The sequence below is a fragment of the Anabrus simplex genome, chromosome 1 (genome assembly GCF_040414725.1).
Source record: "Anabrus simplex isolate iqAnaSimp1 chromosome 1, ASM4041472v1, whole genome shotgun sequence".
NCBI classification, from domain to species: Eukaryota; Metazoa; Arthropoda; class Insecta; order Orthoptera; family Tettigoniidae; genus Anabrus; species Anabrus simplex.
In genome coordinates this window covers 983,816,171-983,888,259 of record NC_090265.1, presented here as the reverse complement: position 1 = coordinate 983,888,259, position 72,089 = coordinate 983,816,171, and the positions used below count along the sequence as shown (strand labels likewise).

The following is a 72,089-nucleotide window of genomic DNA, read 5'->3' as shown; positions in this document are numbered from 1 at the left end:
CGTCGCTATAAGACCTATCTGTGTCGGTGCGACGTAAAGCAATTAGCAAAAAAAAATAATAATAAATCTTATTTCTCTGGTGATTTACCTCATTTCATACGTTAGACGTGGATTCTGAAATAAAAACCGGTGTTCAGCGGAAATCTTAAAATGACAGCTGTGGAATATAGAGGTCTCTGTTTGTTTATTTCTTATATGACTGGTATTTTGCAGTCGGCGAACCATGAGATAAGTAAAAAGAGTAGCGGTACCAGCTCTTTGTGCCAGAGCAACAGGTACAAGGTGTGCTGACAGGCGAAGTCACACTAGGAGTTGGCTAATGCGGTGTAGTCCCGCTCTGACTGGTTCTGACAGACGCAGTTATTTCCTTAACCTTGAGCATTATTATGGCACATGCAACGGGGCAGATAACACAAGATGAAGTACCCATTGTCTATGGCCATCAAATTTTGGTTGGAGAACTCTACCCTAGTCATCAAGCAATATGACTTCTTCGTACGGTATGATCTAGTTCTCTGTGCGAAACCGTGAAGCATCGTCTCCATTAAATACGACATATTACTACCGCATTGATTATTTATTAGCATGTTAAAATTCGTGTTTGAATGTCTGCGAGGATTAACCAAGAAGAGGAGATTATCTCTTCGCGGCAGTAGGGAGGTGGGTACTCTTACTAATGTTGAGAACGTCACGAGAGGGACATTTCACGCAAAGTCGGACAAGGAAATACAGAAAATGAACTTGACTTTTTAGTTACGAAAATCTTAAAAAACATATGTACAAAATCTTCTATATATCTGTTTGTCTGTCAGGTCAACAGCCCAGAGGCTGGTTGGATCCGCAAATAGCACCACCAAAGGTTATGCGGTTATAAGGAAACCCCAAAAACCAATGGCAGCACCAAAATGAGGCGTACTAGGCAAGATGAGGAGTGAGGTAGTTTGCCATTGCTTTCCTCACTGAGTCAGAAAGTACTATTGCAGCACGACTGACCCTGTGAGTAGCACCTTTCATAACATTCAGATGCACTAGTTGTGCTCTGAATGTCATTACTCAGCACTACCCATACCCCAGCAGCTTCCATATTGTCACAGCCATGGATGAGACTGGAACTTCGGTGGAAGCCACACTTTACTCTGGCCTCTGCCAAGAGATGGATGCAAAAGTACTGTATCCATCAAGAAATGACAGCAGGCAGCTTCTCTATATATAAAGTAATATTTCCTAACTGTAATAGTAATTTTCACAGAAAATGTTGAAACAAATGAAATGAAGTGGCGTATGGCTTTTAGTGCCGGGAGTGTCCGAGGACAAGTTCGGCTCGAGTAGGCAACCTGCGCGTCGTGATGAGGATGAAATGATGATGAAATCGATACATACACCCTGTCCCCGTGCCATTTATGGTTAAAATTCCTCCCGGGAATTGAACCCGGGACCTCAGTGACCAAAGGCCAGCATGCTAACCATTTAGCCGTGGAACCGGACAGCTACTCAACAAATGGACGGCAATATCGCACGTGTTCAACTGAACTACAGATTGTACTTCGAGTAGGGCTGCGTAAGTTCAGGCGCGAGGTGCGAAAACTGAAAGAAATTCCATACAAATACAGGAACGTTTTTGTGAACGTAGCCCGTCTCCCGCTTACAAGAAAAAATATCAGTTATTTTAAAAATAATTTTAATATGTGTAAATCTGTCGAATATGTTAAATATGTTTTCAGAACGTGTAAATAAATAACAAAAAATTTAAGTTATTTTTGACTTCTATATAGTGCTATCTTTATAATTATAACTGTATAGAAATGAAAGTCCTGTCTTTAATTGTTCATAGCATTTCTGAAAAAAATCTTTTCAAAAAATGTACTTATATATATTCGACATTTAATATAATGTACACTCTGAAATGAGGAATCCGATATTGTATAGAAATGAATATATCCACCCACTTTATTTTTTAAGTTGTTGCATCAAAATTTAAAAAAATACTAAGTCCTTTGCTCTCCAATTTCACATGGAATTATACTAAATAAGGAAGGACCGAGCTCGATAGCTGCAGTCGCTTAAGTGCGGCCAGTATCCAGTATTTAAGCGATAGTGGGTTCGAACCCCACTGTCGGCAGCTCTGAAGATGGTTTTCCGTGGTTTATCATTTTCACACCAGGCAAATGCTGCGGCCATAATTATAAATTGTATACCGGCTAGTCACGGTGGCAGACCGAAAACAATTGATGCCTTAATGATCATAGCCACCAGGCGGGCTTCTTACCTTGTTAAGTATACCAAACAATCGACAAATACTAATGCATTATTCCTCCTCCTCCTACTACTACTACCACTAATACAACTGCAACTACGACTACGACTACTACGACCCTTAATCACTAATTGCGTCGCTACGTTATACTTCAAAAAACACTTCCGTCTACGACTGCACAGCACTACATAGCTGGTTAGCCAGGTCGTACGATCGAGAGCGACATTTTGAGGGCTGACTACCCAGGACATGAAATTTACCGCTGCAGTTAGTTCAAGTGAGTTACACTAGGTGGCTGGAGAGTGAGGTGCGAGAGGTGTTGCCTATGTTCAGGGAGGGGGTCAAGCTGCACGTTAATAATAATAATAATAATAATAATAATAATAATAATAATAATAATAATAAATTCTTTACGTCCCATGTTGTGCTGTACACTTAAAACTGTATACACAAGTACATTACGTTTCTCTCAGCATTTTAAAGTTTTAAGTAGGTAACTGTGACTCTATTTTAAAGATTCCACATTTGTCAAAAATAGAACCGTGGCATATTATTTCTCCACTTCCAACGATTTTAAATGATTCTATTAATTTCAGTTACTAAAGTACATTCAAGTATTAAATAAGAAACTCAATGCGACTTCAGGTCATTGATTCGGAATTCACCGTCATTGTATCGCGTGCATCAACATAGTTTTGTGTGCATCTTACATGACTGCACGACAGGAGGGATACTGTCGAGAATCGAAGCCGTAAATCCAATCTTTACCTTAGACTCACTAAGTAAAATCGTTGCACTTCTGGTTTCGTAGATCATCGTCAGTGAAAGTTAAAACGGGACAATCAAATTACGACGTTCTCTTGATTTGTCGATTTTTCAATTCTCTTGTCCTTAGGCCTATACCGGTATATTATTAAATATGCTTTCCATTACCATTATAATCCACCCTAAAGAGACATGGTTTTATCTTCATGTGTTTCCATTACTGAACAGTGGAACTTTCCATTCACGGGAGATCAAGGATGGATTGTTGGAAATTCCTTGCATATTGTCCATTTCGAGTCAATATGGAGATGATGTATGTCCCCCATCACATCTGACATCACCGACAGATATCTGTCTACGGAAGATGTTTCTACATCAAGGACGTCAAGAAACAAATGTGACATTGAAGTTACACAACCGTAGGAGACAGCTTGTCGGCGAAAGTTTCTCTCCCTCTTGTGAAAAATAGATCTGGTTCATTTTCGACTTTGTTTTGAGAGGCCAGAAACTGATACTTCTTCTTCGTAATCTGTTTATTGTCCAGGGTTGGCTTTTCCCTCGGACTTAGCGAGGGACCCCACCTCTACCGCCTCAAGAGCAGTGTCCTGGAGCTTCAGACATCGGATCGGGGGATACAACTGGGGAGAATTATCAGTACCTCGCCCAGGTGGCCTCACCTGCTATACTGAACAGGGGCCTTGGTGGGGGATGGGAAGATTGGAAGGGATAGACAAGGAAGAGGGAAGGAAGCGGCCGTGGCCTTAAGTTAGGTACCATCCCGGCATTTGCCTGGAGGAGAAGTGGGAAACCACGAAAAACCACTTCCAGGATGGCTGAGGTGGGAATCGAACCCACCTCTACTCAGTTGACCTCCCGAGGCTGAGTGGACCCCGTTCCAGCCCTCGTACCACTTTTCAAATTTCGTGGCAGAGCCGGGAATCGAACCCGGGCCTCCGGGGGGTGGCAGCTAATCACGCTAACCACTACACCACAGAGGCGGACCAGAAACTGATACTACTAGACAAAATTCTCTATATAGAACAGTTGACATTCAATGTTTCCAATAATAATAATAATAATAATAATAATAATAATAATAATAATAATAATAATACCCGGATCTAGAAATCGAAGAATAATGGCCGAGAGGATTCGTCGTGCACACCACATGACACCTCGTAATCTGCAAGCCTTCGGGCTGAGCAGTGGGCGCTCGGTTCGCTATGGCCCTTCGGGGATATTCTACCACGTGAGATGATAATAATAATAATAATAATAATAATAATAATAATAATAATAATAATAATAATAATAATAATAATAATAATAATAATAATAATGGGTGAATAATAGCTAAGTGGCATATTCACTGGCTTCTCACCAAAGACGGCCACGGGTTGAACGCTGATCAATGCTTGTGGGGCTTTTAAAATTAATATCAAAGTTCACGAGATTCAGAATCCACGTGAAACTGGACATCTTAAGCAGCCAATACCTTTGATGAATGATGTAAAAGTGTCAGTCATACGATCTGCTGGTGGATATGTTTCAGTAGACTTGGCAGACTGATATGTAATAACATTTCCTGGTATCATAAAGAAAGCAACGAGAGACTGCCTCGCTCCTCATTTCCCTAGTACTTACCTTCAGTGATGTTTGGGTTGTCTATGACACAAGACTAAGGCTAAGCTAAGGACTCAACGCAGACACACCTTAATAAAGATCATAGAATCTTCCCAGTCCTTTTCTATCTCAGCTTTTCTGAAAACTTATCTGCCTTTGTGCGACGTTAAAACAATAGCACCGAGTGAATCAGCCGTGCAGTTAGGGTCATGCAGCAGTTAGCTCGCACTCGGGAGATAGTTGGTTCCAACCACACCGTCGACAGCCTTGGAGATGGTTTTCCGTGATTTCCCATTTTCAAACCAGGCAAATGCTGGGTCTATATATTAAGGCCACGGCCGCTTCCTTACCACTCCTAGCCTTCCTATCTCATCGTTTCCACAACACCTACTTGTGTCGGTACGACGTAAAGGAAATTGTAAAGAAAAAGTTGTAAAAAGAAAAAATAGCGAAGAAAATGTAATTTTACCACAATGTTTTACCGAAATTCCTAGAGGAAACTTCGGGTGTAGTAACGAATAAAAAGATCTCCCCGATCCCGTATCAAGAGACGGAATTAAGGGGTAGTCATACTGAACATCCTTTGAAATGTTATATAGAATAGTTGATGGTAGTAACTCTACCTGGTTTAAATGAACCTGCTATCCAAAGGAGACCCCACAATAAATATTATTAGACAACATCTTCTCTCATTGAAAATCCATGAAGTTGCAAACCACAGCGTCCTAGTTGATTGCTTTTTGGTGCCTTGATATCCATGACCATCAATCTGTCTGTGCGTGTGTTTTCGACAACCTGTAACTTGTAATTATACTGAAGAAAGTCCTTATAACAGTATTCCTTGGATGCGGATAGGTCCCTCTGTACTTTGAATAATATATCTCCAAACCTTTATATTCAATAAGCATGATTATTATTATTATTATTATTATTATTATTATTATTATTATTATTATTATTATTTTACGGAGCCTAACATGTAGGTCATCTGCCCCTTGAGTACGAAGAAACGTAAAACACTCAGTGTTAAGGATGCTGTCTGTGAAATCACCGACATATATCTATATATATAAAATAAGAGTTTTGTCTGTACATTGCTCAGAATTTGAAAATAATGGTATTTCTGTATCGGTCATGTCCATAGTAACAAGAAAATGCATTTTTTACTTTTCCGTAATGTATGTATGTATGTATGTATGTATGTATGTATGTATGTATGTATGTATGTATGTATGTATGTACACGCATCACGAGAAAACGGTTGAGGTGAATTTAATGAAAATCGGCATGTGAAGTCGGGGGATGAGCCTCTACAATCTAGGCTATAAATCATTTTGCTCACGCTGAGCGAAATGGTAGTTTTGGGGAAAGCCTAAAATTGAATTCTCAACTATTTATGTTATTAGTGGTCGTATTTTAAAGAAAATGGGTATGCAAAGTTGGGAAATAAGTTGCTACAATCTAGGCTATCAACAATTGTATTCACGCTGAGAAAAATGGTAGTTTAGGGGAAGGCCTAAAATTTAATTCTCAAATATTGTTGTTATTAGTAGTTCTATGTTGATGAAAATCGGTATGCAAAGTCAGGAAATAAGTCGCTATAGTCTAGGCTGTACATTATTTTATTCACGCTGAGTGAAATGGTAGTTTAGGGGAAGGCCTAAAATGTAATTCTCAAATATTTATTAGAGGTGTAATCGATGAATGCTACATAACTAAGGTTATATCGTATTAATTAAATTTCCTATTATTCATGTCTTATACATTGTTACCGTACTGGCTATGATCACAAAGATATTCATGAATTTGGGTTTTTGTTACCAAGTCTATATCCGCGCCGAGTAACGAGAAAATGGGTAAACAGTATTTAATGAAAATCGGTATGTAAAGTCGGAGAATAAGAAACTACAGTTTATGGTATAAAATATTTTACAAATCAGAGTCGAAAGAAAACTAAATGTGAAGGCCTACAATATAGAAAGCTCATAACATTGATCAACAATAACATTACATTGACCATTGTTTGTTGTGATGTGCTTTGTGTCTTCTGTTGCCCCTCAACTCCGGTAGATAGGATTACTGCTGCGTACAGAGTATTTTTATTTGTTTTACGTTGCACTGACATAGATAGGTTTTATGACGACGATGGGATAGGAAAGCGCTAGGAGTGCCTTAGGCCTTAATTAAGGTACAGGCCCAGCATTTGACAGGTGTGAAAGTGGGAAACCACGGAATACCATCTTCAGCGCTGCCGACAATAGGGTTCGAATCCACTATCTCTCGGATGCAAGCTCACAGCTACGCACCGCTAACCACACGGTCAACTCGCCCAGTCGTACAGAGTGTAACAGCCTGTCTGAATATTGATGGGAAGTAGCTGGAGAGTCAGGTAACTTTCTTCTTTAGCATGCCATTCCCCTGGTTTATAAATTTTCTGATACTACTGGTACGTAACACACTGGATCATCTGGGCTATTCAATCCCTACTCTGAGGCACTGATTGGAATGAACAGTGTGCATATTTAGCGGAATAATGGCAGACGAGTGTTCATGTCAATCTGCGGCCTGGTCATCCCAGCTCTGGAACTTTGGACTATTAGATTGGCACCGCAATCTAACCGCAGCACTGTTCGTTAAAAGTGATAAAACGTGCGGCTTTCCATTTGATCGAGTATTTTATATGATAGCATTGCTTTTAATCGCTACATTCATTCTTACGTTTTTGTAATGACCTATATTGATTTCAGGTTAGGAAAACCACAAAGTCATTCTTTCTGAGAATCCCGTAGGGAAGCACGGGTACATCAGCTAGTATATATATAAATTCATCTTCGCTACGATCTAAAAAGTGGCAAGTCTTGAGGTAGCACACTGTGTGTCATCACAAGGCTCCTGCGGGAGAACTGATATCATGGCAATAAACCAGAGGCAGTGTGTGGCCACATCTTGAATCCAACTGTTTGGCAAATGGGGTAGGTGCGGAGAAAAACAAATCTACAATCCATGTACACGAGCACTACAACATCTCATTGAAAGAATGGAGAGTGTACAGTATATTGTCAAAGTACGAAAATTAGCCTCTCGAAGACTAAATTGATGTCAGTAGGTAAGAAATTCGACAGAATTGAATGTCAGATTGGTGATACAAAGCTAGAACAGCTAGATAATTTCAATTATTTAGGTTGTGTGTTCTCCCAGGATGGTAATATAGTAAGTGAGATTGAATCGAGGTGTAGTAAAGCTAATGGAGTGAGCTCGCAGTTGCGATCAGCAGTATTCTGTAAGAAGGAAGTCAACTCCCAGATGAAACTATCTTTACATCGGTCTGTTTTCAGACCAACTTCGCTTTACGGGAGCGAAAGCTGGGTGGACTCAGGATATCTTACTCATAAGTTAGAAGCAACAGAGATGAAAGTAGCAAGAATGATTGCTGGTAGAAACAGGTGGGAACAATGGCAGGAGGGTACTCGGAATGAGGAGATAAAGGCTAATTTAGGAATGAACTCTATGGATGAAGCTTTACGCATAAACCGGCTTCGGTGGTGGGGTCATGTGATGCGAATGGAGGAGGATAGGTTACCTAGGAGAATAATGGACTCTGCTATGGAGGGTAAGAGAAGTCGGGGTAGACCAAGGCGACGATGGTTAGACTCAGTTTCTAACGATTTAAAGATAAGAGGTATAGAACTAAATGACGCCAGAACATTAGTTGCAAATCGAGGATTGTGGCGACGTTTAGTAAATTCACAGAGGCTTGCAGACTGAACGCTGAAAGGCATAACAGTCTATAATGATTATGTATGTATGTATGTATGTATGTATGTATGTATGTATGTATGTATGTATGTATGTAGTAGCCTATACCATATCTTATAGAACTGGATTTCTCAATGGACTTTCCATATTATCCTGAACTTGCAGAATTCTAAAGATGTGTCATTATTTACATTTATAAATTTAAAAAAATGAATTTTAAACATCTTCATTAAGATTGCTTTTCTGTAAATTCAATTTTTTGAAATAGCATGGTAGTTATTCTGGATCCGTGGGGTTATCTGTAAGTTATGTATAGTTAAAGCCCTGCGTGGATATACAGAATCTTATCCGCATCCGCTTCGCTTCCGCACTTCCTTCATCTGCACCCGCATCCTTATCGTCGAATATTGTAAATATTGAATTATATTACACCGAAGGTATTGAAACGGAGTGCAATTGGACTTGACAAAAGAGTGACTGAACGGGTGGCTCTGTTTCTAGAAAATAGAACTCAGAGAATTAGAGTAGATGAAGCTTTATCTGTCCCCGTAATAATTAAAAGGGGAATTCCGCAAGGCAGTATTATTGGACCTTTATGTTTTTTTCTTATACATATCAATGATTTGTATAAAGAAGTGGAATCAGAGATAAGGATTTTTGCAGATGATGTTATTCTGTACAGAGTAATAAATAAGTTACAAGATTGTGAGCAACTGCAAAATGACCTCGATAATGTTGTGAGATGGACCGTAGCCAATGGTATGATGATAAACGGGGTTAAAAGTCAGGTTGTGAGTTTCACAAATAGGAAAAGTCCTCTGAGTTTTAATTACTGCGTTGATGGGGTGAAAGTTCCCTTTGGGGATCATTGTAAATACCTAGGTATTAATATAAGGAAAGATCTTCATTGGGGTAATCACATAAATATGATTGTAAATAAAGGGTACAGATCTCTGCACATGGTTATGAGAGTATTTAGGGGTTGTAGTAAGGATGTAAAGGAAAGAGAATATTTGTCTCTGGTGAGACCCCAACTAGAGTATAGTTCCAGTGTATGGGACCATCACCAGGATTACTTGATTCAGGAACTGGAAAGAATCCAAAGAAAAGCAGCTCGATTTGTTCTGGGCAATTTCCGACAAAAGAGTAGCGTTACAAAAATGTTGCAAAGTTTGGGTTGGGAAGACTTGAGAGAAAGAAGACGAGCTGCTCGACTAAGTGGTATGTCCCGAGCTGTCAGTGGAGAGATGGCGTGGGAGGACATCACTAGACGAATAAGTCTGGGTGGTGTCTTTAAAAGTAGGAAAGATCACAATATGAAGATAAAGTTGGAATTCAAGAGGACAAACTGGGGCAAATATTCGTTTATAGGAAGAGGAGTTAGGGATTGGAATAACTTACCAAGGAAGATGTTCAATAAATTTCCAATTTCTTTGCAATCATTTAAGAAAAAGCTAGGAAAACAACAGACAGGGAATCTGCCACCTGGGCGACTGCCCTAAACGCAGATCAGTAGTGATTGATTGATTGATTGATTGATTGATTGATTGATTGATTGATTGATTGATTGATTGATTGATTGATTGATTGATTGATTGATTGATTGATTGATTGATTGATTGATTGATTGATTGATTGATTGATTGATTGATTGATTGATTGATTGATTGATTGATTGATTGATTGATTGATTGATTGATTGATTGATTGATTGATTGATTGATTGATTGATTGATTGATTGATTGATTGATTGATTGATTGATTGATTGATTGATTGATTGATTGATTGATTGATTGATTGATTGATTGATCTGTTAACATAATACAAAAGGCCTGATACCTAGCGACAGCCTCCTGCAGTGGCACGATTATGATGGATTTCTTCTACCGACAGCTTCTGACATATTTAGCGGTTCTCTTTCGGAATATTTTGGTTCTTCTTTTCACTAGTTGCGGGCAAGAGTCAGTTAGGCTTAGGTCGACTTACGACTTTATGGACTCATCGCTCTTTGTATACCACCATATTCCCACACCAGTGTCAAGGATCGCCTAACCACGAGTAATACTAACGGCATGAAATATATGAAAAAATGACCAGGCTACACCTGAGTATACCTGAGTGAAAATCTATAAACATAACCTAATCATTTATAAATTATCAGGGAAATTGTCCGCACTGTCATACAGTTTGCATTGGCCAAGACACTAATTTCGCGGATATCCGCATCCGTGCACGGCTCTATGTATAGTCAGATGAATTTGTTTATCGCTTTCTTTCGTACAAGCTTCCAAGATCTTTGGAGGAAACGGAAAATTAATGTTTCCACTATTTGTAAGCTCGGTAGTAAGTAGGACAGACTGGTCATCTCTAACTCATCCGTCTTCGAACGTGTGTGTTAATCTAATACTAGGTTCTCCGAGGGAAATATTTCGGCATCCCTGCATCTATAAAACCAAACCAAACCAAACCAAACCAAACCAAACCAAAACAAACCAAACCAAACCAAACCAAACCAAACCAAACCAAACCAAACCAAACCAAACCAAACCAAACCAAACCAAACCAAACCAAAACAAAACAAAACAAAACAAAACAAAACAAAACAAAACAAAACAAAACAAAACAAAACAAAACAAAACAAAACAAAACAAAACAAAACAAAACAAAACAAAACAAAAGAAAAGAAAACAAAAGAAAAGAAAAGAAAAGAAAAGAAAAGAAAAGAAAAGAAAAGAAAAGAAAAGAAAAGAAACCAAACCAAAACTTTCTTATCAATACTAATTTTTGTTGTAGGTTGAGAGAAGTGCAGAACCATGCCTCTCGAGACGTGAAATATTCTTGTTTCTCAATGTCTCGGCTTTATGGTAGGAAATCTAAATACATCCTTCCCATTGAACCAAGCATCGTCCTCTATCAAACCTATACCGATGCCTAGAATTAGTGATGATATTTTGAATATTAATTTATGTATAACGACGTTTCCATCATTAATAGTTGTTACACACAACAAGCCGCTTAAGCCAGTGTTAACTGCTGCACAAGACCAATGCTATGTTAAGTGTGTTCCCGAGGGGGGAGGTGCTAAGTATATACTTGTTGAATGGTCTGGCATTCCTCAACACACAGGGTAAGTCGAGAGCCAGAACCAAAACAGACATAGGCACTCAGAGGAACGTCAGCCTTCGCATGTTGGGTGCCGAAAATGAGTCAATGGTCTGAGGCAACTTTACCCAGGGGGAAAAGAGAGCTGTGGACATGGTGGTCGAGGAGAATCACCACTGACCATCATCACTCGCTTGACTGGGAGAAGTTGATAACTGCTGAAAACTCCAAACTGTAATGACTCTGCATAGCTGGGCGGTGTAGTTCAGGCGGTAGAGCCTGGCCGGTTCGATTCCGGCTTAGTTTGATGGATTCTTTTTTAAGGTGCTCAAACACGCCAGCCTAGCGACGGTAGATTTACCGGCATAGAGAAACAACTTCTGCGTGTAAAAATTCCGGCACTTTGACGTCTTTAAAACCTTATATCTTTGGTTCAGCGTGATTCACTGACGTAGCTCCGATAATATTCCCAGATTTCAGGGAGGACTGTGTGTTGTCACACTTTACTCAAGGTATTTATATAATAGAAGAGAAAAATAAAGTACATATGTTGATGATGCTTGTTGTTTAAAGGGGCCTAACATCTAGGTCATCGGCCCCTGTACATACGTTACACGAAAAGTACAAAATACAGGCTTTACATATAAAATAATTCTTCTTATTATTATTATTAATCTGTTTACCCTCCAGGGTTGGCTTTTCCCTCGGACTCAGCGAAGGATCCCACCTCTACCGCCTCTAAGGGCAGTGTCCTGGAGCTTCAGACTTTGGGTCGGGAATACAACTGGGGAGAATGACCAGTACCTCGCCCAGGCGGCCTCACCTGCTATGCTGAACAGGGGCCTTGTGGAGGAATGGGAAGATTGGAAGGGATAGACAAGGAAGAGGGAAGGAAGCGGCCGTGGCCATAAGTGAGGTACCATCCCGGCATTTGCCTGGAGGAGAAGTGGGAAACCACAGAAAACCACTTCCAGGATGGCTGAGGTGGAAATCGAACCCACCTCTACTCATTTGACCTCCCGAGGCTGAGTGGACCCCGTTCGAGCCCTCGTACCACTTTTCAAATTTCGTGGCAGAGCCGGGAATCGAACCCGGACCTCCGGGGTTGGCAGCTAATCACGCTAACCACTACACCACAGAGGCGGACTATAAAATAATTGAGTTGTAAAGAATGCCTGGCAAATGTTGCAATGTCTTAAAAAGTTATTTTTTATCTTTAATGTGTTTCGTACTTCTCGCAAGTTTATATTATACTCAGGCATTATAAGGAATATCAGAATCTATTACAGTAAACTGTAAATATGAGAGAGAGAGAAAAATGTGTAAATGGAAGAAAAGATTTATTCTGACCATTTAATAAAAATCATTGTGTGAAAATGGGAAACCACAGAAAAACCATCTTCACGGCTGACGGTTCGAGCCCACTATCTCAGACTCACAGCTGTGCTACCCTAACCGCATGGCCAACTTTCTCGTCAAAGTGCGTTTTAATTGTTTATTCATTCGTATAGGAAATTGTATTAATCCTAAAATATCGCACATTTCCCAAAAACCGATTTAATACAAGAATTTTCAAAAGTCATTTTATACATCAAAGTACTTATTGTCATGTCCGGCCCCGCGGTGTAGGGGCAACGTGTCCACCTGTCACCCGGTGGCCCCGGGTTCGATTACCGGCCGGGTCAGGGGTTTTTAATTGTAATTGATTAATATCCCTAGCCTGGGGACTGGGTATTTTTGTCGTCCTTAACGTCCCTTGCCTCACATTCAACACTATACACTTACGCAATTCCTCTTACACGCAGGTTCCTCTCAAATGGAAAAAGTGGTGGCAGAAGATCTTCATAGGTCGACGTCACGAACAAATATCATTATTTATTTAAATTTAAAAAACTTATTGTAACATTTTATGCATGCTTTTATTTTGTTTTTCTCTAAAGTGCTGAGGACGTGTGTGAATGAACTTACATTTCACACTTTCCCGTTTCATATTTGGCATTCTGTTCAATTCCTTCCTATTTAATTGAATACTGGTTTGAAAAGAAATAATGTACATATAAAATCAACCAACTATATGTGGAAATTCACCACTCGATAAAGAATCTGTCCCGGAAGATTCTAAGAGTGTGTCTTGTTTTAAATCATTCCAAGGATTTCGCCTGGTTCTCCAGTTGATTCTAGCCTGATAAAATATTTGATCTAGATTCGTGTTCCTAATCATCCAATAGCTGCCCAGCTGCTGGCCATGGTCCTTAAGGTGTCAAGTATCTGACACCGCTGGTTCGAGTCCTCTTGGTGGAAGAAAGCGCAATGAGAGTATTGGCAGATATGGTAGAAGAGTTGCTGGTATCCAATAATTGTAATCACTTGATTGCGTGCCAAAAGCCTGAATTAAATTCAAACCTCTCTGCATTTTCATATGGAGCGAGGACATACCACGCTGTTGATAGTGATTTGTCCGCCCGATGCAGATGTTAAGCCGTGAGCAGACCTCTTAGTGTTATTCGACAGGAGTAGGCCATGTGCCAACACCGGATTTCACTGTATCCCTACGTCGTTATCTTACACTCAGACGCGCAGGTTAGCACGAAAAGCCATATGTGCACCGTTCCCGCGTCCAGGTGAGGATACACGAGATCCAGACTAGCTCTTAATAAATAATTCTATCTGACTAATGTTGCTGGGTTGTGGGTTCCGCTTGAGAAAGTACGCCGATGACCTATGGTAAATCTCAACCTACGCAGAAGGACGTCTCCAACACGCTATCAGTCGGATACCATACTTGCATATCGCCAAAATTAATCGCAAATTTCAGGTTATTACGATATTTCAAGTGATTCTTACATGTTACTAACGAAATCGCAATCAGAAAATGAGTCATTACAGCCTTATATCTAGTTCTTATACTAAGTAGGCATTAAAAGAATTATATATTTTCACTACTCAGCTTTTATTGACTATTCAATCTAAGTACCAAGTAAATGTCATGTAAAATATCGTTAAAGGATGCCTCGTATAACGTAGACAGCTTCATAATGTTATAAACATCTCCATTAGTTGCAATTACGTTGAAATAAAGGAAAATACGTTTGGAAAAACCCGTAATAAATAGTTGAAAACTAGGCCTTAATCATCGATTCATTAACTCTGGCCTGTCGAAATACTAAGTCTTAGTTAGGTAATGAGAAATCAAATGAAAAAGAAAAATTAAAATATATAAATCAAATGAAACATATTAAATATAATTGAAAGAATTAGATGCATCCAATTGGTTAAAAATGAAAAGAAAGATTACACTTCCTACTATATACATCATTTCAGATTATAGTTTCAAAATAGAATGTAAAACGCAGTGAAAATAACCAAATGAATAAATAATTAAGATCTGGAATCTCTTCTCAATGAGCTGGATTGCTCCTCAAAGTTACTTTAAATTCTATCATTTAACCTTTAATTCACATATGACCGGTGAAACGAATGCCACTTTGCTAAACTTAACATCTGTGTCCATACACAGTAGAAAATCGTATGGGAAAGTAATGTCTGTTTTCTGAGGACTTCAGTTAACTCAAATGTTTGAAAATTTGTATGTATATTTCATATTTCATAGGGTCTGATCTCCATATAAGAAAATTCAGGTCCACTCTAAGTCGTAATTGATTTCAAATTAATTCTATCATAAGGCTTATGTGGCTCATTCACTCAATTACTATCTTAATCCATGGTTGAAATTCAATTTAAGTGCGTATCTGGCTGAATGTAGCATTGCCAAGTGTATTTAATTAACTTTCTAACAAATTATACCATAAGTGGAAAAATTGGCATATTAGAAGACTCTACCTTCATCTAAAAATCCATATATGAATGACTAAGTCACCAGTGATGTGTCAAACTGCTCCCATAAAATCAAGAATTAGGTTAACATGTGTGAGAGTACTTGAAAATGATCATAAATAACTCAGTGAAGGCCTAAATATTAACGTTATTAGCCTCTTGGCTCATATGATGATCCTACATACTCAAACAACTCTGTATTGATGGCACTGAGATCGTATCCCAACCTATTTTGTGTATCTGGGAATAAAAACAGCAATTGAAAACAGTACGTTTCAATATATACCTTAGCATGCGCAATTTACACATACTATCGTTTCTCAGAAGATTACTATGACCAACCTTTCAAATAAAATAAATATCACCATCACAACTTAACATACGCTTATATTATTACTTCATTCACCATTTATCACTTCAAAATATCACGTAACATTCATATTAGTGCATCTCAAGCACTCATCTCATTAAATACGCTGCATATGTGCCATAACCTACACATATAAAAACATTATCCTTACCGTCATAGTATCAAAGAAAAGTGTATCACAATACTAAGCTGTACTACTATACTTCGTCGTAAACATTCCCTAAATACGATCTTAAAAAGCTCGTTATTTTGATAAAGCCATCACACATGTATATTAACATTCATATTATACTCTAACAATTCACTGATAACGACTAAAAATATCTATCACTTTCTCTCACACCACATTGATAAATTTGCGAACGGCTTTCACTGGTATTCTACGCCTATATATGGGATTAACAGTAACTTCAGATGAATACCTACTTCCATGTAATTACACTTCAATATTATATATACGCACGCACAATGTCACAAATCATATCACACATAGCCAAAAAGTAAAGGTTTCTACTTACGAAAAACGACTCATAGGGGACTTAACTTTGCTTATTGGGCCCTGTTTGCCATCTCGCTGTTGGTCATAAGGGAATGGTAGGCCTCGCTCCATGGTTCTGCTTTAGGTAATCGGGTCCATCTCGTCTTCTCAGCTGATTACCAATCCTCCTGGGTCATCAATCTCGTAAAGCGCCACCATAGTCGGAGTAGTCTCTGCCTTGCTCTTTTAGAACATCATAATGGTCTCTAGTACGTCAGGAACAGAATAATACAATGTATTAGTTAATATTGACATGCTGCAATTTGTCTTCGTTTCGTACTGCCTATGATATCAGAATATATGTGCTCTGGGCCGTCTAGTTTAGCTATAACAGTTCTAACTGTGCTACTATTTGTCAACTCTCCCGCTTGCTGAGCGAATGTAATTTTTCCGTGCTTCTTAGGAATGCACTTGACAGCTGGTTGGATTCTGCTCTCTACAATGTGCAGTATCGGACAAATATAAAGCTTCCAAATCCAGCCGTGACGTATTCATTGTACCAGACTTGTTGATTCCTTTTTGCTGGTCTTAAAATTCGCGCAGATATTTCAATCTATGCAGTGACGTTGAGCGGGCTGCCGCGGATTTTATTCTCCTTCAATAATTGATCTTAAAATCAGATAAACTGGCTTGTTTCTTTACTCGACTCCGTCTTATTTGCCGTAGTGCTGAATTGTGTCTAGTGTTCTAATGGAAGTCTCTTTAAATAATCCGCTTCTGTCATTCTTTTCTCACAGCCTTCTAAGAACGGTTCTTTCGGTGACTACCGGTTTAAAGCATTATCATTTCGGTTCGTACCGATGTTAATTACTTTCACATTGATCTTTTAATGGTTTGAACGCCGTTTTTGTTCCTACTGATGCAATTATAGAACGGTGAAATGGCACATATGCCTGTCATCAAGACAGCTGTGGTTCGAATCCCCGCCAATTTATGTGGAATTTTTAAAATGAAAAGTCACGTGTCTATGAAAAATTGGATGTTCTGGGGCTATAATCATATCAGTATTCAAATAAAAGTACAAAGCGTTGTATGCATATATGTGTTTTTGAATACAAGTTTTATAATACCAGATAAGCTTGGTTGTTGTTGTAAGGGGCCTAACATCGCAGGTCATCGGCCCAATACCAGATAATATGATGTTTTCTGACCAGAGTTTGACTTCTGATACATCAGATATCTGGAATAACTTCCTCGTTTAATGTGAAATAACAGAACGTGTCTCCTTATAACGTTCTCCTTAAGAATTAGCTACCGAGCTCGATAGCTGCAGTCGCTTAAGTGTGACCAGTATCCAGTATTCGGGAGATCGTGGGTTCGAACCCCACTGTCGGCAGCCCTGAAGATGGTTTTCCGTGGTTTCCCATTTTCACACCAGGCAAATGCTGGGGCTGTACCTTAATTAAGGCCACGACCGCTTCCTTCCCACTCCTAACCCCTTCATCCCTCATCGTCGCCATAAGACCTATCCGTGTCGGTGCGACGTAAAGCAAATTAAAAAAGGAATTAGTTGTCTGCTTTAACAGCGATATTTTGCGGTCTGTCGCATTTTACAAAGAAAAGAAGGAAAAATAGTTTATAACAAGTGTCAGAATGTATTGAGCATTAATTTCCGTGATTATTTATATCGTGGTCATAGCCGCAGGACCTCCATCTTAACGTGAAATTCGAACCATACGGACATGATCTCTTATTTTTAAAAATCAACATTCATGGGCCGGGATTGATCCATGCCCCCTTGATGAGAAATCAGTAGCTATTCCACTCAGCTATCAGATCCTAAATGAAATGAATACCAAGCCTCAGGTACCCTATTACTGTCAGGATGGTAAATAATGTGCTGCCATGTTCCTTAACGTTCCCGGTCATGAAAGCCAAGGAAGATCTCCTTACGTTGACCACGTAGCTTCCAATATCTGCAGGCTATCCAGTTGGGCAGCAGTCTTTTTGGCAAGTCTATGCCAATCATGGGCCATATGTACTATGATTTGCTTTAGTTTTACTTTGTTTGAATGTTCCGTCTGCTGGTATCGAGGGATAGATAAAATTATTTATCTATATAAATAAAATCGTAACGACCGTGTGTCTGTAGATTGACTATTTTGGCGAAGTTTTCGTTCAGATACCCGTTTCAGGTGTAATGATGACAATCTGCATATGTTTTAGCATTGGTGTCTGTTTGTATGTTTGTTTCTCTGTTTGTTTGTCTGAGTTATTATAACTTGAAAACTACTGGATATACTCCTACCAAATTTGATATCTAGAATCCACCTGTCCTTTGGTAGGTTTCAGGGCCAATATTATTTCTGTATCCCTGAAATGCCTGGGGATTTATACGAAACCGAAACCGTGATTTTACACTCCTACAAAATATATGCAACTGAATTTAATGGAAATCTACCTGTCTTGATGAAAATCAGTGTCTAAACCTTTTTCATCCTGTGCATCATTTCGATGGGACAATTAATGAAGGACGGCTTTTCAGTACATCCAAGCGGACTTAACTAAAAGCAGGTGCGTGTGAAGCTTATTTCTTATAAGTGGAAAACTAATGGAGATATTTCAATCAAACTTCATATTTGGCATCTACCTGTCCAAAGGTAGGTTTTAAGGTCCATACTATTTCAAATTCCTGGAACTGACTGGGGGATTATAGGGAACCGAAACTGGTTTTACTTTCCCACAAAATACACAAGACGAAGCTGAATGGAAATCTACCTACCTTAATGGAAATCGGAAATCTATTTCTAAAAAAAATTTCTCATATGCACCGATTCGATAGGAGGATTGCTAAGGGAGATATTATTCTTTTTTCACTATTTGCTTTACGTCGCACCGACACAGATAGGTCTTATGGCGACGATGAGATAGGGAAGCCTAGCAGTGGGAAAGAAGCAGCCGTGGCCTTAATTAAGGTACAGCCCCAGCATTTGCCTGGTGTGAAAACGGGAAACCACGGAAAACCATCTTCAGGGCTGCGGACAGTGGGATTCGAACCCACTATCTCCCGGATGGAGATATTATTAACGGACGGTTCTACAGACTAAGTCGCAATGACATAGCCCAAAGGATGTTGCACGTGGAGCAGGTTTCTTATCTGTATAAATAAAACCGTGACGACCGTGTGTCTGTACATCGACTATTTTGACGAAATTTTCGTACAGTTATCCGTCTCAGGTGTAATGATGACCATCTGCATACTTTTTTAGCTTTGGTGTCTGTTTGTCTGTCTGTCTGTTTGTTGGTCTTGAGTTTTTATATCTTGAAAACTACTGTATATATTTTTACCAAACTTGATATTTAGAATCCACCTGTTCTTGGGTAGGTTTTAGGGCCAACATTAAAGGTTATCCCGATATATACTCTTTGAATTAGGTCTGTCAAAATACTGTATATAACGAACGTTTAAGAATATGTTATTTCCGTTATTTTATGCCTTATATGTATTTATTGTACGACAGTAAATAACGGAGATGCTTACGAAAATTTGGATTTTTAGTCCCATCGAACTCTTGGTGTATTTCATTTCAAGGTGTGTTGGCGGGATGAACTAAAGGGCCATTTTACTCTTTTCGATAGAACATAAAATAAAGGGAGGTTGTCATCAACGATGTGTTTCATGATTCTTCAGTCACAGCCCCTCTCCAGTGGTCAGAGAAACAACAATATTAAACCGAGAAGCACGGTGAATTTCGCACAACTTCGGACCTGGAACTGTACAATACAAATTAACTCTCGAAATCCCCATTTTGTCTTCATTTTGTTGATCTTAGCTCGTACTTCACGTTATTGCCAACATACATTCGTAGAAAAATATTGGTTAACATACCGTATTAAACGTTTGAAAACAGAAATGTAAATTCGCGTATATTAATGTAGGAAACATGTAATCCATTACAAATCTCCACGCGAAGAACGGGTACAAATGTTAATTTCTGAAATAAAATGTATTTCCCCAGCCTTACATTTAACCAGTGAAACATAGCCTGTTTCATTACCATTAGAATCCGATTGAAATATGCATAATAAAAAAGCAAAGCAAAGTCTTCTCCGTACAAGCCATGAAGGCTCTTGGAGGGGTGGAAGGTAAAGGCTTCCACTATCCGCAACCTCGGCACTTGATGGGGTACAGTGGTTAGATCTACGCCCGGCCGCCTTTGCCTCCAGGAATTAACCTGGTACTCATTTTTGGTGTAGGCTGAGTGAACCTTAGGGCCATATGCACCTCCGGAAGTGGAAATCTCATTTCTTAAATTTTACGATTTCCTGACGGGGATTCGAACCACGTCCTTCTGGGCGAACTGAGCACGCGTTTACCGCCTCGGCCAGGTAGCCCCTAAATATGCATAATAGCATATTTAATTACGGCGAAGTTACTACTCAGACAAATAATAATAATAATAATAATAATAATAATAATAATAATAATAATAATAATCTTCCCTCGGCGACTATGTGCAGGAATTTCTTTTTGACGCTATATAAGCCGCCTGTGCAACAGTTTCGATATTCTATTTTATTCTGTGTGGTGGCAGAGAAACCAGATCCCTGTTGGGCGATGACCTATTGCTGATTTTGAATTGATTTTCTCAGGCATGTAGAGATGTCTTATATGTTGATTCAAACGATTTGGAATGTTGAATGAACTTTTTCCCTCTTAAAAAATCCAACTACCTTACCTCTGGCGTGGTTGAATCAGCTATCTTCAGATCCAAATGCTGACACTACCACTGATCCTCAAAGGCAGCTTACAGTAATAATTAATAATAAACATAACGGAAATGCGTGTATCAGTGCTGGAATTTCCCGATGAAAAGCAGGGTCATCCGAACTACGGCCCGAGGGCCAAATGCGTCCCGCAAAGTGTGTTCCGCCTGAACTCAAGTTGTTTTACTATCACGCATTATTTTACTTCAGTTACCAGTTGTTAGACGAATTCCATTTCAACTGGAATGATTTAACTGCACTATACGCACCATTAATAAGTTTACTTTTATCTTGTCACACCAGGCTGAGTCCATTCAATTCTTTGGCCATTTCGACTAGAAATGCTAGGCAGGAAAATTAATCGGAGTATCTTAACAATCCACACGCATGGTCTTTCTCCTCAAGAAATATGCGGATTTCCTCTCGAACAGCAAATAATCTAGCTAACGTTTGACCACTTCTTAACCACCATACTTCTGCACGTTAAATTACGTCACCATACATCAGCAGCGTATAAAGTTCAAAACACAACTTCCACACTTCTCATTAGGTGAGTAATTTTGCATACGATTTTACACCGGTAGTATTACATTTTGAAAACTGGCTAATACCATATCAATTCATTTAAAAACATTACCTAGAAACCTCTTTTGACATATTCATCTTCCATAAAATATTACGTTTTATATAGGTACCTAATTTTGTTAAATTTTGTAGCCCCGCAACCAAACGCTCAATTGAATTACTGGCCCTGCATATGAAATCGTCGGGGTGGCCGTGTTCTGTGTTCTTAGGTTTGTGAATACGGTTTCCTCACTATGCCCCGTGACTCTGCCGGGATTCGATCCTGCAGTGCTGAATGGAGAAGGGGAACGTCTAAACATTTGTAGTCACAACCATCCTAAGGTAGAAAGAACTACGTCAAAACAGGGCCGAACTCTGTCAGGGCTCATGGTTGCAATACACGTCTCAAAAGTTGCGAGATATTCGGAAAGTCAATGAGTAAATGCTATGACGGAAGATAGGGTAAGAGAGATGGAGGAGATAATGTGCGCAATTTATAGTGCCTGGCCATAACTGTATCATTTATGAAATTCCATACAAAGGTGTAGTGGTGACGTACACCCTAAGAAAAACATCTGCAGAGTAATCAGCCTCACATCACACCTTCAGGAGGAGCACGAGATGCCACTCCCGATCGACGAACTTTACCGGGTAAAGACAGGGGTACGCCAGTCAGATTTTTGAAGGGTGCGAAAGGTCCATTCGATATTCTGTCATACAATGCTGGCATGTAGCAGATTTCTGGTGACGCCTTTGAGGTAGACCTGATAAGATTATATTAAAACTCAACCATAGATCGCCCAAAAGAAATGACCTTTTCCTTGCCCTCTGGAAGAATAAACCATGCAGACAGGATAAATGGCGTCAATTTGAAACGCCTACACGCCGAAGCACATCTTATACGATTTTCCTTTTACCAGGAAATTCCGTGGATGGAGAGAATTTGAAGAGAAAATCACTAAGCTTCAGTCCAATTAAATCTGAACGGATCAAGAAGTTGACGAAGAGAGGTTTGTAACTTTACGTGACCGTCGATATCGTGATCATAGGTTCAGGACCTCGAGTTTTACAATGAATCCGAACCACAGGAACGTGAATTGTATTTAAAAATTCTCACATGCAGTGGCCGGGATTCGAAACACGGCCATCTTGATGAGAAGTTAGTGATGATGCCATCCGGCTATCATGATCCTGGAGTGGGAAGAAAGAGTGGTGGTATTGATTGTCATTCTGGGGACGTTTATACACCAGTCGTAGGAGAAATGCGTCAACGAAAGGAAAGTTTCACGAAACACGGTAAAATAAGACTCCCATGGGGCTAGTAAAAGGAGTACCATCGGGCTTAGAAGAAAACTAGAGTTGATCAAGGAAGATCGGGCAGAAAATATGAAAGATAGGAGTCTGGCAGAAGTAGAAGGAAACAATGTTAGAGTTACAAATTGTAAAACCCTAAGGAAAATAGGAACACTGAAGAATTTCGAGGAACTTAGATCGTTTGTTAATGGCCATTAAGATGACATTAATGTACCGGCAGTACAAGAGAACTGCTACGTCACCTTAGCCCGCTGTGCATTGAGCTTCAATGTGAATGTAGGACGCACGGCCGAAAAACTTTTATAGAAGCTTAAGAATTACTTATTATAATTCGAGGTGAGAAGATAATCAGGTCCGCACAAAAAGCAGTACATATCAGTTAGTGCTCAAAGTAGGTGTTGAGTTGCCCGCAACAATACTGCGGTGTGATTCGTCATGCGGTTTGTCAATGGTAATACCGCCTTAGTGACCTACTTTCCTAAGATCCGCAATAGTAATCAGGCACTACCTCCACACGTGACAATTGACGTACAGCACAGTGTGGTCCCTACCTCCTCATTCAAAGACTCCAACGAGCGGCCCACACTCCTTTCCCCTGTTACTTAACACTGCGTCAGCAGATACATCATTACTGAAGAACAATATCCGTTTACTGGATTATTTCAGTGTAACGTCCCTTCAACCGTAGACCCAATTTTTTAAAGGGGCTAAGCGCTAAGTGGAGGCTGTACGGATGAGATAATAGATGTTTTGTCCTGGCCCACGCAGCGACTGCCAAGTACGGTACGGTGCGCGGTGGGTCGCTGAAATGTGGAGGGACAGAACTATCACCAAGAATAAAAAACTGAATCTGCTATTGATATTGGTAACCCTTTCCCGCCCGAAAGCGCTCGAAAGCGCCCGAAAGCACCCGCCTGTTCTCTTTGTCTTCCGGTCCTTATCGTCCGAAAGCGCCCGACTGCATTATCTGCACACGTCTGCGATCTATGCGAGAGTTTTGTATTTTCTTTTCTGCAGTGAAGTGTTTATAAGGTATTTATTAACCAGCAGTACAGTCTACAAGGCTTAGGAAACAAAAAAAGAGCGATACTCTGTCCTGACGTTGCCTAGGCAACGGTCTTGAACTTCCGCAAGCGCGGGTCAGCTGTTTCGTTCGTAAACATGGCGGGATTTAATACTGCGGATATTGAAACTGAACTGAACATAGGAGAAGAAAGTGGCACAGAATCATTGAGTATGGGTGGAGGTGAATTTTTAGTGAGAGAATAACATGTTAATGAAGATAATTCTAGAGATACCAGTGACATAAGTGAAAACGGATATCGAAAATTCGAACCTGATAGCGATGCCGCGGCAATTCAGGTAACGCAAACATTTCGTTTCGTTACTCCGAATGATTATAACGATGATGTTGAATGTGTCCATAATTTGGAAAGAGTGTTACGAGAAACAGATTGTGTTTTACGTATGTTAGGATGAGGCAAACTATTCAGTGTCATAGCCAGTTGCATGTATATCAATGCAGCATTCAAACAGGGATATTCCGGGAAGACGCATGCCTAGAGAAAAGAAAACCTTTGTATACATGGCATAATTTTTATTCCAAAATTACTAGCTTTTGGTTTATAGGGGATCAGGCAACATGAGAATATGTCAAATGCAGCGTACCTTTGTGTCGAGTATCAAAAGTAGGTGGAGGAGGTTTGAACCAACAGCCTATGAATAGATAAATGGATGTGATGGTATGCTTTCTAATATTAGTAAATATTTGAACACAATGTGATCAATACCTTTTATTATATTTAACTTTTTCTGAAATCACATTCACAAACAAACTAACAAACAGGAAAAAGCAGAACAATAATAGAGCTTGTTTCTCAAATACATTTTTGAACGAGTCTTATGTACGGAGTTTTCAGTAACATTCATAAGTAAACGAAAAAAATAGAACTTGATTCATAAATTAATCTTTTGAAGGAATAAAAGCTATAAAAAATAATCACAAGTAAAATAAATTAGAACTTGCTTTATAAATATGTTTCCCTAATAAATACCTTATTACCGTATTGTACATTATGCATTTCATAATACGAAATGTGAAAAGTTCTACCACCAGACGTTCCGCCTGTACAGTCTCCATTGGTAAATGTAGTTCTCTGAAGGAATTCCCGCTTTCTAATCTCATTTTTCTTTATATAAAACCATCTACCTCCTTCTCCAGATTCCAGATTTAACGCCTCAGCAGCTCCGAAGACTACCAAACTCCGGCGTTTTAAGGGGACTTAACATCTAGGAGGAGAATTTTTGAGGGGGGGGGGGAAATAGCACTCTGCCCCTAAGATATTTTTTCTGGGGGGAGGAAGAAAACGCCTTGCCCCTCCCCCACACATAAAGTCGGTGCCACTGCAAAGAACTTACTGTAAGATAAATTAATTATATATTATATAGATTTTATTAAGAAAATTAAATGTTTTGCAGGGATTGAAATACAACATAAGTATATGTTACTCTCCTCTGTTTTTACCTTTCAAAAACCTACTGTACTCACATTAGACTAGAAACTGGACCACGCAGAGTGCTCTCTAGGATGCAAAAGCATCGACGATTTCAATGCCATCAGTAGATGTCACATTCGATGCTAAGGAGGTTGAGTTCACTGAACATGTCCTGGATCATACCATTTTTTAGGTACAGTAATTTTTTATAAGTTTCAGTTTCAAAAGTAATCGGTTTGTGGAAGAAACGGTAACCTGAATAATTAGGCCTAAAATATGACATTTTCATTGGTTTTTCATATAATAACTTGGCGCAAGTCTTTTTGGGAGAGGGCCGCTCATGTTACGAGACACGGATGTGCTAGTCTCAACGCAATAACGATATCTGTACTCAGATGCAACCACTTGTCGATTACTCTTTTTACGAATTTTAAAAGCAATTGTTTTCTGCCATTCTACAGCACTATGGTCTCACTTTTCCCGGACAGAGTGGCATGTACCTTAAACCCACGGACGCCTGCATTGCGGGCCTCGCAGACCCTAACGTTACACAGCTGGATGTAGTCACTTCGTGAAGATCATCAGGCATAAATTATTTCAGTGCCTTCTTTCACTTTTCAATGAAAGTGATATGTTGGGCCTATTCGGCGTATGGCCTCAGTATAACGGCGATGCCTCATGAGATACCTCGAACGCTATCTGTCGGCGCATGAATGAGTCCCTTGCAGTTGAACTACGACAGTCCATATACAGTGGGTAGCCAAATTATTGAGAAGAGTGAGTTTTATTAACATTTTCGTCTTGTGTTAAGGTCTGTTGTCTTACTTTTTAAAAAATCCGCCTTCTGTATTGGATGGAGTGTATTGGATGGCCGTGGAAACAAGGACCTGCTTTATTGAAGCTAACAATAAGCATTTCAGTGTGGGGATTGTTGTTCTGTGCGATCCTTGTGCTCTGTGCTACTGCTGCTTCACAGTGAAAACTAGAATACGGTTTGCTCCACTGTCTCACTTTAGTCCTTTTAATATTTATTTGATGAATAATTAACTACTGTAAGTAAGGAAAATCTACAGAAATTAAGACAGTTTTTGGTACCACCACCCATTTCCAGAGGCAAATAGCATCAATTTCAAAAGCCTCTAAGTCTGCCATAAACAGAATCAAAATGAAACTTGACAGACAACTAGTTCTGTCACCATAAAAGACTGGTGTGTCCGAAACAGGTAGGTCTTACGGCGACCATACCAGAGGAAAGACCTAGAAGTGGGAAGGAAGCAGCCGTGGCCTTAATTAAGGCACAGCCCCAACATTTGCCTGGTGGGAAAGTGGGAAACCACGGGAAACCATCGTCAGAGCTGCCGACAATGGGGTTTGAACCCAATATCTCGCGAATAGTGGATACTGGCCGCACTTAAGCGACTGCATCTATCTAGCTCGTTAAAGATCAAAGTAATCTGTTTGGCAAACAGAGAAAGAAGTGATGAATCATTAAGGAATACACTAGAGGACACAGGAATAGATATTTCGAAAAGGACTCTCTTTATGGCAGTTAGTGCAGACGCAGACCTGCTAAATGTCACATTTGATAGACAAAATGAAAAAGAGACGTCTGGACTTGAGTAGTGAACATCGCCACATGAACTCTGAAGAGTGGGGACAAGTATTTGGGCAGTTTTTATTACTATTGATTCATACATGTTTAAAAATAATTGAAATGAAGATAAAACTAAAGGTTTTTTTCTTTTTCGCGGGAGAGGGTATTTCAGGTTTGTTTCTCAGACGAATTCAGTTTTAAATGACCGAGCTCGATAGCTGCAGTCGCTTAAGTGTGGCCAGTATCCAGTATTCGGGAGATCGTGGGTTCGAACCCACTGTCGGCAGCCCTGGAGATGGTTTTCTGTGGTTTCCCATTTTCACACCAGGCAAATGCTGGGGCTGTACCTTAATTAAGGCCACAGCCGCTTCCTTTCCACTCCTAGCCCCTTCCTGCCCCATCGTCGCCATAAGACCTATCTGTGTCGGTGCGACGTAAAGCAAATAAAAAAAAAACTTTTAAATGGACAAGTCGCATTTCGGGCGGCGATGATCAGGCGGAAAATACCATCATGATTGTGTTGTTGAAAGAGCGAAATATCCCGATCAAATCATGGTGTGGAGTGTGATAATTTCTAGAAGTATTGATCTCTCTATTGTGAAAGGAAACATGAACAAGGACCAACACTAAAATGTCTTGCAATGTGCCTTTACGCATGTTATACAGCTGAGAGTATAAGGCGCGTAATATGAAGGTTTTGTTTTGCTCTGCCCCGGCAATTCAATGGACTTGAATCTCATGAAGAAACTGGGGGGAGCTTGCAAAGCAAGAAGCAGCAGCTTGTTGAAGAGCTGAAGAGAATTTAGAACTACTACTCACCACGGATTAAAGAAAGCGCAAAAGTATGAACAAGAAAGCGTGCTACGCTGTTTGGAAGCTGACATTAAGGCAAACGGTTCAGGGACAAAGTATTACTGAATAACGCGCAGACACATCAGGGCCCATTCCTTAAAGTGTTTTTATTATAATTATGTCTGTTTTACAATTTCTTGTTGTTTTGAGTGCACTGAAGTACTGTTCCTTGTTCATGTTTCCTTTCATAATACAGAGATCACCAACACCTCCAGAACAGTTTTATGTTATTATTTCCATAGTCCTTCTTCTTCTTCTTCTTTGTGTACTTCAACCGCTTTTCTCATACCGGTGGGGTCGAACTGCATAGCACAATTGGATTTGGTCCTGTTTCACGGCCGGATGCCCTTCTCGACGCCAATCCTATATGGAGGGATGTAATCTATATTCCGTGTTTCTATGCTGGTTGGTAGTGTGGTGTCTGAATATGAAGAGGAGAGTGTTGGGACAGACACAAACACCCAGTCCCCGAGCCAAAAGTATTAATCAGAAGCGATTCAAATCCCTGACCCGGCCGGGAATCTAACCCGGGACACCCTGAACCGAAGGGCAGTACGCTGACCATTCAGCCAACGAGTCTATCTACAGTCCCTCAAAACTGCAATAATTTCAGGTAACCCACTGTAGTTTATGATTTGCTAGTATGGATATACACTATCTTTTGCTACTGGCTTTACGTCGCACCGACACAGGTAGGTCTTATGGTGATGATGGGATAGGAAAGGCCTAGGACTTGGAAGGAAGCCGCCGTGGCCTTAATTAAGGTACAGCCCCAGCATTTGCCTGGTATGAAAATGGGAAACCACGGAAAACCATCTTCAGGGCTGCCGACAGTGGGGCTCGAACCCACTATCTCTCGGATGCAAGCTCACAGCCGTGCGCCTCTAACCGCACGGCCAACTCACCCGGTTATACACTAATCAAAAGTATCCGGACATCCCTCTATGCTCGTAAACTAGAGCCTATGACTGCCGCTGTTATAATAAAAGGAGGCTGAGGGCTCGATGTTGTTCAGTACTACGAAGTACCAGCAGAATGAGTGGAGCAAGGGAGATTAGTGCCTTCGAACATGGAATGTTGTTGGTTGCCACATCAGTAAGCAATCACTTAGGGCATTTCCAGCCTTTTGCAGTAGCGCAAATGAACTGTAGTGGGCGTGATTGTGAAGCAGAAACGGGAAGACACAACCACAACACGTGCGTCTAAACAGACTTCAGTGCTGAGGTCATGTGAGGCGAATGGAAAAGGAAAGGTTAGTTAGGAAAATAACGTACTGGGCCATGGAGGTAAGAGACACACAGGGGGACTGTTTCTAATTATTGAAAGTTCAGAAGTGAAGAATTAAACATGGCCACAGAGCTTGTTCCAAACAGAGGTTTATGGAGGCGCATCGTTAATTTACAGAGGCTTGCAGACTGAAGGCTGAAATGCGGAACAGGATATAATGAAGGTGTATGTATACCTGTGTGCACCTTTTATTATCTCGGAGTTGGCCGTGCGGTTAGGGGCGCGCACCTGTGAGCTTGCATTCGGGAAACAATGGATTCGAACCCGACTGTCGGCAGCCCAGAAGATGGTTTTCCGTGGTTTCCCAGTTTCACACCAGGAAAAATCTGAAGTTTGTCTTAATTAGGCCACGGCGACTTCCTTCTTCTCACTCTTAGCCCTTTCCTATCCCATCCTCGCGATAAGACCTATCTGTGTCGGTAAAAAGTAAAGCCAATAGTAGTAAAAGTGTATGATCTTGTTGTTGTTGTTACACTTCTCGACTGTATTTCGACGAGAAAGTAGGGATATGTATCAATTAGAAAGTCCGATTGTCTTCCTGCATTGCAGTTTCGAGTCCTTATATTATGTAGTGATCTAAATTCGTCCCTATATTGCTCAATCAAGTTTAAATGCTCACAGAGAAATAAAGGAAATACCTCATTCAGTATTTTAGACATGATCAGAGATACGTAAGAACCAAGTGGAGTGGCTGTGTGTGTTAACGCACTACGGCAATGGAGCGAAACTCTGCAATCGGGAGACAAGTGGATTCGAACCCCACCGTCGGCTGTCTACAGAATGGTTCTCTGTGGTTTCACTTCCAGGCAAATGCCGGGAGAGTTCCTATTCATAGACCACGCCTGATTCCTTCCACTTCCTTACCCAATTTCATTCACTATCATTGATTTCATCTTGATTTGCACCTCAACTGAGGTTACCATCAGGAACGGTATCCGGCCATAAAAGCATGCCATGTCATTTTATCTCACCTCATCACCGACCCCGTATCACGAAACGAGACTAAGGAGTAGAACTAGTTGTCTGTCAAGTTTCATTTCGATTCTGTTTACAGAAGACTTAGAGACTTTTGAAATTGAGTGTACTTGCCTCTGGAAATGCGTGGTGGTACCAAAACTGTCTTAATTTCTGTAGTTTGTCCGTACTTACAATAGTTATTCATCAAATAAATGATATCCTTCTGATCATTACTTCTAGCCTACATTTTCAATTTCTCTAGATGGGTGTAAAAATCGCAGCACAATCGATCAGATGTTTGTGCGTGATGAGCTCATACCAACAAATGACTTTGAAATCGCACTAGGCATACAGCAAAACCTCCTCTGCATGAATATTCCACAAGCACTTCCGACCTGTTGATAGTGTTTCCTTGCTCTTCATAAATTATTTATCCCGCTGTCGGCAACCCTGAAGATGGTTTTCCGCGGTTTCCCATTTTCACACCAGGCAAATGCTGGGGCTGTACCTTAATTAAGGCCACGGCCGCTTCCTTCCAACTCCTAGGCCTTTCCTATACCATCGTCGCCATAAGACCTATCTGTGTCGGTGCGACGTAAAGCCACTAGCATAAATTATTTAAATTTTGTTTGTAATACCTTCTAACCGTGTTTGTCAATCAATAAATAAAACCACAGACCTAAATTTAATAGTTCGCGCAGCCATAGCTGTAACTCTTTTAAAAATACTCTTCCAACTAGTCACGGTCACATTTACAAGCCTTGATCTTAACAGGTTTTGGCTCTACTTACTATTAAGTGCCATTGTCTAAAGAGCTCTACGATGGTGCGACCATCTACTGTTCGTGGCGTGTCTTGTTAGATGATTTTTTCTTTCTTTCTAATCCGTTTACCCTCCAGGGGTGGTTTTACCCTCGGATTCAGCGCGGGATCCCACCTTTAGTGCTTCAAGAGCTTTGGGTTGGGGAGATACAACCGGGGAGAAGAACCAGTTCCTTGCCCAGGCGGCCTCACCTGCTATGCTGAACAGGGGCCTTGTGGGGGGATGGGAAGAATGGAAGGGATAGACGAGGAAGAGGAAGGGAGCGGCCATGGCCTTAAGTTAGGTACCATTCCAGCATTTACCTGGAGGAGAAGAGGGAAACCACGGAAAACCACTTCAAGGATGGCTGGGGTGGGAATGGAACCCACACCCCTCTACTCAGTTGACCTCCCGAGACTAAGTGAACCCTATTTCAGCCCTCGTACCACTTTTCAAATTTCGTGGTAGAGAAGTGAATCGAACCCAGGCCTCCGGGGGTGGCAGCTAATCACACTAACCACTACACCACAGAGGCGTTTACTGAGCTGATTCCCGAGTCAGACGATTAGCATTTACAATTTTTATTTTAGTATGAAGGATGCGTGTTGCAACGTAATGTTAACGCTGGGACGCACTGGGTAGCCCCGAGTTTAGTAATTGAGGGATCCCTTGTTCAAGTCCCGCTGCATGCGTGATTTTTCTTATTTTTCCTTCTTACGAGTATATTTCCTTCTACGTGTACCGGTATTTTAGGTAAGAATTAGTAATGGTTAGAAATATGAATACCAAAATGAAAAACATCGGGTAGTAAATGGTACATGCATGTATTTTTCTATGTATGTTGGGTATTCAGCCCAAAGGCTGGTTTGATCCTCTACAGCTCCACCAACAGCTGTCATAGATAGCCTAGGTGTCACTGAACAGGCATGCCAGGGAAATGAGGAGTGAGATAGTTATTTATTTTTCTATATCAAACAAAAATTAAACGCTGCCATCTCGCTCTCACCTTCTTACCTAGAAAGTACGTAGAATGAAACAAAGAAGGAAAAAGAAACCCATCCACACGGTTGGACTTCAACCAGCTATACCTCGATTACTACCCACTGAGCCATGCGCTCACATCACTTTCTTAACGTTTAGGTTTAGGATATGAGAAATTTGGAATTTGTTAAAGCCAATTTTCTCGAGAATGCCTGAGTATCTAACAATAGCTTTGGAACATTCATATTCAAGGGGTCACCTTTGCGTAAGTATGAAAATAATCCGTGAACCAAAAACTGCTATTGAAGAGACGCCTTTCACACCATACAAACGCTCTAGTCGTGCTCAAAATGCCATTACTCTCCACCACCACCACTGTCCATACTGTCACAGTCATAAAAGAGACAGACGCAAGTAAAATATACATTTGCCAAAGGAGAAATAGAGACAGGTGAAATGAGAGATTAAGACAGAGGAAATGTGTCTTCACAGATGTCGAGATTGATGTCAAATGAGCCCTTCACTTCAGTATTTGGTGGGGTATCAGTGACTCGAGGGACTGACTATCCGAGGTGGTAAACACATACTCTCAGAAAATCAAAAACTTTAGAATCCAGATTTCCATCTCTGGGGTGGCACGGCACTTTATGTCCACTCAGCCTACTCGAAAATTAAGGAACAGATTAATTCCTGTGGGGAAGGACGACTGGGTATAGAGCAACCCACTCTATCCTTCTTAATGCCGAGGTTACGTAAAGTGGGAACCTTTACATTCCACTCCTCTAAGTGCCTTCATGCCCTTAGGAAGATGGCTTTGCTACCAGAGTGACCTGGAGTGCCTCTCCAGAATAGTTACAGAAGATAATAAATTTATGTCTTCGTCCCGAGGTAGTGCAGCTCTTTACAGGTACACCCCGAATGGAGGTGAGTTGCATGTACTATTTTTAACCACATACCAGCCCTCCTACCAGTCGAAATGTATTGCAGCACCGGGAATCGAACCCAAGTCTCTGAGGAAGGCAGCCAATAGCGCCAACAGGTACACTACAGGGGTGGACAGTTACTGAAGGAAATGAAGCAGCTTGAAGACAAGTTCAAAATTACACTACAAGCTGCGAAGGTGCTGTTTACTTGTTTTCTTCGATGAAACATGCGTAGTACTGGTAGAATCCATCCACCAAAAAGCTATGAACAGTGCTACGTACTGCAACGAGTACTGCTATTAGGAGCAAAGGGTCAGCAATTTTGAATCCCAGAGCTGTGTCGTTACACGATAACGTTAAATCAAAAGTCGTCCGTAGAATAAGCGCTCTTCTGAGCAATATGCAATTGGAGATCCTTTAACACCTTCCCTACAAACCAAACATAGCCATCTGGGATTAGCATTCGTTTGGCGTCCTGAGGAAACATCTAGGTCGGCCTGTGTTGTTTGGTTGAAGAAGTGTGAACCTGTGAGACAGATCGGCTCATCTCCACGACCAGAGATTAATCTGTCAGGGCATATATAGGGCGTCTGAATACTACGGTCACTGCCTAAAGACTGGTGGTACCGAGCTCGATAGCTGCAGTCGCTTAAGTGTGGCCAGTATCCAGTATTCGGGAGATAGTAGGTTCGAACCCCACTGTCGGCAGCCCTGAAGATGGTTTTCCGTGGTTTCCCATTTTCACACCAGGAAAATGCTGGGGCTGTACCTTAATTAAGGCCACGGCCGCTTCATTCCCACTCCTAGCCCCTCCCTGTCCCTTCGTCGCCAAAAGACCTATCTGTGTCGGTGCGACGTAAAGCAACTAGCAAAGACTGGTGGTCACCAGTGAGGTGGTGGTGGTTATTGTCCTAATGGGAAGTACAATGAGAAAATCATATCATTTGACCATCATCGACTGCCATCGTCTCTGGATTTGACTAAACCTCACAAATGAAAATGATCTAAACTCTTACCTAAAGTGGTGGTGGTGTATTGCTTATTGTTTCAAGAGGCTTCCTTCAAGGAGAGGTGAATGGGACGTGATAGTTCTGAGATGTTGTCACTATGTAGTAGTTCCGGTTCCATCGTGATTAATATTAGGAACATTTCTGAAATGAAACATCGTGTCCAGTCGTCCGGATTCGTCACAAAACTGTAAGTGTTGTTGCTTATGATTTAATATTGATGGTCACAAAAATTACACACTTTTGTTGCTGGGAAACATAATGATGATGGTGTTGTTCAGTCTTCAGCCCCAAGGCTGGTTGGATCCTCAAGAGCTCTGCCATCAGCTGTCATAGATGGCCTAGGCATCACTGAAGAGATGTACTAGGGAAATGAGGAGTGAGGTAGTTTCCCATTGCTTTCTTCACCGAGCCAGAAGTTGGAATTACATATCAGTCTGCCAAGCCCACTGAAATGCATGCACCAACCGACCCTATGAGCAAAATGTTCACACCATTCATAGCGGGGACTGGTTGCACAAGGAATGGCATTACTAGCATCGCTCATACCTTAATCACTTTCATATTGTCAAAATCAGGGACAAGACAGAGATAGTTCAATGAAAGTAACAAAATTTCTGTAGCCCATACCAGAAGAAATAGTGCACTGTAAACACTGCCAGCAAAATCATAATGATGATGGTAGTGATCTAATTTTGCATGCTGTTTAAACATCAAGTAGTATTTCTAGAACAGCACTGTTAAGTTGACGTAGTGGTAGGGAGATCTGATATGATACAAAGAAGTAGGTCAACAACCCTGAGACAGGAGAATTTCCAACGTCTCGAATAATTGGGATATCAGATCACTTGAGATAGTACTCGTGAAGGGCAAAGGTGAAAATGAAAGATACCTCCATGTCGGATACACCAATAACTTTGGTGGTGAGTTCACCACATGATGTTGGAGGACAAAGACGAAATAGAGATGTCTGCTAAAAGTGATTGGAAGCAATATCAGATTTTAACTTGGTCTCGCGGTGACTACACACTGCATTTCATCGACTGAAAGTAATTATTTATGTTTATTTATTATGAGTTACCCTTTGTAAAACTGAAAGTGATCGGCTGAAATCATTTAAATCCCAAAATTCAAGCCCGAGCAAAGGAGAGAAACACATTAACACAGATATGCTCTTGTAGTTTATGTGTGAAGATGTATCTGAATCTTCCCAGAAAATGGTGCAACTCTACGGCTATGGAACAAGTTTAAATGATAATATTCACTACAAATGAGTCTAAATATTGCTTGCCAATTTCCTAACATAACGGAACTACTCAAGTTTATTTGCAGTGTATCTGTTGACAAATGTACTGTAGGTCAGAGAGTAAGACAATAAATATGTTATTACAGAACGTCACAGCACGGGACGAGCTATACGAAGTCGACTCTGATTCTTCCGTACAGGAGTCCGAGTCCGATTAGTTTTTGTGTAATGAAGCGTACGTAGCATGGGCAGAAATATTGAACGGACGAAATCTGCAGTTCGGATGAGATATGATGTTCGTAGTTTAAATCCATTACAGAGCACGTATTCCCCTGTTATTGGATAATAATACTAAGAACAAAAAATAGAAAAAGAGGAAGATTCTTTACATCTACAACTTGCTTTATGTCGCTGCGAGAAATATAGGTCATATGGCGACGACGAGATAGGAAGAGCTAGGATTGGAAGGAAGCGGCCGTGGCCTTAATTAAGGTACAGCCCCATCATTTTCCTGGTGTGAAGATGGGGAACCACAGAAAACCATCTTCAGGGCTGCTAACAGCGGGGTTTGAACCCATTATCTCCCGAATACAAGCTCACAGGTGGGCGACCCTAACCGCACGGCCAACTTGCTCGGTGAAGATTCTTTAGAACCGGGTACAATTGGCATAAACAAATTATAAGTACAATAGTTAAATTCATGTTTAGTGACTGGCTCCTTATAACACGACATCTGTGGGATGTATTTCAGTTTAACTGTACGTTAAGAAGCTACCAATTCAAGAATACGTCTTAGGGTACGCATTTCTAAATCAATGAATAGACTGGGGGATTGCAGAAAATTAGTTTACTTTTCCGCAGTAATTGTTGGTTTTTATTTTTTATTTAGAAAGCTAGTATAATTCAGCCACCCCTGCCGTGTGCCTATTACTCAGGGGCTTCGGGTTAGCTTCCCGGCTCACCCAAGGATTTTAATGTGGGAATAGGTAGGAGAGGGGTTCACTTAGCCTCATGAGACACACTGATGTCTGCTGTGAGACATAAGAGACCCAGTCAGTCAAGCTAAGCAACTCAGTATGCCAAGATTCTTAATGAGCTGTGTAGCGAAGCGAGAAATAAAATCAGGCAAAGTGAACTTCCATTTTAAGTCACACATTGGCCAGTCCTTTAAATCATACAGCGTACCTTACTATATACGTAAAACGCACCTGCTGCATGAAACTCTTCCTTCTAACGTATTTAAAGCAGTCATTGAAAGCTTCACTCGCCCACTTTCCAGTGGCGAGTTAGATTTCAGCGAAAAAGAAGAATCACCAACCAGTTCATAACAAGTTGAGCAGAAGAACAGTTCACAACTCGAAGTGCCGCCTTAATAGAGTCCAGAATGCACCAAGTCCCACGTTCTGGATTTATTGTGCCTGCCTCCAGATAACACCCTAACAACATTTTATGGCAATGAGGTACCGCTAATTCTTCAATTAGTGCATTTTTATGGTGATGTAAAAACGGATTTTTTACTGTCACAGTGGTTTCAACTAAACAATATAGTTAAAGAAGGTCAAGTAAACTCAAAGTGATTTAATTGGCTATTAAAAATTGTACACAAGTTTTCCTAAGCGCTTTGGTGAGCAGGGGAATGTGTCTTACGGAATCGCATGCTGCAGTGATAGCAGTCTTTTCTGAATGAGGATTCAGCTTCACTAACAGGGAAGCAGGGAATTTTCCTGGACATCACTACACTAGGAGATTCATATAGCTGGCAGTAAATGGACCATCCTTAGAAGACTTCAACGCTGGTGTAGCCATAGAAAAGTGGTATTTCTCGTCAGGACTGTGCCATGTCAATGTCCATAACATAAGACAAGGCAAGGCGAGAGGGACAAGCCTGCAAAGTCATTTTTCAAATCAGCTATATTTAATTCACAGCTTGATAATGCAAATTAACCTAATATATAATGGACCAATCCAATACATTTTCGTTTGTGCTGAACTTTAACAAAATATTTTTTCGACTCCTTTACCCTCACCGTGTTCCGGCGAGTGAAAAATATAAACAGTTTTCGAGGGCTGTTTAAAGTGAAATACATGAACTGTAAATGCAGTAAATAAGTATTTAAGTTTACAATTTGAAAATTTCTATTGTATTTTCATGACGTCCATAGACTAAAAGTCTTACGGAATGTCCTCCCTTTTCTTCTCTTTCTTCTAATACAATATAGGCCTTGGAGTTTGAAAGACAATTTTCTTGATAAAGCATTCGGTATTTGTTAGAGAGTACGCTAAGAGAAGAGTAGAGAATTATTTTTTGCAAGCAGAGATAGCTATAACCATGGACAAAACCCAACCGTGTACAGTTTTCAATGCCATTTTCTCACGTTAATTGAGAGTGGGCTGGTTAGATCACTGCGCCAACAACTTCAAGTACATTATCAACACATTCAGATATACACTAGGTTTCGGAAAATCAGCGACTTCAAAATCACTAAATTGAATGGGAGCATTGGAGTTCAATACGGACTAGAAAAGTTGGTTTGTTTCTTTACCGAATAGCTTTTCTTTGGCGGGAAAATTTGCACTACTTTCTCTGATTACGTGACCAACTTTCATATCAAATTCTTAAACATTCTTATTACAGAACCAAGCGAGTTGGAAGATAGCGGGTTCAAACCCCACTGTCGGCAGCCCTGAAGATGGTTTTGTATGATTTCCCTCTTTTACACCAGGCAAACACTGGGGCTGTACCTTAATTAAGCCACGGCCGCTTCCTTTCCAATCGTAGCCCGTCCCTGTCCCATCGTCGCCATAACACCTATCTGTGTCGGTGCGACGTAAAGCAAAATGTAAAAATTTAAAAAAATGCTGGAGTAATAGTAACCCGAAGCACATATAAGTTATAACATAAAAAACGAATATTCTTTGAGGTCCCTCGCATAATACTGAACCCTTGATGAGAAAACCTAACCGGCCCAAGTTCTAAGCTGAAATACTATATTTGACATAGTGATTTTTGCAGATGCAACGAAGATGTTTAGTATGGTCCGTTCACCATTACCCATAATACTGAAAACAATTGACTTGGGCATCAAAAGTTCATTATCTTCCTCACTCCCAAGATTCAATCAATCAATCAATCAATCAATCAATCAATCAATCAATCAATCAATCAATCAATCAATCAATCAATCAATCAATCAATCAATCAATCAATAAATAAATAAATACATAAATAAATCCTGATCTGCATTTAAGGCAGTCGCCCAGGTGGCAGATTCCCTATCTGCTGTTTTCCTAGCCGTTTCTTAAATTATAAATAAATAAATAAATAAATTAGCCGTATGAATCCCCTAAGGGCTATGGCCTCCTGCAATGCAGGGACAGTGCTCAGTTTAGCTCATCAGGTGAGCAGGTCCTGAAGAGCATTATTATATTGGTTAATCTGTAGATTTTTCATGATAACATATTACCACATATTGTACATTTGTGTAGTCTCACCCCCGAGTGAATGCAATTGTGTTTTTCTGGAACAACAATTCGCGAAAACGCACTGTTGCATAAATGACAGGTGTACACTTTTATCCCAGGGAGGGTTCAGGTTGTTTCTAGGTAAAGGCGTAAACTTGCACTCTTCGTTCTTGCATAGCTTCTTCTCCGAATGTTGTAGACTTTTCTTGTAATTTCTTGACCTTATCCTCCGTTGAAATTCTCCTGACATACATTGCAAGTGCATATCCTCCTTCCACTATGTGTTACGTGATGAGTTATTCATGTCACTACTGCATGCAAACGTTTATCTGTTTGACATTCGTCTTGCCATTCTCCCGAGTGCACAGAAGATGACCATCACGGTATCCTCTTCGTCGAAGCGTACAATTGTATGTTGTATTCTTCACCTCTGTCCTGAGAGCGTATTTCAACATATTTTACACTTGCTCGGCTTCTTTCCGCAGTGTACGCGAGGATGATAATTTTATATTCACCACTTCATAAAAACCTCTTTTATCAATTTTACTGTATTATGCCGTAGTGATCAGAGAGGTGATCTCCAGGTCTCTTTGCGGAAGCGCACTGTTGCATATTTCACTGCTGCACAATATCTATAATATGTGTCTTGATCGACCTATGTTATTACAGGGCTTGAGCAAAGGTGTATCCCGTATGGTCAGTGATCTCTGCACACAATTTTTCCCAACTCTTTCCACTCTTGCCTTATCTTTGCTGTTCTTGTCCATTGTTTTCCTCCCCATCTTGCAAACCAGTCTGCCCATCTAGTTCTTTGCCTTCCCACGTTTCGTCTTCCTTGTCTGGGATCCCACATTGTCATTTTGTAGGTCCATCGATTTTGCTCCAGTCTCGCTACGTGTCCTCCCCATTTCCACTTTAACTGATCGGCTGTCGTCAGAGCGTCCTTCATCGCAAAGAAATGGGAAATTTATTGAACATCTCCCTTGGTAAGTTATTCCAATCCGTAACTTCCCTTCCTACAAATTAATATTTGCCCAAATTTGTATTTACAGTGCACTATGTCTTCTGATGTGGACTACAACAAATGTCTTACTTTCAATGACCTGTTTCAGTCTTATCCATGGACAAAACCCAACCACGTACAGTTTTCAATGCCATTTTCTCTCGTTAGTTGAGAGTGGTCTGGTTAGATCACTGCGCCAACAACTTCAAGTAAATTATATACAAATTCAGATATACACTAGGTTTCCGAATATTAGCGACTGAGTGACTGAGATATGAGTGATGCTAGTAATGCCATTCCTTATACAGCCAGTTCCTGCTATGAATGGTGTGAAAATGTTGCTCATAGGGTCGGTTGATGCAGGCATTTTAGTGGGCTTGGGAGGCTGATATGTAATAGCAACTTCTGGCTCGGTGAGGAAAGAAACGGGAAACTATCTCAGTCCTCATTTCCAAAGTACGCCTCTTCAATGACGTCTTTACTATTTATGACAGCTGTTGGCAGAGCTGTGGAGGATCGAACCAGCCTTCGGGCTGAATACCCAACATACAGAACATACAATGTCATTCCGCGCCATCTCTCCACTGACAGCTCGGAACATACCACTTAGTCGAGCAGCTCGTCTCCTTTCTCCCAAGTCTTCACAGCCCAAACTTTGCAATATTTTTGTTACGCTACTCTTTTGTCGTAAATCACCCAGAACAAATCGAGCTGCTTTTCTTTGGATTTCTTCCTGTTTTTGAATCTAGTAATCCTTGTGAGGGTCCCACACACTGGAACCATACTCTCGTTGGGGGTCTTGCCAGAGACTTACATGCTCTCTCCTTTACATCCTTACTACAACCCCTAAATTTTCTATTGACATTTTATATTGACATTTTCTATCGAAAATCAGGGCAATGCTTGAGGAAAGTCTTGCTGATATAAAATAAAAACTGAAAGATGCGCGTTCGGGATCACTGTCATTTTAAATATTACTGTTATCGCCAATAGATTTGCATGTACAACAATCACGTAATATTACGACTGAATTTAGCTGACAGGATTGCTGTAAAATCTTCCGAATGGCATAAATATTGTAAAAATAAAACTTTAGTTTTTAAAAGTTTCAATACCATTAATAATGCCTAGGTTCACTTATCATCTCCTTACAAGAATTACAAATTCATCGCACTGCCACACTTAAAAATAGACTTCTGCAGTAAAATGACTACATTTAGTACTTTATTTAGTTGCCGTTTCATAAAATAAGAATATTAATATGTTTGGAAGAAAATTTTCTTCTTCTCAACCTTCGTTTTGAGTGCAAACGTTTTTCCTTTTTTTTTTTTTTGCTACTTTCCTTTACGTCGCACCGACACAGATAGGTCTTATTTCGACGCGGGAATAGGAAAGGCCTAGGAATGGGAAGGAAGCGGCCGTGGCCTTAATTAAGGTACAGCCCCAGCATTTGCCTGGTGTGAAAATGGGAAACCACAGAAAACTATCTTCGGGGCTGCCGACAGTGAGATTCGAACCCACTATCTCCCGGATGCAAGCTCACAGCTACGCGCTCCTAACCGTACGGCCAACTCGCCCGATGTTAACGTTTTTCAGCTCTTCGCAGTGTCTTAAGAGAGTGACCACCAGAGGTACCCTGGATCCTTTTGGGTTTATATCTAGGATTTAAGAATAAATGCCTTTCCTGCTGCCACGTTCTTTTTCAGGTGGAGATTCCACTCTAGGACGCGCTGCGAATCGAACTATTACCATCAGAATGGAAAGCCAGCAATTAATCCAGTGAGCTATCACGCGTTTGAGAATTCTAACCTCTCTGCATTCGCTGAGAAATGCACAAATTTACAGTAAGCTGTTTTGGTTTTTACGTTGTCTAATACTCCGCTGATATTGTGAAAGAATGCAAATCTTGAACATTTCCCAAATCTCATCTGACTGGTACTCATTTCGCGCAAGTATTTGTGGAATTTTGCTGAAGCTTTAAAGATCAGAGCTTTCAGTCTTGTGTGGATGATATTTGCTCTGAAATTTCATAACTAAATATCGAAATATATGTATGGGTTTATTATAAGTTACTCTTGCCTAAAAAGTGCAGATTTAGTAATGACTATTTTCGCAGCAAAAAACGGTTTCACTAATGCACAAAATCAATTTCCATTCCTGAAAGGTAAAAAGTTGCTGCTTTTCCAGAAATGCATAATTTTCGAAGCTTTATCACAATTTGTAGGCATATTTAAACTATCTAAGATGAGCATATTCATCTTGTTGCCAATCTCAGTGGTGCAGTCGATTAGCCGTTGTCCTTCTTGTTCGCAAAAATAACGGGTTTTATTCTGAATGAGATAGGTAGGATTTTATGTTTAAACGCAGAAAGTGTGCAGGACAAAATCGCGTTACCGGGTGTCTTTAAAATATTTCTAATAATTGAAAGAATACTAAACATTATTAATTAGTATTCATAATAATTCTTATAATATATAATCAAGATATCATCTTACGTCCCAATGACGACTTTTACAGGTTTCCGAAACGCCAAAGTGCCGTATTTTGGCCCAGAACGAGTTCTGCTACGTGTCGGTAAATCTACCAAAATGAGGCTGCTATATTTCATTACCTTCCAAAACCATTAGACTGAGTCAGCATCAAACCCGTCAACTTGGGCTCAGAAGTTCGCTCATCCTGGTTTTATACCGTCGCAATAATTCTTAGCGGTCTTCTATGATGCTGGATTGGGAAAAAGCAAGGACTCCGAAATCAGTATCCATGCCGTTAATTAACACATATCCCAGGTAGTTGCCTATTTTGATAATCAGAAACTACAGAAAACCATATTCAGGATTGTCGGTTCTAATCCACCATCTCCTAAGTAACAATTCGAAACTACACCACCCGTATCGCGCAGCAGACTCGCTCGGTGGGAGAGAAAGCATTGTTAAATATGAATTGTAGTAGTATTCTTTAACTTACAAAAAAACATCTATACAAGATACCAACCAGTATTGCTGGGTCTGTTCAAAGGAATAATCAAATTTTGAATATTAAAGGGTTTTCTTGCAGCCCACAGCTTTTTCTCGTTCGAAGAAGCCCCTTCCTCTGTTTAAATAACACTCCAGCGCCGTTTCTACTTACGGAAGCAGTCCTCGTAGGCAATCTGATCATGTGCAGTTCCACCTGCGATTTCTCTTCAGTTGACTGACATCTTCCCTTCAGGGTGAATTTCAGTTTGAGGAATAAAAAAGTCTGTCGGAGCTACGTAAGGTAAATAGGGTGGGTGAGAAAAAACAGTTGTCTTTGAGTTCGTCAAATCAACAGCAATGCGTGAGCTGGTGTCTTGTCATGGTGGAGGCTCCAGGAGTTGTTCTCCACGAGTCTGCTGTTTTTCTCCTGACATTTCCTCTCAAACGTCTCAAGACTTGGAGATAATACCAGAGGTTCACTGTTTGAGCCTCAGTTAAGAATTCATGGTGTCGTTTATGTCCAAATAGGACCGTCAAGAACACTTAAACGTTCGTCCTCACCAACCATCCCTCTTTCATTCTCGGTGGAATTGTTTCCAAACCACTATGCGTTTCCGTAATCGTTCTTCACAGTTTGAAGCAGAAGCGAATCGCTGCTCGTAATATTCATATTGACAGTCGCAACACACAGTAAACACACTCGTGAAGTAAGAGCTGCTGAGCGAAAGGTAACTGTTCCAGAAATCCCAGCAAGAGCTAGTTATTTAGGAAGGATACTACTATACAGCGCCACTTACCATAAAGAGCTCAGAATTCAAATTTGCGCGGTATTTTCAAAGTTGTGCTACTTTTCCGGCAAACTGCGTGCATGCTGCTAAACAATAACTATTTGTGTAAAATGGCTACAAAGAGCGATATCTGCAGAAGGAAGATGAGGGAGTCCCAGAATAAGCTCGTGCGACTCTGTTAGAATTGAAGGCGAAGAGCTATGGAAAGCCGGAGTGGCATGAATGCACTGGAAAAGAATAGGGTTCGTTGACAAGCTTTCGTCAACGGCCTTTGCCTCCTAGAGGTGTCACAAGACTGCAAACTACTACGGTAGGTACTACCATCTAGAAGTAAGTCACTGAAGTAATGTGTTAGTGCCCACAAAAAGGACCTCACTAATTGTTTTAGAAAGCTCGATATGTTAAAAAATCCACGACCTGATATACAGCAATCCAAAAGTTGTTGTTCTGACTAATTGCCGTGCGTGTGAAAGTTTAAGTGCGCACAGTTAAATACATTGAGTCTCGAGCTCCAGTTTGTGATAACCGTATCACATGTCGTAAACAATATTAACATGGCTCTATTTTCTACCATACCTTCGACATATGCTACTTTATTTTAATGATGATGGACGGTGGCCCCCTTAATTCAAGTACCTGATGAAGATAGCACAATATTATCCTTGGCCAACTTACAATATGTTGACAAATAACTCACCAGATAAGCTGAGACTGTCGATAACCCTGCTATATAACGGACCCATGTCGGCCGGTGGGACACTGACCAGCGCAGGATGCTTCCTCTAAGACTGTTCGCTGTGCTATCTGCCGTATTGGTCGCCGTGCACGGCCATGGCATGCTCATCGACCCACCGAACCGCGGTTCCATGTGGCGCTTCGGTTTCAAGACGCCGCCCAACTACGACGACGACGGACAGTTCTGTGGCGGTCGAGAGGTAAGTAGAGAACTGCTGGGAGCTCATGATTTACTAATGAAATAATGAGCGCTCCACATCAGTTCCCAAAGTAGACGATGATATTTTTGTATACAGGTCTCTTTCTACCGCAGTCAATGAGCCTACCCTTCTCGAAGATGGAGAGGGAAGTTCACTCCTCCCCGACTCGATACCTTTAACCCTTTCAGCCCCAAGACACACTTAGTAAAAAATCTATTACTTGATTTCTTAGTACGCAATGGCCTAAATAACTCAGATTTAACATCAGAGAAGGTGTGAGGTGGTGGTGATTAATGTTTTAAAAGTGAGTACAACTAGGAAACTACCCTCTATTAACACTAATCACAGAAAAAGAATGGAAGGGATCCAACACTTCGAAAAATGACAAGGGCCACGAAGGGTGTGAAAGTGAAAGACTCCCTAGGATTAGAAACCTAATACCATCAGGGTCGAAAACAAGAATTGACCAAGGGAGGTTGATAGAATAGATGAAAGTGAGCAGCCTGGCACGAGTAAATGGACTCAGTTAAAGGCCCATGATCGCCCACGCACCCTTCCGAGTTGAGAGCCCCGAGGCCCCTTTAAGTCGCTTCTTACGATAGGCAGGGGCTACCATGGGTGTTATTCTTCCATCCCCATCCATAGGGGTTGTGAGGTGTTAAGACTTCGTGCTGGAGGCTAGTTGGATACTCAGATATAGATCTGCAGTCGTAAGGAAATTGCAAAAACCGATGATGTCGCAATAATGAGGCGTACAAGGCATGATGAGGTGTGAGGTAGTTTGCCGTTCCTTTCCTTGCTGGGCCAGCAAATGCTAATTTAGCACGACCAGCCCTATGAGTTAACACCTTTCATTTCGTAACATCCAGACGCACTAGTACTCTGAATGCCATTACTCAATTCACCCATACGTGAGCAGCTTTCATACTGCCACAGCCATAAATGAGACTGAGACTTGTGTGGAAGTTACATTTTTCTCTGTCCGGTGCCGTGAGGCAAGTACAAAAATACTTTATCCATCAATAATTGGCAACAATAGATATATTCCAGTAAGGAACCATAGTAATCTGTTCCATGGACTGAGAATAACATTCAGTCAAATATGATAATGTACAGGCTTCTCAAATCCACATTGGATCGAAACGCTGTATTTTTAAGATTGAAAAGCCTGTACAGTGTACACTATTATTCGTTATTTAAAACAGGCATATTTGAAAATCACAACACGATATAAACTCACCTGAAGGTATGATGTGCCTGTCCGCCATCTTGATATTACTGATTATTTCCCTCCAGCATGGTGTATATTTCGTGAACTCGGGAGTTCACAAGTGTGTTTCTATACTCAAAATTCACGAAACATTTTACAAGTTGCTTTACGTCGCACCGACACAGATAGGTCTTAGGGCGACGATGGGATAGGAAAAGCCTAGGAGTGGGAAGGAAGTGGCCGTGGTCTTAATTAAGGTACAACCCCAGCATTTGCCTGGCGTGAAAATGGGAAACCACGGTAAACCATCTTCAGGGCTGCCGACAGTGGGATTCGAACCCACTATCTCCCGGATGCAAGCTCACAGCCTCGCGCTCCTATCCTCACGGCAGTTACGTATTTTAACCATTCATGTTTAATTCCGCTGTCTTAGAGACTGAGTGTTTGTGTTCATCTTATTACACGTCTTTAGAATCGTAGAGAGCATGCCTTTTTTTTCCGTCGAGAAGAGGAGGCTAGTCCATACCCAAACTTTGACGGACCGAATATTTATTTATTTATTTATTTATTTATTTATTTATTTATTTATTTATCATGGCAATATTGAACAGGTGACCTTCTCCTTCATCTAAGCAGGTGAATATATTCTCTACAACAATTTTTTATGCGTATACCTACTGTACGTATTTGGTAAATACATACTGAAATATTGCCATATTAGTTATAATATATATAAAAAAACAATATACGACTATTATTTTAGTGTATTGTAGTTTACCTATCAAATATTCTGAAAAAATATAAGAGTATTACAGATAGTACTAACATTTTTACACTCAACTTTTATTCTGACTAGGATTCCTGAATGTTTTTAAGCACATTCGGCAGGAACTACACCGACTACTCCAATACGTCAACTAATGTAATCCACCGCCATCTAATTTCCTTCCTTCCTTCCTTCCTTCCTTCCTTCCTTCCTTCCTATTCGAATATTCATTTACAGATATAATTCCATTTGATTAGGTGTGTGCAATATGTTGTGGCAGTTTCCCATTGCATACTCATATGGTATTAATCATGAATTAGTTGAAAAAATCACAAGAAACTACCCATTCACTCAGATAACAATATTAGTACTTTCAATATACAGGTTCTAAAAACGGTCTACTAGTTGTATAGCGTAGTTGACGGTCGTTTAACTTACCACCCAACATCTATTTCACATGCATAATAATAGTGTTTAATTGACAGCCTTGTCTACATGAGAATGACGTATAGTTCAACCAATCACTATAAATCACTACTGATCTGCAGTCACCCAGGTGGCACCACCCAGGTGGCACATTCCCTATCTGTTGTTTTCCTAGACTTTTCTTAAACGATTTCAAAGAAATTAAAAATTTATTGAACATCTCCCTTGGTAAGTTATTCCAATCCCTAATTCTCCGTCTTATAAACGAATATTTTCCCCAATTTTTCCTCTTGAATTTCGACTTTATCTTCATATTGTGATCTTTCCTACTTTTAAATATACCACTCAAACGTATTCGTCTAATAATGTCATTCCACGCATTCTCTCCACTGACAGCTTGGTACATACCACTTAGCCGGACAGCTCGTCTCCTTTCTCCAAGATCTTCCCAGCCTAAACTACGCAACACTTTTGTAACGCTACTCTTTTGTTGAAAATCACCCAGAACAAATCGAGCTGCTTTTCTTTGGATTTTTTACAGTTCTTGAATCAAGTAATCCTGGTGACTGTCCTATACACTGGAACCATGCTCTATTTGGGGGCCTTACCAGAGACTTGTATGTCCTCTCCTTTACATCCTTACTACAACCTCTAACCTCTCTCATAATCATGTGCAGAGATCTGTACCCTTTATTTACAATCCCATTTACGTGATTACTCCAATGAAGATCTTTCCTTATATTAACACCTAGATACTTACAGTGATACCCATAAGGAACTTTCACCCCATCAATGGAGTAATTAAAACTGAGGGGACCTTTCCTGTTTGTGAAACTCACAACCTGACTTTTAACCCCGTTTATCATTATACCATTGCCTGCTGTCCATCTCACAACATTATCGAGGTCATTTTGCATTTGCTCACAATCTTTTAACTTATTTATTACTCTGTACAGAATAACATCATCTGCAAAAAGCCGTATCTCTGATTCCACTTCTTTACTTATATCATTTATATATAAGAAAACATAAAGGTCCAATAATACTGTCTTGAGGAATTCCCCTCTTAATTATTACAGGGTCAAATAAAGCCTCGCGTACTCTAATTCTTTGAGATCTATTTTCTAGAAATATAGCAACCCATTCAGTCACACTTTTGTCTAGTCAGTATTCTCCCATGATCTACCCTATCAATTGCCGTAGACAGGTCAATAGCGATACAGTCCATTTGACCTCCTGAATCCAAGATACCTGCTATATCTTGCTGGAAAAATTAGAAGTTGAGCTTCATTGGAATAACCTTTCCTGAACCCTAACTGCCTTCGATCGAACCAGTTATTAATTTCGCAAACATGTCTAATATAAGCAGAAAGAATGCTTTCCCAAATCTTACATGCATTGCATTGCATGTCAAACTGACTGGCCTCTAATGTTCAGATTTATGTCTATCACCATTTCCTTTATACAAGGGGCTACTATAGCCACTCTCCATTCATTTGGTATACCTCCTTCATGCAAACAATAATCAAATACTTCAGATATGGTACTATATCCCAACCAATTGTCTTTAGTATATCCTCAGATATATTACTTGAGCCGAAGACCTTAGATGTTAGGCCCCTTTAAACAACAGGCATCATCAAGCAAGAAATCTTATCAATTCCAGCCGCTTTTATAGGTTTAACTTTTGTATTTTATTGTAAATTTCATTGTTATCTTAGGTAAATTTTAATACTTGTTTAGCATTAGTCACCTCCTCTATCTGGACATTATCCTTGTAACAAAAATGTTTACATACTGCTGACTGAATACTTCTGCTTTTTGAAGATCCTCATATACACACTTCCCTTGTTCATTAATGATTCCTGTAATGTCGTTCTTGGAACCTGTTTCTGCCTTAAAGTACCTTTACATACCCTTCCATTTTCATTAAAATTCGTGTGACTGCCAATTATGCTTGCCATTATGTTATCCTTAGCTACCTTCTTTGCTAGATTCAATTTCCTAGTAAGTTCCTTCAATTTCTCCTTACTTCCACAGCCATTTATAACTCTATTTCTTTCCAATCTGCACCTCCTTCTCAGTCTCTTTATTTATCTGTTATAATAAAGTGGGTCTTTACCATTCTTTACCACCTTTAAAGATACAAACCTGTTTTCACATTCCTCAACAATTTGTTTAAACCCATATCAGAATCGGTTTACATTTTTATTTGCCGTTTTCCGCCGATCATAGTTACTTTTTTTAACTCCCTCATGCCTGTCTTATCAGTCTATAGCACTGCCTAATAGTCCTACTTTTAAGACCTTCCTTTCTATCACATTTTTAACTACGATAAAAACAGTTTCGTGATCACTAAAACCATATATTGCTTCGGTTTCTCTATAGAGCTCATATGGTTTTACCAACACCACGTCCAGAATATTTTTTCCTCTAGTTGGTTCCATCACTTTCTGAATCAGCTCTCCTTCCCATATTAACTTATTTGCCATTTGTTGTTCATGCTTCCTGTCGTTTTGCATTAACTTCTCAATTGACATTTGGTAAATTGAGATCTCCTGCTACGTTTTTGGGTAGTGCAAACAAATCTGGAGTGAAAGATAATCTGGAAGATTTATATTTGACAAATGGTCATCGTCATATTTCAAAAAGTGGTAAAAGCATTTTATCTAGAACCATGAACAGCGAATGAGGAACGAATCCCTGCTTTAATCAGAGAAGTTCAAGAAAATAAAGACAAAACAAAGCAAATCTTTGGAGCTCTCCGTAAGGTCGGGACTTTGTAAGTGGAATACAGTGGTTATTTTCATGCTCGGCTACCTTTAATGTATTAACCTGGAGCAGGTGAAAGCTGCGTGAACATCAGTCCATATGCTTCTCTAAAAGTAGACCCGTTTCCTATGTTTATTGACTTCCCCACGGGAATTCGAACCCACTTGAACCGAGCAGGCCTTCGTATCAGATCCTCCATTGATAGTAGTCGGAATCTTTCATGTGAGGTACTGTTTGAATACACGGTGAATGAACGTGTTATACGTTGTGTGCGAGTTACAGATAATTGAAGATACCACACGAACATCCAGTTACCGAACTATACAAATTAACCATCCTCAGTTAAATCCCTTAGCACGATCGGGAATCGAGCTCTGGATGCTGCGTATTAAAGACCGGAACTCTACAGAGTGAAACATTCATGGGACAGTTGTGTTATATTCATTATGCTGTAACAATTGTCTGCTCAAGCAGGCAGTGAACTTTTCTTGAAACAGTCTCCTTTCTGAAAATACAATGTTGTAATTGCTGACCACGTGCATTACATATCCTCCTTACACAGCGGCTGTGTTACAAATTACATAAGGAGTGAGGAGGACACTATTGATTTTTTCATTAATAAAGCAAACGTAAAACATCGACTGTACAGTACTATCTAGGTGTTCTGGCGAACCGCTCGATAAGAGAAAACAAAGTGCCTTGGTGAGCTGCACAAGCTAATTATACGAATGGCTGAATGTTTTCAAGCATGGAATAGTGTAACAATGCGATGATAATCAGTTACTAATACATTACTCTGTACCTGCAGCTCAACTGTTAAGTAAATACTGCATACTGACGTGTTTATCCACTATTCATTCGTTTGATGATGATGAGGAGGATTATTATAGTTTAGAGGGGCCTAACATCTAGGTAATTGGCCTCTATTCCTTGTTTATTTACATATTCAGATTGGCAACCTATATCTTACATTAGAATGACGAGGCCTTCTGCACTATAGATATGTTGTAGACTAGGATGTTATTGAACTTTGATATTAATAATAGTAATAATAATTGAATAAATACTGCCGGGCTCCTTCTTTAAATGGTCAGAGGAGTGGCCTTTGGTTCAGAGAGATGTGAATTCGAGGATTTTAGCCGTGTCTGGTTGTTCCTTTGGTTTACATACAACACAACATTTTGTACCACCAACCACCACTGAAAACCTGCAACCTGTTTTCCAGTCAGTGACCGGGTCAGGGATGGAATGAATGAATCCCCCATCTTGCGGCGAGGATAGAAATTGTGCCGGCTGCCTAACCCTGTCGCACTCCTTTGGGGGCAATGATTAATGACTGACAGGTGTAATGAAATGATAGTGGAGAGTGTTGCTGGAATGAAAGATGACAGGAAAAACCGGAGTACCCGGAGAAAAACCTGTCCCGCCTCCGCTTTGCCCAGCACAAATCTCACGTGGAGTGACCGGGATTTGAACAACGGAACCCAGCGGTGAGAGGCCGATGCCCTGTCGCCTGAGCCATGGAGGCTACCAACCACCACTAAAACATGTAAATAGAGAATACAGTACATCTCCATAGTGTTGGCCCCTGTAAACGTATCCATATGTAAAAGTGGGCTTAAACCTCACGCAGTGACGACCGCGAGTAATTGGGAAAATCAGGAACAATAATAATTACATCATCATCATCATCATCATCATCACCTGGTGATAAATGTTCAATGGGCTGTAAACTGGTTGGTTATCTTTTTATGTTTGAGATTTTCTCTGTTGTAAAGTAAAAAAAAAAGTTCCTTGTCCTAACAGTATCTTGAATCCAAATTCATATTACACACTTCTGGAAGTTGTAGAGGGACCTAGTAGATCGAATAGGAACCCATATCCGAAAAAAACACCAGCTCTGTGCTACAGGGAAAACCAGACTGAGTCGCACATTCTTCCTCCTCGCATAAAGGGTCCCAGGTACGTGACCTTCCTACAAGAAGTACTGGTAGAATTCTTGGACGATGTGTCACCGAACATTCGTGAAAAATTAGTCTCCTAAAAGCAAAATGAAGTCCACTGTTTAGGAAAAATGGGTTAGGTGTATGCCATGTCAATTGAAGCACGACATAATTTCCCAATATAACCCATAAAACCCATCATATTTCACACTTAAACACTCAGGTGAGTTGCAAAACAGATGAAGTCCCTTCCACTTCAAAAGCAGATGAGTTGCATGGGCTTCAACTAAACAGATCCTGACTTCTAAGGCACGTGATAACAACATAAAACATTGTTTCGATTCGTTCCTGAAATTCTACGCAGATGTCTTTGGTACTTGTGAGGGGTCGTCTGTCAGATAACAAAGAAGACGAAATCAACTCTGTTTTTGTGGAAGCCCCGGGTTCTGTTAAAATATAATGCCAAATAACATTCATTGATTTTTAATATTTTACCCTTGGAACTTAGCAATTTTTATATTTCTGATCAAATCGTACATTTATTCTAAGATATAACACAATATCTTAATAAATAATAATTAATCTATAGTGTTGTTTTTGGATTTAGAACCAAGTGTAATTCCCGTTGTTGTGGTATATATACTGTATATTGTACGCTTTTCTTCTTGTTATTTAAATGTACAACGTTAAGTAAGGGTGGGTACAGTTTCAGTAAAATTTCGTCAATATACAATATAGAATGGTGTTTTTATGTGTTTTTAGAATAGCATGTTGTGTTCGTCAAGTTGGTATAATAGCAAACCAGACACAATTCATATTGCTGAAATGCAAAGCGAATGAAGCCTACTTCTAAGAAGTAAAGTCAGTTAATTCCACCTTTAAAATGCAACGGAAATTGACGTATGTACGCTAAAATTACGTAACGTTACACTACTGATCAGTATATTTTTCGCAATTTCATATATATTCTACAAACGGGTGTAATAGGTTTTTTTATTCTCAAAAACTGTTGGAGTGGCTTTTATCGTTTTACCTTTTGGCTGCACAAACATAGTTTCAACTAGATGGCGCAATAGAAAATTTTACACTCCCGTCTGACAGCATATCGGTCGAACATTCGAAGTAAGGTTAACAGGTCGAGGTGGACCAACTGCTTGGCCACCACCATGGCCGGATTTAACTCCTTTCGACCTTTTCCTGAGGAGCCACATTCAGAATATTATTTACTTGACTCCTCTTGAGCCAGAAGAGGAACTACTTGCACAAAATCTGGCTGTCAGAAGAGATTACGAAAGATAGTAAGCGAGTTTATCAGAATTTGCTACAAAGATACAACGTGTGCTTTAAAGTTCGCGGCCGCCACTTCAGACAGCTCTTGTGGTGAAGGTGAATCAAGAGACTGAAAAACATGAAAATCTGGTTGTTGGAGCTCGTGTTGGTGCATTTCCGAACATAGATTCCTATTCAAAATTTTATCTACAACCTCTAGAAGTATGCAATAAAATTTTGAAATCATGCTGTATACTTTCCTTTCCAGTTACTTACATCGCATCCTATTTTTGTATTTTTCATTTTAGTTTCTTATCTGTTAACGTATGCAACACACTTTATTTTTTGTATTCATTCTATTTAGCGGATTTTTTAACTATTGTTTCATTTGATCACACGTCGGACTATCACGTGTTGAACGACTGAAAAACCCAAGTTGTCATTTTCAGTTGGATAAGTATTCATTGAGAAAAAGAATATTATATTCCTATTAAATTACTTCATACAGTTGTCCTTATGGTAGATGTAAGTGTAATACCCAGCCTACCCTTTTATTTCCGTGGTTCAATAACGACCTGAATTACAGTAGTGGCTGAATGTTTCTTCTGTAGTAATTCTAAGCACTCTGTTTACAGGTTCAGATCGCCAATGGCGGCAAGTGTGGCGAGTGTGGCGATGACTACCGTCTTCCTAGACCTCGGCCTGCAGAGAACGGCGGCTTGTACGGACAGGGTATCATCGTGGATACGTGAGTATGCATTATCACACCCGACAAACTTTAAAAATACTCGAAAATGGAATTCTAGTTCCCCTGAGTTGGCAAGAGGAAAATAGAGGGTTAAAATGACACGCAGGCAGTCTATATGATGTCAAATCAAAATGCTTGAACCCGGTAGCAGAAACTACATTATTATACAAAAATAAATCCATACACCCATACATTTTAATTAGGCCTATAGACTGTTATGCCTTTCCAGCGTTCAGTCTGAAAGCATTTGTGAATTAATAATAATGTTATTCTTTTTACGTCCGGCTCAATGGCTAAATGGTTAGCGTGCTGGCATTTGGTCACAGGGGTCCCGGGTTCGATTCCCGGCAGGGTCGAGAATTTTAACCATCACTGGTTAATTTTGCTGGCACGGGGACTGGGTGTATGTGTTGTCTTCATCATCATTTCACCCTCATCACGACGCGCAGGTCGTCTACAGACGTCGAATCCAAAGACCTGCAGCTGGCGAGCCGAACATATTCTCGGTCACTCCCGGCACTAAAAGCCATACGCCACTTCACTTCATTCTTTTTACGTCCCACTACCGTTGACGGTTTTCGGAGACGCCAAGGTGTCGGAATTTTCACCCGCAGGAGTTCTTTTACGTGCCAGATGGTTGAGGCGCAGGCCTTCTGACCCCAATTTGGCCGGTTCAGTCCGGTGATAATTGAAAGTGCTCAAATACGCCAGCCTCGTGTCTGTAGATTTACTGACACGTAAAAACTCCTGCGGGATACAGTTCCGACACCTCGGCGTCTCCGAAAACCGCAAAAAATAGTTAGCGGGAAAGCACTTGGTAGCAACGTGCAGTACGATAAAGCTGAACGAAGTGGAGACGGAATGAGGACGATCACAGAGTTTATTGAGCAGTACAGTTCCTGGTCCGAAGTTGTGCGTAATTCTCTCTACTTCTCGGTTACATATTCTTGTTAATCTAAAACCGGCAGTGGCGCTGTGGCTCGGTACTCATGAAACCAATTGTTCACGATAACCTCTATTATTATCTGTACTGTCGAAAGGAGTAAAATGTTTTTTTGTTTTTGTTTTTTGTTTTTGTTTTTAGGTAAACCCTTTAATCCACCTTGAAATGACATGACAACCTGTAAAAGAGTCCGTTAATGATACGACCCTTATTAATCCTCGTATCGAAATGTTCCACATGAAAAAATGTTTTAGACATTGATTTCCATTATGGCAGGTAGATTTCCATAAAGTCTGGTTGTGTATATTTTTTGTGTGAGCGCAAAATCACGGTTTCGGTTCCGTATAAACTCCCAGTCAGTTCAGGGATTTAGAAACAATATTGGCCCTGCAACCTACCCAAGGACATCTGGATTCTAAATATGAATTTTGATAGAAATATATTCAGTAGTTTTCAAGTTAGAACTCAGACAGACAGACAGACAGACAGATACCAAAGCTAAAACAATATGCAAATGGTCATTACTTCTCCTGAAACGGATAAATGAACGAAAATTTCGCCAAAATATATAGTCAATATACAGACACACAGTCCTTACGATTTTATTTATATAGATCATTTATTTCCGGCTTATCTGAGGATTTTTATGCCTGGGACGGTATTCTCCCATCATTTTGAGAATAACTGAGGAAATGGTGATAAGAGAAGCATCGAATCTCGTAAAGTAAACAAGCAGTACTATTAAGGAAAATGTCATCCGGACCAAATGACACTGACTCTGTAGACCATATGACTGAGTAGCAGTTTTGTTTGTAGATCTGAGATCCGTAATGAATCCAGGTTTAATTAAGTTTATTTTTAAAACATTTTTGGAGGTCATTATTATTTGCTTTTGATTTTCTCTGCAGGTATCGCGAGGGCCAAGTGATTACAGCGGTTACAGAACTTACAGCCAACCACTGGGGTTACTTTGAATACAAGCTGTGTCCTCTGGGTCAGCCGACAGAGATGGAGACAGAGGAGTGTTTCTCTAAATACCCCCTTCCTCTGGCTGATGGTAGTGGATATAGGTACTACCTGCTCTCTAAGGAAGAGGGTAAATATCCAGTGAAGTTAAAACTACCAGAGGGACTCACATGCGACCAGTGCGTGCTGCAGTGGACTTACAGAACAGGTTTGTTTGTTTGTTTGTTTGTTTGTTTGTTTGTTTGTTTGTTTGTTTTACAATTTCTTTTACGTCGCACCGACACAGAAAAGTCGTATGGCGACGATGGAATAGAAAAGGCCTAGGGGAGGGGAGGAAGCGACCGTGGCCTCAATTAAGGCACAGCCCCCAGCATTTGCATGGTGTGAAAATGGGAAACCACGGAAAACCATCTTCAAGCTGTGAACAGTGGTGTTTGAATCCACTATCAACCGAGTGAAATCTCACAGCTACGTGACAGGAACGTGAACTCACTCGATCTCGTGCATACGTTTCATATGTTTGCAAGATTGGCAAGGGGCTGGTACGTGGTTAATAACATGCATGGAGCTCATCTCATTTGGAGGTATACCTGAAGAAAGCTGCACCACCTTGGAAAATGTGAGGTCAAGAATTATTTTACCAATATCTATTTTTTTTAAATGTACAAATTGCTGCTCCCTTGAAACGATATACAGCAAACCTGAAAACCCTTTTACGGCTGCTAGTGAAAAGAATTTCGTATCAAATGAACTTGCATGCAAAGTTAGTACACCAGTACTTATATCTAATTGCAATATATAATGGCGGTCGGTATCATAATGAAGTGCCATAAGACTATTCATTAATTATGCGAGTTCATCATCACGTAAGCCATAAACGTAGGTTAGTTATCATGTCATCAATAAGGGTTGAGTACTTTCTTTACTTGAAGAGAATTTGAAGAATGACCACATTTCAGTTTTGTTTTAAATTGTAAAAATTCGTCTGATCTTGATACAAAATCGGCAGGCTACAAACACTACTGTACACCTACATACCATCGTCGCGCCTCGAAATACCGTTATATGATAATGTTGAAGGGGAAATACCGACCCGCAGTACAAGTATCACTTAGAACGAAAATTCATTGATATAGTTCATGTAATACTGAACATTTCTGGTCAGAGTTCTAAGCTGAAATATTATCACATAGCGTTCTGTCTAGGAGCAACAATGATACAAGACTTCACCATCCTGTGCAAGGCCTTTTATAGGCCATGGATGAGAGCAGGCAAGGATCATATAAGAGAAATAGATCCGTCACTCCTGTATAATAAAGTTCGCTGAGAAAAAAGGTCATGGAAGCTACAGTGGTCACTTTCTCTCTGCTAACATAAGGAAATAAATCCCACGATAGTACCTCGTAGTAAACACGATGATGATAGTTGTTACTTTGTTAAAATTTTAATTGTGATAGAGATAATGATTGTATTTCGGTAGGAACGTTGTATCTAAAGCTTCTCTCGTGTCTTTTACTTGAAAAGTAAATTGCAATTACCGTATTTGTATGTTGGAAATACTGTTATAACGCTAGCTTGTATCGTTGTTTCACCGTTCGCATTTTAATGTAAATTTACATCTATTAAGTGATAAATGCAACATTGATTACTGAAAATGTTAATGCAATTCATATAAAACCCCAAAACGCCCATACTTGCCTAATTCACGATCTAACATAACCTCATTCTTTCGTTCGCTCGTTCGTTCGTTCGTTGAACACTTCCCACGACTTTTATGTATGTGAATGGAAAACACGAGAAGGAAAGGATGAAAGTAAAACACAGCATAATGCACACAGTTTATATTTTGAATTTATTTATTCCAAACAGCAGGTAAGAAGCACAATCACACAGACGTTTACTCGCAACAGTTAGGTAGTTCAATGTGAAGTACGTTCATGATCATAATACTATTTCTTCACACTAAGAACGCGCATAATTATAATTTCACACCATACTCTCAAAAAACTGGATCAAAAATCTCGTTCAATGCGAAAGAATCTCAACAAATTTTCGTCTAACAAGCACTATTACATACCGTACCATTCTCTTTGTACCATACGACCAAGGTCCCTTCGCGCGCAACGATAACGGTGTTGTGTTTTGAATTTGCTGTACCACGCAACTGAATGTGTAATGCCAATATCTGCCTTCTAAATTAACCCTCTAGAAGAGAATTTTAGTTTTCATTAGTTGGCGGAGATCGATTGGCCCATCTCAGAACTGCTTCGGACGCTCCCTATGAAGTGTCACCCCCCTGAGAGCAGGTTCACGGCCTCTGATGGGTAGACCAGTCAACTAATCACGTTACTTCGCTAATCATTTGACTATCTGCCTGAGATGTAACTGTATGCCGAGGTTTGCAGCTAACTGACAATTCCTTCTTGGTGCGTGATTCTTTTTGTCAGTGAAGTAGGCTATGTCAAATAAGTTGTCAATGAGTCACGTAAGGGTGACGGTAGGGGAAGGTTCCTTGTAAGCCCTCAATTCTCTGCCGCAGTCAACAAATATCCGTATTGTTACACAAGTCTTCTGTTTATTAACTGATTCGTTGGATTATGTCTCCCTGTCCAGGAATATTAATTAAGTATAACAGTATTAGGGTAACGTGCAGTCCACTGTTGAGCAACTCCAATAATAGACTATTGCTTCTCCGTTTTGCCAAAGCCAGCTTATTGATATGCGAATTAGACACCGATCTTAAATAATGTTGCATTAAAGTATAAACATAGCAATAAATGGCGTGGGATGCATTTCTTTCTAATATTCGAGAATGTTTCAGTAGTGATAGGAAGTGGCTGAATAGTTAACCCAGCGGCCTTGGGTTCAAAGGGTTCCGAGTTCAATTTCCGGTCGAGGCTGGGATTTTAGACACATGCTGCTAATTCTTCTTCAGCTGGACCTGGGTATTTGTGTTCGTCTTCATATACACATGATGCGTAACACTGCGAACCGTCACACACATCATTTCACTTAGGGCTGGTTTCATGAAGGCTACGCGGCCGTAAAACTAAATCAAATCCACATATACGGCCAAACCTACGTAAGGTTAGGAAGAAGACTAATAAGCTTAATGGGCGTGCAGCTGTGAGCTCGTATCCGGGAGATAGTGGGCTCGAACCCCACTGTCGGCAGCCCTGAAGATGGTTTTCCGTGGTTTCCCATTTTCGTACCAGGCAAATGCTGGGGTTGTACCTTAAGTAAGGCCACGGCTGATTGCTTCCCATTCCTAGCCCTTCCGTGTCCCAACTTCCCCATAAAACCTATCTGTGTCGGTGCGACGTAAAGCAAATTGCAAATTGCAAATTGCAAATTGCAAATTGCAAATTGCAAAAAAAAAAAAAAAAAAAAAAAAAAAAAGAGTGATTGCTTGTTTAACACCACATACATTATATTTTTAAAGTATCTCTCACTGCCATTGTCAGTTACTGAATGGAGCACAGGACATCATTATCAACAGCCTCCTTTGTTTATAAGTGCGAAGTCTGATAAACTGAGCTCCCTGGTGTCTTCACTGGTTGCTATGTTGTAGATGTTAGGTACCACCCCAGCACTCACCTGGAACACAATTGGAGACTTCTAGAATGGCCAAGAAATGATTTTAAGATCTTAAAGCTGTCATAGTCGTTACCAAGTCGGCTGGCAATGCCTTTCGAGTACTATATGGCTATGAAAGTCGGTTTTACAGCAAAACTTAACATCTCTAGTGAAGTGGCCAATGTCCGGTTACATATAAAATGGGCTGCTGTAAAGGTGTAGTCGGTTCAGCCGAAAGGGTTGGGGTTCCATTTCCCGTCAGTAAGTAGAAAACATTAGAAACTAGACTTCTACAACTGTAAAGGCGCATAGCACTGGGGTTCACTCAGTCTGCACCAGAAATGAGCATCAGGTTAATTCATGGATGAAAAGACAGTCGGGCGTAGGTATGGGTATATGTTTATCTCATTTAGTGCTGTGGTTACTGAGATTACTTTCGACTCCTCCGGGGACCTTCATGGCCTGTACGGAAATGGCTTTGTTTTTTTATAGGTTAATAAAACCAATAAATATTTAAATAGATATGGTATTTAGACTAGCAATAACAGTGTTATTAGTTTTACATTCCACTAACTACTTTTACGGTTTTCGGAGACTCCGAGGTGCCGCAGCGTCTTAACCGTCTGAGCCAATCAGCCTGACGAAACTTAGACGAAAACATATACCTTAAGAGAAGCATTAAAAGCATTAAAATGTGTCGACTAAATTAAAAATGACTTTGATATTGATAGGCAATTAAATGGCATATGGGTTTTAGTGCCGAGAGTGTCCGAGGACAAGGTCGGCTCACCAGATGTAGGTCTCTTTTATTTGACGCCCATAGGTGATCTGGGCGTGGTGATGAGAATGAAATGATGATTAGGACGACATATACACCCGACCCCCTTACTAGCGGAATTAACCAAGTATAGTTAAAATTCACGATCCTGCCGGGAATCGAACCCATGACCCCTGTGACCATAGGTCAGCATGCTAACCATTCAGGCATTGATAGGTTTTAATGACCACCAAGACCTCTCGCAAGTGTGTTGTTCCCTGTTTCATCCTAGTTTCGCACCAAAGCAGAGCAAGTGACCACCGCTTCCACTTGCAAAATAGTATTTCTGAAAGTGTCATAGAAGGTGGCTTGAATTGCTGTGAGCAGACGTCATATTGTTGCACGATAATAATGGGCCATACTCAAAAAACGCACTGCTAGAGTGCTGCCTTTTAGAGGTACTAAACGAGTCCATTCTTACCTGACAATAACTGATATCAATTATTTTCTATAATTTAATCCGAAGTAAGACGTAATGACCTGATATCAGAAGCTTGATACTGTTTAATGAAGAGGTAGATACCTTGAGGTAAATGTGGGGACTGTATAAAAGTTATATGTACAAGGTCTATAGTTTGTATCATGTGAAACGTAAACTGGAAAATGTATCTCACTTCGCTTACTGAATTATCCTCGTAAATTCATGAGAAGAAATTGCCTCCTTGTCAGTGCCACGTGTACAGTACAAATTCCGTCCGGCTCCATGGCTAAATGGTTAGCGTGCTGGCCTTTGGTCACAGGGTTCCCGGGTTCGATTCCCGTCAGGTCGGGAATTTTAACCTTAATTGGTTAAATTCGCTGGCACGGGGGCTGGGTGTATGTGTCGTCTTCATCAACATTTCATCCTCATCACGACGCGCAGGTCGCCTACGGAAGTCAAATAAGAAAAGGCCTGCAACTGGCGAGCCGAACTTGTCCTCGGACACTCCCGGCACTAAAAGCCATACGCCATTTCATTTCAGTACAAATTCCGTTCCTGAACAAGCTTTGAATAAAAGATATTCCAATTTCCTGCTGCGCTGCAGCCAATCAAAAGTTCTTAATAGAAAGTGAATCCGATAATGATGTCAAATGTAGAACATCGAGCAAGGACAGCATAAGTATAGCTTCCTGCAGCATGGCACAACCTCTCATAAAACGTTACAGAGCCTTTGTTAGGAAGAGGCACTCAGAATAACTACGTGAAGGTGGTTTGCAAGCTCAGGAATCTGTGAACTTAGCGTGGTCTTTGATATTTCTCCAAGAAAATAAATGTTACAGCTGAGGGTATTTAGGAGTTGTAGTAAGGATGTAAAGGAGAGGGCATATGTCACTCGGAAGACCCCACTTAGGGTATGGTTCCAGTGTGTGGGACCCACACCATGTACCACTGTACGAGAACTGGAATATATCCTAAGGAAAGCAGCGTGATTCGTTCTCAGTATACCCCCTGTGGGTGGGGGACGCAGACGAAGAATACACCCACGGAACCCCAGCCTGTCGTAAGAGGTAACTAAAAGGGGCGACAAAGGGATGATTCCAATAGAACCATGAACTAACTTGTGATTAGTACCATCACGTGGGGAACACCATGGGTCGCCTTTACTGGCGAGTAGTACCACTATGTTTGTGATTAGTAGCAGCAGAGAGTGGTTCACTGTGGGTTTCCAGTACCCGTGATTAGTATCATTGTGAGAAACACCACGGGTCTGGGCATTGTCTGTGATTATTACCACTATATGAGCCACACCGTGGGTCTGCGTTGCCTGTGAATACCGGCGCCCGTTATTAGTACATCTAGGTGAGGAACACCATGGGTTTGCGTTGCCTATGAGTGGCGGTATTATGTGAGAAACACCATAGGTCTGCGTTACCTGTGCGACGCACAATACTTCTGAGTAGTACCATAATGTGTGGAACACCGTGAGTATCCGCTACTTTTGATTAGTACCGCAACATGACAAATACCATGCTTCTACTTTACTAGCGATAAGTACCATTACGACGGGCCGTTGACCTGGATTTTGGACCCCTTTAGACAACAAGCACCATCGATTCAGGATTGTGCTTTAGAAACAGCCCCTTGGTCAGTAATACTATTGTTTATGATAGTTTCTGGGTCGGATCCACTGATTGTTTTAAATTCATCTCCATCCTTTCATTGTTCATCACTTTTTTTAATTCTGGTCAGTGGATGATTTTGAACTTTTAAATTGTAATTGCATTTCGTACCATTAGGGGCCGATGACCTAGATGTTAGGCCCCTTTAAACAACAAGCATCATCATCGTTCTGAGCATATCCGACGAAAGAGTAGTGGTATGAAAATGGTGCGAACTTAGGGCTGGAAAGACTCGGGAATAAGGAGACGAACTGCTCGACTAAGTGATATATTTCGAGCTGTCAGAGGAGAGATGGAATGACGTTAGCAGATGAATAAGCTTGAGTGGAGCTTTTAGAGGTAGGAAATATTATAATATGAAGACGAAGTTGGAATTCAAGAGTCGATTGGAATAATTTACCGAGAAAAATGTTCCATAAATTTCAAACTTCTTTGAAACAATCTCGAAAAAGACTAGGTAAACAACTGCTAGGGAATCTGTCCGACGCCTTGGCTGAATGGTCAGCGTACTACTCTTGGGTTTAGAGGGTTACGTCAAATCTATATGAGCGACGCAGTTCGCACACGTGACCCCACAGGTGTGAGAAAAGCGGTAGAAGAAGAACAAACACCTGACTGGGAATCTGTCACCTGGGCGACAGTCCTAAAAGTTTTTACAAGTTGCTGTACGTCGCACCGACACAGATAGGTCTTATGGCGACGATGGGATAGGAAAGGGCTAGGAGTTGGAAGGAAGCGGCCGTAGCCTTAATTAAGGTCCAGCCCCATGACTTGTCTTGTGTGAAAATGGGAAAGCACGGAAAGCAATCTTCAGGGCTGCTGACAGTGGGGTTCGAACCCACTATCTCTCGAATGCAAGCTCACAGCTGCACGCCCCTAAACCGCACAGCCAACTCACCCGGTCTGCTGTAAATGCAGATCAATGATTGATTGATTGATTGATTGATTGATTGATTGATTGATTGATTGATTGATTGATTGATTGACTGAAGTTATTTAGCGGGCAGAAATGTAGTGCTCATTGTCGCATCAAACACGATTCAATTACATACATTTCATTGAGCTAAACAGAATGGTCCTATTTTCATTCCCTGAGCCCTGCTTGGCAAAATATACTCCATACTATCTATTTTCCCGGTCTAGAGAGTCAAGAATAACGGCTGCTAGGATTCGTCCTGCTAACCACACGACACCTCATAATCTGCAGGCCTTCGGGCTGAGCGGCGGTCGATTGGTACGCCATGGCCCTTCGGGGCTGTTGTGCCGTGGGGTTTGGTATATATTGTAGCTCCACACAGTTGATTTATAAATATTTTCCTTTCTATTCTAACTTTCTAAACTCTTTACGAGCAATATAAAGTACAGTCCTAAATTGGAATTTCTTCGTTATTGTAAATTTTTGGCTTGCCGTTTCTGTGTGTGTGTTTATTATGCTAAAAGTACGGTAGTGATATTGTCTAATAATCAATAATATTGCAAAATTTCGTCAGCCGATATGTTTATATCCGTCAACGCTAATTGGGAATTCATTAGCAACTGGGCTGGACACAGATTAACATTAATGGGTTAATGGGTTAAAAAACACTTCATTGTATGATGCACACTTCTTCCTGTGGCAAGCGAAAAATATAAATACATTTGTTTTTAAGTAAATATTGTCGCATGGCAGTCCCTTAAGGTAGAATTATATTTCTATATTCGTCAGTCAATAAAGAAGAAGAAGGAGAAGAAGAAGAAATAACAATACATAAAAATAACATCCTTCAGTTTGTCAAATTGTGTTTATATGACAGTACGGGATCCTGTGAGCTCTCAAGTTAAACAACATTGGGCGTGGTTAGCACTTGAATGAGTAGACCACGTTCTGATAGGCGGAAGAGAATTGGTCATCCTACCGCAAGTAATCTTCGATTTAGAGTATCTGATCAGTGGCCTCCAAATCATCTGCAGGCACTACCTTAGTCGCCAGAGTTTAGGTTTGGGTAAGAAACTGCACTTTACTTTCTAAACCTGGATGTGATCACCTGAATTCTATGCAACCCTTACTAAGTTGCATAATATTGCATAAACTAACCTAACGTAACACCATGGCACTACATCCCTGAAGGGCCTTGGCCTACAAAGCGACCGCTGCTCAGCCCGAAAGCCTGCCGATTACGAGGTGTCGTGTGGTCAGTACGACGAATCCTCTCGGCCGTTATTGTTGGCTTTTTAGACCAGGGCCGCTATCTTACCGCCAGATAGCTCCTCAATTTTAATCACGTGGGCTGAGTAGACCTCGAACCAGCCCTCAGATCCAGGTAAAAATCCCTGACCTGGCCGGGAATCGAACCCGGGTGTTCCGGGTAAGAGGCAGGCACGCTACCGCTACACCACGGGGCCGGCTGCACGAAATTGCATGCCAACCTGAATTAATGTTATACCATCAAACTTCCACTTCTTAAGGCTTCTGCAAAATTCTTTGAATTGAGCGTAATAATGTATTGACTTGAACACTGTTAAAATCAACTTCCGTGACTTCTTCACCTACAAGCCAGCTCAGGTCTAGTTGTGTAGAATTTTAATATAGCACTAAAATAAATTCAGACGATGGAATGTACCTCGATAAATAAATATTAATTCAAAATTAGTGTATCCAACAAATGTGTAATTTTCACGCAATAAAACTCTCAGAACCTCGTAGTCTTCAGAGGAAGTGCATGAGTTGTGAATAGCAGATAATTACAACATATGACGATGCTTAGTTATGGTTTTAATATTGATTGCAAAACAGCATGGATTTTATGTCGTCCACTACACTGGGAAATACATTTATTAAATGATCCCCATGCCATGCTAAACCACGGTCTCGACTGTGTACAAATGGTACTCAAAGTATGAAATAGACCTTCAGTAATAATATAGAAGTTCCAGGAGGAGAGATAGACTGCTTTGTTCTATGTCCGACAGACATTTACTCCAGTATTTAACTTCGTAAACGTTTGTTCTAATATGAAAGAAATTCATAGCAAAGTGCCTCTTCAAAAATGAAATTATCATTTATAAGTGATTCGATTTCCTGAAAGACATCAAAGCGCGAGTCATCCAAGCGCACTGTTGCAACTGCATGGTCACGAATGTTAATAACCACATTCGAATATCTTCAGAAACAAAACTTTAAGGGGGAAAACCTATAGAAAAATGTGGTACTTAAGTTATTCTATGAATGGCCTGTAATCTCGACTTATTTCTCCTATAATTTAGTGCACATCAAATATAAATATCAACTTAAAAGGACGAAACAAGTTTGTGCACAATGCCATTCGCTAAAACTATCGAAGTGCGAACGTGTAACATTCAACATTGGAATTCGAGGTAATTAATTTAATAGGTACAATTATGTTCGTGGGTCCATAAAAAGCTGACAGTTGAGACCAATGAAGAACACCCATCCACCGTTTATTGAAGAGATTAGGAACGTAATGATCTGAGCTGTGAGTCTAATTGGAACGATACCAGTGTACTCGCGTTTTGTTCGAACATAGGTTTATGGACATTAACCTGATCTTAACTATTGTGCGAGGGAACACGCCTTGACAACTGAATGGTTAAGTCACGCTCTAAGACATACCAAGGGAGCCGTACCACCATCATAATCGACGGACTAACATCAGTGCTAACAGAAACTGTACTGAGTATTTTATGATGGAATTTTACACGCCCTTTCTGGACAAATGCTGAGATAGCTGCTGATTTAAGGAGTTTGATCCTTTATCTAAAGCTTTTAAAAAACTCGTACTAATTGGCTTTGTAAGGAGAAGGGAGAGTTAACCTGGTGTCATTATCATTGGCTTCTCACCAAGGTGGTCACCATTCCTATCCCGATCAATGCGTGTAGAATTTTCTAAATGCGAATGTATGTTCATGTGGTTCGGGTTCCACATAAAACTAGCGGTCCAGTAGTCACGATGAAGATATAAGCAACTCGCTTCGGGCTCGACTGAAACTTAAATTTAATGGTGTGATTCAGGTATAGTTAATTCAAACCCAGACTGCACGGTGGTGTGAAGAGGTGGAAGGAACTGAGTGAGAAACGGAGGGGAAGTTCGCGACGTCATGCCTACCGAGCCTCAGTGGTGACCCACGTTATTCTTACACCACGCCACCTTCAAGGCAAGATGGTACATAAGCTTTCGTTCACCATGGAAGATAGTCCAGAATAATTTAAACCCTTCACAGGTGGAATTTTTTAACGGTACAAAAAATAAGATATTTTGTTAAAGTAGAAAGTTAGAAATATAGTAAGCAGTTTGGGCTATATGGTCTTGATGACAAATTGTGCATCTTGGAACTTGAAAATAGGTGCAATGAGTACGATATGAAAATTAGCCTTTCCAAGACTACGTGATGTCAGTAGGTAAGGAACATAAGAGAATTGAATGTCAGGTTGGCAATACAAAGCTGGAACAGGTAGATCATTTCAAGTATTTAGGATGTGTATTCTGCCAGGATGGTAGTATAGTGAGACTGAATCAAGGTGCAGCAAAGCTAAGTTCGCAGTTGCTATCAACAGTATTCTGTGAGAAGGAAGTCAGCTTGCGTATGAAACTATCTTTACACCGGTCTGTTTACAAACCAACTTTATTGTACGGGAATGAAAGCTGGGTGAACTCAGGATGTCTTGTTCATAACTTAGAAGTAACAAACATTAAGGTAGCGAGAATGATCGCGGGTAAAAATAGGTAGAAACAATGCAGGAAGGTAGTGGGAATGAGGAGATAAATGATCAGGAATTAACTCGTTTGATAAAACTGCACGCATTGACCGGCTTCGGTGGTGGAGTGATGTGAGGCGAATGGAGGAGTATATGTTAGCTAGGAGAATAATGGGGAGAGAGCAAGACGACGATGTTTGGAATTAGGGCAGTGAGCCTGTCTCTCAACGAGAGGGCTCAATTTCTATTCCTAGCCAGTCAAAAGAGCTTTACATAGATCTCAGGGATGGTTCGAGGTCCAGTTGGCCTGTGGAATAACTAGAAAGTCAAGAATCATGGCTGAGAGGGTTCGTCGTGTTTACCATGCATGGTTTTGTAATCAGCAGACCTTCGGGCTAAGCAGTGATCCCGTGGTAGGCCGAGCCCATGGGAGCTGTAGCGGCATAATACGTGTTTGGTTTTGTTTGAAAGACGATTCTGTTGACCAAAGATAGGGGTTTTGAACTCCAGTCCCTTTTTAACTTCTTTTGTAATATATATAAACATCAGGTAAGAGCCTATCTCAATTATTGTTTTATGATATTTTATTTACGTGTCTATACGTAAGAAATCATATACGATAACATTTCAATACAAATAATAACATTTTTCAGAACTGATATCAACTAAACTTATCTGGCTATCATGTAGTTCAGTGTTTTCAGTTAATTTACATTCGGCATATATTTATGTATGAGGAACATTCTAATACATTATCATTATACTTAACAGAATTAGTCATGGAAAAATGATGACGAAAATGTCTTCCAATAATGATAATTACGTGCATACAACAATAACATAAGTGTTACAGAAATAATTGCATACAAAATATTACATTATAAATAACGAATGTTCCGTGCTTTCCCATTTTCACACCAGGCAAATGCTGGGGCTGTACCTTAATTAAGGCCACGGCCGCTTCCTTCCAACTCCTAGGCCTTTCCTATCCCATCGTCGCCATAAGACCTATCTGTGTCGGTGCGACGTAAAGCCCCTAGCAAAAAAAAAAGTAACGAATGTTGTTACATTTTACAAATCAATGGAACATATTCATCAAAAAGAGCAAATTATCGTAATAACAAAAATTAAAACTGAAACAAAATGATGAAATAATTTACAAACTCATTTTCTTCAAAATGTCAAGAATAAAATTTCATTTTTGTAGCCAACACTTGGGGCATGTGCCCGAATGGCACAGGAGCTGACGGCTGCGGTCCCCAGGAACACTTCAGAACCTGCTCCGATATTGCCATCCACTAGACAGCGCTCGATCTGCCTGTTAAGCAACTGCCTCCATTGTATCACCAGCATTTCTATGGACAATGTACTTTCAACCAATGTACAAATTCATGCATTCATGTAAATAAGCCTATTTATTATCTTTCATAAAAATTTATAAATCATTCTTACATGGATTTTATTGATCTTATCGAGCTTACCTTATAGCTTACTTCATAATTCCTGGTTCCTGTTCTCTCCACAGTGAACAGGAATTATTTGGTGAGATTTTGTGTATTAGCAAATAGTGCAGGCAGTTACACAAACTACAATAGTTATATGCCAAACTGTCCTGAAATTCAATTCCTTGTGCTACCTTATTTTAATCTAATGATTTTATTATTAAAATAGAAATACTTGTTTATTGCTGAACGAGTATCGGAATTATATCGACGATTCGTAAGTAAATTATCCGGATGACTGACTCAGACGGAACAGCGCTAAATATTTAAGAACAACAATGGTGCAAGTAAATATCATATTTCACAAATTTTACACTAGAAGCTTGTTATTTGATATTACAGTCGAATCTCGATATCTCCATTAGTCGAATTTTCAGTATCCCGAAGTAACTTCAATTTCTCGGCCTTCTCTCCTATTCTTCACGTGTATTTATTTCTATATTACTCGAAATTCGGTTACACGAATTTCTCGAAGCAAACGTTTCCTCACTTGAAGCAAAAAATACTCTGTAACTCAAATTGTGTACAACATTGACTGTGCAATACAGAATTTGTAGTTTGGGAGGAATAGTTAACAACTAAAGAAAGGGTTGCCGTGATGCTGGAAGATAATATGACGGGAATTGAAGAACAAACTTCTAGTGATCGTAAAATCGGCGAAGCTTTGCTGTTTTTCGGGTATGAATTCATTACCGGTCACATACGAAAGCAATTCCGGAAGTCGTGGATGACAAGCTCCACTTACTTGCGTGGTTTCGAACCTGCATACAGAGTCTGTGTTTCTCACAGCAATGAGTGTTGTTGAAAAGTATGTGGAAGAAAATAAGGTTAACAGTAAAAAACAGAAGAGACTAACGGAGGCATGTTTCTTGTTTCACTGCTGTATGTATTGCATTCTATCTTCTAAAAATTACTTTAATAAGGGTCATAATTAAACCTATGCCGTAAAATACGAGTCTGTTAGTATATTTTTAAATACTGTTATAAAAAAGCGGTATTCAGTATAAGCTCGTAGGTACATATGATTCAATTATGTGATATATATGCTCAAAAACGGTATTCTCTATAACTCGATATTTCGAAGATTCGAAGTAAAATTTAGCTCCCGAGGTAATTCGAGATATCAAAGTTCCACTGTATGTTGTCCAATAATTACCTGAATACAACAATAGCACGAGAGTTACAGAAATTATTGCATACACAATCTTCTTCTTCTTTTGCTACCGCTTCTTCCCACACCTGTGGGGTCACGGGTGCGACCTGCGTAGCACATTTGGATTTGGCCCTGTTTTACGGCCGGATCCCTTCCTGACGCAACCCCTATATTGAGAGATGTAATCAGTATTGCATGTGTCTGTGGTGGTTGGTAGTGTAGTGTGATGTCTGAATATGGCGACGAGAATGTTGGGACGGACACACACCCAGTTCCCGAGCCGGAAGAATTAATCAGAAGCGATTAAAGTCCCCAACCTGACCGGGAATCGAACCCGGGACCCTCTGAACCGAAGGTCAGTACGCTGACCATTCAGCCAACGAGTCGGACTATTGCATACACAATATTAGATGATAAATAACGAATGTGAAATAATGAACGAATGTTGTCACATTTTACAAACCAATGAAACGTATTAATCAAAAACAACAAATTATCGCAATAACAAAAATTATAACTGAAACAAAATATTAAAATAATTTACAAACTAATTTTCGGATATTTCAAGAACAAAATTTTATCTTTGTAGCCAACACTTGGGGCATGTGCCCGAATGGTACAGGAGCTGACGGCTGCGGTCACCAGGAACTCTTCAGAACCTGCTCCGATATTGCCATCCACTAGACAGCGCTCGATCTGCCTGTTAAGCAACTGCATCACCAGCATTACTATGGACAATGTACTTTCAACCAATGTACAAATTCATGCATTCATGTAAATAAGCCTATTTATTATCTTTCATTAAACATTTTCAAATCATTCTTACAAGGATTTTATTGATCTCGTCGAGCTTACCTTATAGCTTACTTCATCATTCCTGGTTCCTGTTCTCTCCACAGTGAACAGGGATTATTTGGTGAAATTTTGTGTATTAGCAAATAGTGTAGGCAGTCACACAAACAACAATAGTTATATTCCAAATAATCCTTAAATTTAATTCCCTGTGTTACCTTATTTTAAGCTAATTATTTTGTTATTAAAATATAAATATGTGTTTATTGCTGAACGAGTATCACAATTATATCGACGGTTGGTAAGTAAACTAGCCGGCTGACTGAGACGGAACAGCGCTGGCTGCAGCAATGGTGCAAATAAATATAACATTTTATTAAAGTAACATTATTTTATATTAGAAGCTTGTACTTTGGTATTATGTTGTTGCTTGTGTTTATTCGTATTAGAAACACTGGCCATAAGCCCCGTTCGCCTATGTAAGAAATTTCTGCTTTCTTGTAAATTTGTATAGTCTGTGGCAATGAGAGTAAAAATCTTTATGTGGGACTCTAATAACTATAATTTAAGTGTTCAAGAACCATGATCAGGTTTAAGAATCTCTTTCAAGACTCGTAAAACCAATATATGTTCAAGGGACGATCAGCACTTGGAAGTAATGGGAGAATTAATAGTGTTATTTCAAGTCCAAGAAAAAGGTACCAGTAAGTTACAGTTACAAATAATTCAGGTTAATGTTAAGATAAAACTCTAGTTCTTTGCAGCAATACCTACTATTGTGTTACTTAGCTTGTGAAAGCGAATGAAAATAATCAAATTTCATATTCTGTTTCTTAATGTAGAACTGAATGTAACCTGTCAGTATTCTTATTCTTCCTGGCCTTTTTCCTTATTTAATTTGGATCGGTACTGGAAGAACATTTGGTTCAGTTTTACGAACAGATGCCCTTCCTGACGCCAACCCTATGTGGAGGGATATATTCCCTATTGTATGTCTCTGTGATGTGATGTGAGGTGAGGTGATGTGACGTGACGTGACGTGACGTGACGTGACGTGACGTGACGTGACGTGATGTCTGTACAACAAGAGCTTGCATTCGGAGACAGTGGATACGAGCCCCACTGTCGGCAGTCCTGGAGATGGTTTTCCGTGGTTTCCTATTTTCATACCAGGCAAAAACTGGAACTGTACCTTAATTAAGGCCACATCCACTTCCTTCCTGCTCCTAGCCCTTTCCTATCTCATCGTCACCATAAGACCTATCTGTGTCGATGCGGCGTCTAGCAGATTGTAAAGAAAAGAGAAGACAAACACAGACACCAGTCCCTCACGCAATAGGAATTTATCATATCCAGTTAAAGCCCTCGGCCTGGCTGGGAATCGAACCCAGTGCCCTCTGAACCGAAAGCCAGTACGGCGACCATTCAGCCAAGCAGACAGATGAGACCACCGTATCAAAAGAAAAATAGATGTCGTCATTGGATGGTTATGTATGAATAGATATTCTGCCCTACCAATTATTTTATCATGTACTTTCAACTAATGTACAAATTAAAATATTCATGTAAATAAGCCTATTTATTATCTTTTATTAAAAATTTACAAATCATTCTTCTAAAGTAACGCTTACTGCTGGGTCACTGTGGTCCTTATTCTTCTTTTGCCTTATAATACCACTGTCCGTTTGTGCGTCATTTGTAACTAGGCAATCGTCTATTGCTGCATAGATTTCATAGTCACATTGATTCAGAATATCACAGGGGGATTTTTTTTTTTTTTTTTTTTTTTTTTTGCAGCGATTCAGATAACTGCAAATTTTCAACACTATTATCGACGTGTTCTTCAACTTCAGAATGTTCTTGTGACGATAATGCTTAAAATACTTTGGTTCTTAGAAAATGCTAATCCACTTAGGTTTAAAATGGCATTATAGATGTTATATACTGTACCTTACCTAACGTCCTCTTCTTTCGCCTGGCTGGTCAGGCGGTAGAGCGGTGGTCTGTCCGGAAGATGGGTCTAACAAAATATCTAAAATTGAAGTAGGATGGGTACTAACAACTATACATGAATGATAATCCAAAGATGAGGGATGGAAAACTTTAATCCACGAAAACATAAAATGAAGATAAAATTTCCCCAAAAAAATATCAAAAACAAAACAAGAAACACATATTTTAACAAAATAGCCCTGAGAGTTGCGGGTCTCTGCCAAAATCATGAGAAAGTCTTTATCGTTCTTGGAATCGCGAGTAATTAACATGGCGTGAGTTTATTGAACAAATAAGTCTGAACACT

General features: G+C 40.2%; 1 protein-coding gene across 1 annotated transcript; it reads left to right on the top strand.

Moving 5' to 3' along the window:
* Positions 1-43,952: 43,952 nt before the first annotated feature.
* On the top strand, positions 43,953-67,645 carry LOC136857691 (uncharacterized). The gene is made up of 4 exons (XM_067136547.2): positions 43,953-44,114; positions 53,136-53,248; positions 55,100-55,365; positions 67,551-67,645. The coding sequence occupies exons 1-4, from the start codon at positions 43,953-43,955 to the stop codon at positions 67,643-67,645; spliced, it is 636 nt and encodes a 211-aa protein (XP_066992648.1).
* The last annotated feature ends 4,444 nt before the right edge of the window (positions 67,646-72,089 follow it).

Coding starts and splice junctions, on each gene's coding strand:
- LOC136857691 (XM_067136547.2), top strand. CDS start 43,953: ATGCTTCCTCTAAGACTGTTCGCTGTGCTATCTGCCGTATTGGTCGCC. Junction 44,115..53,135: donor AGTTCTGTGGCGGTCGAGAG/GTAAGTAGAGAA, acceptor CTCTGTTTACAG/GTTCAGATCGCCAATGGCGG. Junction 55,366..67,550: donor GCAGTGGACTTACAGAACAG/GTTTGTTTGTTT, acceptor TCATTTTTGTAG/CCAACACTTGGGGCATGTGC.